General features: G+C 37.2%; 1 long non-coding RNA gene across 1 annotated transcript; it reads left to right on the top strand.

Moving 5' to 3' along the window:
• The first annotated feature begins 43,820 nt into the window (after positions 1–43,820).
• Positions 43,821–71,056, top strand: LOC107308886. Its single transcript, XR_001552974.2, has 3 exons — positions 43,821–43,931; positions 45,070–45,163; positions 69,737–71,056. It is a non-coding gene; the product is annotated as an uncharacterized LOC107308886 (long non-coding RNA).
• The last annotated feature ends 1,033 nt before the right edge of the window (positions 71,057–72,089 follow it).

Below are 72,089 nucleotides of genomic sequence, written 5' to 3'. Positions count from 1 at the left end.
AAGGAGATACTTTGGGAATGTATTCAAATGGTTTATTTTCGTTCTTTGCTTAGAGAGAACTCTGATGAGACATTTCACTCCCTGGACTCTGTGGTCTACATGGTGCACAAAGTGTAATGTATCTGGTTTAGACCTAGATGTCTGTCTCCAGATGCAGTGATGGAAATCCTAGCAATGCTGACTAGAGAGATATTTGTTTTCCCTTTGTAATAATATTCTACAGTTATATCTTTAATATTAGTGATTTAGTAAGTTTAGTTTGATATTTTTAAGGAGGAAGAATGGACTTGAGTGATAAAGGAAGAAATTGTGGTGAATTATTCAATGCTTTGCACCTTATTCACTTCTATAGTTCAATAGAGCTATAAATAAAGGCATTTATATATGTGTGTATATGTGTGTTTGGAAAAAAATCTGTGGGATAAGGTGACCAGAGTGATTTCTTTGTTGCTCTTTTACATTCCAAGTTTGCTGCATGATACCTTTTCTGAATGGATTGTCTCAGTCAAAAAGAATAGGTTGCAAAATACACTGAAGAGCAGAAATAAAGTGAAAAGATTACCTTCAGATCTGGACCCTTCATCCCTTTAAATCCTCTTGTATTTTTAGGGAAACTCAGATCTTACCTGCTTTCTGCAAAAAATAGCCACATTAAAATTAGCAGCAGTAGAAGAGAAAGTAGAGGATGACTGTACACATTTTAATGTACACTGCAGAGCACATCCTGTACTCCTGAGTCCATTTAAAATTGATCAGCAAGTCACAGTGTGGGGCAGTTTGATTCTTTGTTAAAAAGAATAAGAAATTGTACCTTTTCTGTACATGTAAGTGGACCCTAGAGTTAACGAGTCCTTCTTAAAGGCATATATATAGTTTCAGATGTATTAATTCCCTTGGTCTTGTGGTGCTCTGGTGTAGACAAATATATTACTTGAGAATTAGATGCTATCAAGAGAGAACTGGGAAGGGGCAGGGATTATTCCACCTTTCACATGGGAAGAGCTGTGAGGAGGGGTTCCTCATGAGCCAGGCGCTTGCTATGTGCTGCACCACTTCCTTCTCTGTGAGGGTGTGGTGCAGCAGATCCTCCTGCAGTTTGGTGAAGGACTGGAAACAGTGGGGAATTAGAGGAAAAAGTTGCAGAAAATATAAAGGTTTTACAATACCTTGATGTTTTAAGTTTTTCTTACTCTATGTCCCATACTTTTTACATTGCTTCTGTCAATATCTGGAAAAACATTACTGTCAAAGAAAGAATTAATTCAAAGTGCAGCAAATCAATACAGTACTAGAATATTCAGTGAAAAACTAGGCATCATCTTTATTTTAGGGTCAGTATTGTAAATGCAAAAAATGCCATTGCATTCAGTATTGCTAGAATTCAGCCTCCCTGTTCAATGTGAGTCTGGACAGACCATTCTGCTTTATGCATGCACGCTTGTCATAGAATCTGCAGTGTGAGAAGATGACCAATGATTCTGGACTGGGCACAAAGAGCAAAATAAACTTTCTCCTTGAGTGGTTCTTATTTTCATGGTGCTTTATTTCTTTTTCATTTGTCCCTCTCATCTCCCAGTTTTTACTTTGTAATATTACAGCTGCTGCTAAGGTGGACAAGTAATGAAGTTAAAAAAATGAAAATAAATCATTCTTGATTATACCCTCCAATCTAATTTTACAGCTCTTATATATGTCGTTGTTGTGATTGATGCGCTTGTGTACTACTGTAATAGGGAGATGTGAGCGGTGGTTGCGGGTAAGCATTGATACAGTAATTCTGACTACTACATGTAGTGTAAAATTCATATTGGACTTGATATATGCAGTGCATCTTCAGTATTTTCAGTTTCTATTTCATTATTTCTCTCATATGGGAACTAACTAAATTTAGCATTTTTTTTTTTTACAGTAAGTAACCCATGTAGGTCATCAGATGATAGATCTTCCTTCCCTTGTAGCGTCTTTTATTTCTTAGCAACATGGCAATAACATGAAACCATGACAGCCTTTCTAAAGCGTGTACTTTAGTGAACAAAAAAAGAGTATAAAATTTCTGATCAGTGCTCTGAGGGACTGTTACATTGATGGTGTATTACAAATGATAGACTGCATTGTAACCTAACAAAGGCATGTCTGCTCACTTCCAGCTGATGGTGCCAAACAAAACTCAGTGGTAGCATTTTGAATTGTTAATTGTGCTGCTCTGTGCTGAAATCCTTGACCTAAATATTTATGAGGGAGTCGGTTCTACAGTGCACTACGTTGGTGCCCAGCAATCTGGTCATGTAATAAAGTGTAAATGTGATTATTCACGTGCTCCCAGAGACAATGGCAGTGCCCGGGAGTGGGAAGTATCAGCCCCTGCATCCTGGGGCTTGTCTCACTCATTTTCTGTGTTTCATTCACTCTCGGCAGATCAAACATTCCCTGAAGTGTGGTAGAAGGCAGGAAGAATGACACTTGCTAATTTGAATTTCAGAACACACCTAAACCGCATTCTGATCTCCAGGTAAGTGTCTGTGAGCCACTTGGCTTTGACACTTGTTAAATCTTAATCACATATCTTTTTGGTGCCAAGCTCCTGTATGGAGACCAAAGAGCAGTGTGTGCACATGCAGGTGTTTGTGGGGGAGGGAATACTTTGTTTGTACAGAAGATGTGAAGTGAAAACAACATCACACTGGAAAATATGAGATCAGCTTATGAAAAAGGAGGAAAGATTGATTGACCACTGAAAATCTTAAACTACAGGTGTCCTAATGCAGTTGCTCTACATGGCGACTCAAGAAGAAAACATCTGGGAGCATGTAATTTTATAATTTAAATCATGCATTATTTTTATGTATTCATTTTCTTCCTCCTCCCCTGACTGCTTTTAAAAAATACCCTCAGGCATGTCATTGGCTCTATCAAAGTCCTTTCTTAAGCAGTAACTGTCAACTGTAAAGGAGAAGGAAAACAAATAGCATATTCCAAATGTCAGTAGTAACTAAACAAGGTGTTTCTGTGAAGATCTGGGTATCTCTGAACTGGTTTGGAATGTATTATCCATGTGGTGAAACATGGTATTGACCACATAATGGCTGTATATACTGTTCAACAGCTCTTATACTTTAGGTGCCTCACCACAATTTTGTGCATGAAGACTACAAAATATATCCTGTGCTATCACCTGCACTTAAAAACAAGTCCATTTAAATTAGGACTGGGACTAGAAAGTATTTGAGCCAGTGGTGTTTGTCAGACTGAGTGCTTCTGGGAGGTTCTTTGTATGTGTTCTTGCTCAAATACTGTATATGCCAAAAGGGATACATGGAGATAATAGCCTATGTGGGAACTGTTCCTAGATTATCTCACCGCCTGTTTTAAATAACAGAGTGAGACACTGTCTGGTACAACAAAATTTAGGAGCCTGAGTTCCTCATAGTCAGTGAAAATGTCAGAGCACCTCTGAAGGGTGACTTGTGTGAACTGTCCAAAACACCATTGCATTTGCCTGCAACCTAAATGCATCCAACAAACAGCTCTTCTATCATTGTAGTGTGTTCACTAGTAGCAGTGTCAGATGGCATGTTTTATGTTCATGCAGGTATGGTTTAATGCATGAAATGGAAAGAATTCCCAGGCTTGCTGGCACAGATACTGCACAGGAGCTGAGGCGGATTTACAGTTAGCACTATGCATGCAGGTGATGAAAGTGGAAGCTGAGCAGAGTAGAAATATACATTCCATTGAATAATTAAATGCACTATTCCTTCTGCATCCCAGTAACCCTCTGGAAAGGGATGATCTTGGATGATCCTAGGGACATGATGTAGTGGGCATGGTGGCAATAGGTTGGTAGTTGGACTTTAATATTTTAATGATCCTTTCCAACCTTAGTAATTGCATGATTGTCTTATTCTATGAGCACTTAATAGTCTTAAACTGTGTGAAATACTGTTAGTCGTATAGCAGCCTTGTCTAACTTCAAAAGTAAATCAAGATGTGCACAAAAGAGGGTAGTGTGTTCTTCATATGCTTGGTGAGCAGTACAGCAAAATATGAGATATCGGAGAAGCCTTACAGAGAGCGCTGGAGGTGTTTGCATGTGGAGGCTGTGCAGCTGTTGTACCCAATAATCTCTAGCATGGAGAACCACATCTGTGTGATCTGCCACATGGGGATGAATTGGAATGGTGGTTGCTGGTAAAGGGAGGTGGCGGCAGCAGCTTAGACAGGAGACTGAGTGTGCATCTGAACCACACTGAGGAGGTGGTTTGCTAAAGAGTGCAGATTGGGCTGTTTTTCTGTAAGGTCAGCACCAGGACTTCCTGGTTTCCCTGTTACTGGTCTCCGGCTTCCCTGACACAGCGTTGCTTTAGCAGCAGGGAGGAGTGGGGACAGCTCTGTCAGCAGGGCAATCCAGGAGTTGTGCTTGCTGCCAATTACTCTGACAGCCTTCAGGAAGGGCTTGTTTACCAGAAGAGTTTTCTTCAGCAATTTCCCACTTCAGAATAGAGCGTGATGCTTTTCACATGTGTGCACTATTTATAGCTGTGCAGCAAGAAACAGGCTCCTAGAAGCACTGGCACAGTTTTTTGATGCAATATAGGATTTCTCCCCAAACCTAGGCTTAATAAACACAATCTATGATAGACATTTTTAATGCAATTAATCATGATGGTTAATTGACAAGATCTCTTAGCATGTTAAGAAAATACAGAAATGTTGCTTGATAATGGACAGGGGAAGTAAATTCCTGAATCACTGTTTTACATACTGTGGACAGTTTGTTTTGCCTCTTTGTGTCCAGTGAAGGTTCTAGTTTACTCTGTCTTCCTAAGAGTGCTGGATAGAGATAGATTGAGGTCAGGAGGTTCTGGAAATGAGAATGTCGCCTGCAGAGTGCAATGGTATATTTTCATAATAGTATCTAATGTGCATTCTTAATGTTTTTGAAGAGGCAATTTGTCAGCTACTTTTCAATCTTTAAATGCGTACATAGCATTGTCTCAGTGCAAAAACTGGGTCATAGGGGATGTATGGTGAACAAGTTGCTTGTTGCTGGATAAATGTTGCACCTAGGAAAAAAGTTGGCAATGGATGGTGTAGAACTACTTGAATGGAATTTGGAAAAGATGTAATACCTCCCCTGAAGCCTTCTGGAAATGTGTTCTGTGTCCAAATAAGGGAGATGCAGAATGGTCCTCGGGTCCGTGGAGCTTCAATCACATAATATTGTAATCTACACATCAAAACAGAGGCCAGGATGGTAGGAAGCCAGGTTAGACCTTCCCATTCTTCCTTCCCAGCTACCTTTTTTTAATTTTTTTTTTTTTTCCTATGGCACTCACTGTCTGTATCTCCAGTGAGGCAGCAGTGGTCATTTTGAGAAGTACTATGCAAGGAAATGGGCAAATAGAGACTTAATGCCTTGCTTGAAGCATGCCATGCCATGCTTCAAGCTGCAGCTTTACCCTGAAGAATCTTAATCTTGGTGACAAGTACTTATTTATTCAGGATGTTGTTACACTGAGTTACAAATTGGATGACTGTGATAGTTGGCAAGATGGCTGAACATTGAACCCCAGTGCATTTACAGTGCTGTCAAAGATAAATGCCCTGATTGCCCATGCTCCCAGAACTTGCAGCATCCTCTGAGATTCTGTGGAAACCCTCTGCACAAGGAAATTATGTTCCTGAGCTCATTTCCTAGGCTTGCCCTTTGGCCACAGAAGCTGTTTGATTATGCTCTGGGGACTCTCATGGTGTGCCTGGGCCTGTACTTGCTGTCAGGTTTGCAGGTGTGTGATGGAGGGCCTGGCACTGGTGCCATTTGCACAGTTTATCTATCTAGCAAGGAGTCCCCATGCCAAAGGACATCTCCATATTAACTCATTCTTCCTCCACTGAAAGATATTTGCATGTTCAGACACTGTTAGCACCTGGGAACCAGTGATACTGATAACCACATGGCCTGCATCTGGCCATGACCCTGGTCTCTTCTCCACCTCCACAGCCTTTTACTACAAGACATGGTCTGTTATGAAGGCTTGCATGGTAGGCTCATGTTCATAATATGGATAAAGAAGAGAAGGCTCAGATTGCTGGTTGTGCATACTCCCAGGAGGTACAGCCTGGCTATTCTGGGAGAAACCTAAAAGCCTTCAGCATAGAGACACACAGGATATTCTGGAAACTCCCAGGAGCTTTCTGTCTGAGCAGTGGAGCTAATCCTTCTCTCACATCACAATTCTATTTTTATTTCAGTGGCAGAATACAGAATTCAAAATGAACCCAACTCTAGATGTTCTTTTTTCCATCTTTAAAATATATCAGACTAAACTTTCCAGGGCTGAACAAGACACTTGGAATATGAAACCAAAGCTGAGTTTTCCATGTGGAGTCAGGATCGAGTTAGAAAAAAGAACATATTATGTATAGTAGGAAATGGGTACTTGACAAAAGAGGTGTGGTGTGTATTTGCAGAGGCTTCAGACTGAAAGCTGAGCAAGTTGGTTTTGCGGTCAAGTCAGGGTGCATTTCAATACTAAGGCTCCAGGTGTACATTTCTAAGGCAGAGAGCACATATTTCTTATATCCGTTTTCCTACTTGAAATAAACCCTCACTTACAGATTGAGGGTCTACCATATACCCCTTAGATACAGCAAAATGTATGTGGGATTTGAATGGGGTATTATTGATGAATGCAAAAATTAGAGACAAATTATAAGAGATTATGTTGAAAGGAAAGGAGATGTCCCTCGGGAGGGCAAAGAAGACAAGACAGAGCACGAGCAGCCTAGCTAAGTCACAGAGCCAGAGGCAGCTCCAGAGCTCCAACACAATTGTTGTTGGACTCTGTCATCATAACTGTGTTGGCATGTGGTCCAGTAACTGGTAATGGGGAATAATGATCAGAGCAGCAGTAGGTTACGGTTTTGTAGTGCTCACCACAAGGTTTCTCTTTCCCGTCACAAAGTATGTGTATTTGTTTTTAAAAATAACTTTATAACCTCTTTCAAATACTATTTTTAGTGACACTGATTTTTCGAGAAATCCTTTCAAGGAAGTAAAGCAACTTTTAAAAATATTCTTTTCTCATTGTGCTAGATGTTATGAGGAGAAAATGAGTCCCTAATAGATCACTTAGAAGAGATGTATATGCAGATTTGTTCATAGGCGAGTATAGAAATCCATACTGGCAAGTGTAATATTGTGACATCTTTTTCTAGCTTAAATTTATGAACGTGAGAGACTGTGTTGAATGACTTGTGAAGATCTGAGTGCACAGTAACAGGAACGGGTAAAATATCATCTGCTTTTAACAACAGGTCTGCTTTGTTACTCCCCATTGTCTGCAAGAGTAGGAAACGCGTTTTAAGAAAGCAGAGAACTTTCAGTCAAAGTTCTGGGTAAACTCAGCACCTTGCCTTCCAACTGCTCATAGATTTCAGCCTCCTGCTTGCTGGGTGTGTGAAATTTCTATTGACCTTGATAATATTTCTCCACGAGATGGAAAAGTCTGACAGCACACTTGTGTCATTAAGGTATTATTATGACTTGACAGTGAAGAACACCACAGACTTAATCAAGCATCTCTGTGTTGCTCTTGTAACATTAGAGTAAGAAGTTATAATCTCTTGGATGCTGTAGTAAAAGCAGAGAACGTATGTTGCCGCTTAGGTTAGTGAGGCTAGGGACCACTTTGTGTCTGAATGACCCAAAATCTAATTTTCATTATTTCAGCTTTCTGAGAACCTTAGGGATATATTGTATTCAGATTTCTAAAAGGATTTACCTTCATGTGGTATGCTGATACATAAATTAAAACTATAGGTTTGTCCATAACCGGGATGGTGTGATGTAAATATCAACTGCATTATATAAATAATGACCTGAAAAATTCAGGGTGGGAAAGAAAGTGAAAATAATTGCTACTCATGAAATAATGGATGTGCCAGAGCTAAGAGTTGCAAGACAGAAATGTATTTCATTTTATTTTCTAGTGCAAAGATCTGAAAACTGTTGAGCATGCAGTAACCTGAGAAGCCAATGCAAGATGGACTACTCACAGGGGCTCTCACATTTTGTGGGTGTAATTAATAATTAAACTCTGATCTTTTATTTTGGAGCAATGAAATATCTGGACAGAAAGTAGTACTCTGAGAGATCTGTGAATAGAGTATATATCTCTAGTTTCCATTCCTCTGATGTATTCGGTAAAAAAAGCAAGCTGAATTCTTGCTTTTGGCAGTCATTTTACTTTCAATTTTCATGTTCCGTTTACACTATAATGACCTTAATGGAGGTACATATTTATCACCACAGTCTAGGCAATTGGCCACACATAAGAAGTTGTATTGTGGTTGATAATAATACTTTCTGTACAATATTTATGAGATCCACTAATTCAAAAGTGTGTCTTAAAGCAGGATCAGTACTGAAGACACATCCAGTTGTTTAGCTAACCCCTTAAACTTTTTGACCAGCAGGAAAATCTCTGTGGGTCTGTTACTCATTGTCTGGTTGGCCTTATACACCGAAATATTTCTCTCACCTCTCACCTAATTCTTCCTTATTGCAATCTTTTCCCCTATTCAGGGTTGTGCGAAGCAATTAATTATCTTCTTTCACAAAGAGCATTTCTAGGTTTTGAAAACTCGTAGTTTACTCCCTCTTGGATTAAGCAAGCTCATGTCTCATACTAGGCCATCTTTTTTGGAAGTTCACTCTCATTTCTGTTCTTGGAACTTTCTCTAGGTATTTGATATTTTTCTTGACATGCTGTAACCTGCAGCCATCACGTGGCTCCGGGTTGGGGATTACCAACTCTGAATAGAGTTGAAGGAGTGTTCTGTGTATTTAGCTTACAGCATGCTTGTTTTCTTTAATCCAGCATTACTGCTCCTTATGCAGTTGTACAAATGTATTGTTTGCTCGTTATCCAATTCTAGACTCTTTTCTGTATGGTGCTTGTGCAGATACTTTTTTCTTGTGCATGAGCATGTGAATTCATTTGCTTAGCTGAGTTTAGGTTTAACCCATTCACCAGGGTCATTTCTGATGTGTAGTCTATGCTACAAAGAGTTTACAGCTTTTTCTTTTTTCTTTTTTCTTTTTTTTCTTTCTTTTTTTCTTTCTTTCTTTTTTTTTTTTCCAGCTAAATGTCATTTTCAAAATCAAAAAGCATCTTTATTTATTTTAAACAGTTCATTAATGAATGTCACGCAGACAAATTCTCACAGAACCTTACCTGATTTATCTTGCTCATTTGACAATGAGCAAGATATTAAAACTATTTTTTGAATGAGGTTTCCAGTTCCAAGTAACCATCAAAATACCCAAAATCTGCTTATCTATTGGAATGTTCTTTGAGATGTCAAAAGCCCAAATCCACATGCATGACAGTATTTATTCTCCTCTGTTCTTATATCTTGTTATCTGCCATGGAGAGAAATAAGTTTTTTCCTAACATAATTTATGTAAAATTTATTTTGGCTCTTACCACATCCTGGTTGTAGTTCAGATTTGTTCAGATAAATATTTTCATTATTTATTCTTGTATTTGTCTCAGTGCTGAATTACATCATGCCTAGCCAATATGAATACTACTATAGAATCTATGCAGAGTCTACCATTATTCCTTCTATTTTCGGTCTGATCGTCACCCTTCTTTTGATGATTTTATTGTGATTGTCTATGACATTAAACCTGACCTTTTAAACAAAATTTGAAGGAAATAAAAATCATTGAACATTTTCAAGATTTTCAAAGTGGTAATACTGTACCCATGAAGTCCTAAGAGCATGATCAAAGACAGGCTGCAGGACAAAGCAATCTCTTTTATTTGTCCAATGGAAATTAAGGCAGGAGCTGGGGTTCTGATCCTGAAGGTTTATCTATTTTTTTCATTATTAAATAATCAGTCTTAAAAAAGACTTATAAAAAACATCTCCACAAATCTCACCTCAAAGTGAACTTTAATTTGCTTTCAATTAACTGTATTTTTATGTAAGTTATTACCTTCTTCATTTTTTCTCTTGTTAATGATGCACTTGAAAGTGATTTCTCATGATGCTTTATTTACTTTTAAGACTCTATAATGGTTATGTGCCTGAGCTGTAAGAATTATTTTTTATTTTATTTTCCTCCTGTCCTGTCTTTTATTTATTTGTTTGTTTTTTATTTCTTCTTTAGTAATTTGGGTTTATTTACATAGATCATTTACTTTTTCTATATGACTTTCTTGAATATTAAGTCATTGAGGAATGCATGATCAGGCCAGACTCAGCTTCCCAAACATTTATTATCTTTCCTTCAGTTGGAGGTAGCTGGTTTTGTGCAGATGGTCATGGCAGGATGAGCTCCTTCTCTGTAGCTGGGGGTGAAATTTTCAAGAAATGCATGTGGTTTAAAAAAAAAAAGACTTGAAGTAAAGCAAATGAGACATGAGGACAGATATTCTGGAAGGAGAAGGAATGATTCTGATTAATTTTATTTTAATATATATATATATTTAATATATCTTTGGTTCTCTGCAAAATAATACTAAAATAATGAAGTACTGCTAATTACTTGAAGTTGTCCTTAAGAAAATTATTGATTTATTGTTTTGCTTTTTCCTATGTAAAAAGTGAAGAATGACATTATAAAAATGGCCTTGATATGCTAATTTGGTGGACTTTGAGGCAGATATCCAGATGAACCTGATTGCTCCTTTGCCTGTTTGTCTATAAAATTATGAATTTAATGATCTTGTTTTTAAAAAAGTGTTTTGTAGCAATGGATCGTTTGATTACTGTGTGACGTGAAATCCTCTGTGTACAAATTAAAATGAGCTTGCTAAAAGCTCTCCATAAGTAAAGAATTACTGAGGACATCATAACTGAATGAAGAGAAATACATGAAGAGTCACAGTATGTCTTGAGCTGCTGTCATGCTTCATTGCTGAAGTGGCTGTGTCTAAGAGCTGTATTTTAAAGATGTCACTTTATTACACACTTGTTTTCCCAAGGGTAGTTGGACACGTAGGTACAACGAGGTAACTTCAAACACCCCTTTCAATTTTATCAGTGCTAATTGCTGTGATATTCTGAATAGTTAAGCATATTACTGGAGCCCCAGTAACCCCCAAAGTAGTTTGAAAAACTGTATATGTACATATGAATATGGAATTTTAAGTATATAAACAAACATGTAACCTCTAAAATTTCTCTTAGAAGTAGCAAAATAAAATAAAATAGCAATAATAAAAGAAATAGCAATCAAAATGCAAAATATGTATCAAGAGTTATGAGTTCTTGGAAACCTGCTGATAGCAATTGTTGCGTTAGATCTCTCTCGCTACCCTTCCACCCCTCCTTTCTTTTAGACCTGAAAGAGAAAGGGTTGTACATTCATTGGTTTGCATATCTAGCTCTACTGTTCTTTTCCCATTTCTCTTTGCAAATTTTACCTCAAATAAATATTCTTATGGTCATTTGGTGATGATTTTTTTGTGAACACTGGGGTCCAAGATCATACACGATGCATATAGGGGGTTATAAGAAGTGTAACATATTACAGTTTATTGTAACTTGCTAGAGTAATGTATTCCTTGAGCTGGGGTTCTGAATAGAATCATCTGTAACAGCTTGGAAAATGCTCACTGGGCTTTACAAAGTAAAGCCTGAAGAGACTGGCTCTGAAGAAGTACCATGCTTCGCCCATAACTTAAAGTTGTTGATCCTTGACTTCACACTTGATAAACAAAGTATAAAATATGTATTAGAAACAAGAGCGTGTCTCAATTCACTGCAAATACAGATCACTAGAGAGAATAAATCATAACCCAGCCAACTATGTTTTTCTCCTTTTGCTTCCTCTCCAAGTTCAATTAAGACTCAACATGTTTTTTCTTCTCCCCAATTCCCTTTTATCTCGTCTCGTTCTCATGTTTCCATGCCCTTCCCCCATTCTCTTCGTGCTTCCATGTCCTTCTCCCCCATCCTTCTTTTATCTGATGAGGATAGTGCTGTAGGATAATGAGATAATTCCCAGTAGTGCTGGAATTCCCAGACACCTGGATGACATATTTTTTAATCCCAGATATATCAGATTTGACCAGATGACCCCCCAGATGGGGGTCAAATAAGACCTGATTACATCTTGGTATTTCAGAGGCATTCATTCAGGTTCAGTTGGTCGTTCTGGGACTCAATATGCTTCCTGTGTACTGCAAAATATGTAAATGCCCATCTTTGGGTACAGAAGTTTTGGTCTGGAAATTCAGATCTAGATGAATAGCTAGGAAACAGCTTAGATGTGTAATGAACAGAAGTGTTTTAAGTTTGTCTTCCATCCCATCCAACACTTTACAGATGTCTAACCGCCGGCTCTCTTTCTTGGCATGGATCCAGTTTTGATTTGGCACTGACTCACTCTCCATATGCAGTGAGCGCTCCCAATCTAGTGAATTTTTAAATACAACTACTTTGCATACACTGTGTAAATAAAATATTACCCCCTCAAATCAGCCCCTCCCCCAACAAAATTCTGCACAAAATGCCATTCCCAGAGCTGTTTCAGCGCATCTAATCTAAATTAGGTCTCTAACAAAATGGTTTCTGTTTTTTTTTTTATTTTTTTATTTTTTTAATTTTATGTAGCCATTAGAATTGCATTATTATTTCTTAAAACACTGGATTAATTTAGGTTCAATAAAGCAATTATATCCAGCAAAGGGATTAACAATTTAACAGACCTCCAAAAAGGCTAATTACAGGGCCTGTAATTTAGCTGACTGTGATGATTCAACTCAGATTCCTATTTCTTAAGCTTTTGTGGACTCACTCTTTTCCCTGGTGCTTTAATAGCAAGCTTGCATGCAAATACTTGCTTCCATGTGACTGAGGACTGTGCTGCTTTGGGCCAAAATTGATTGCTGAAGTTACATGACTGAAATGCCTCAGGTTAAAAAAAAAAATAAAAAATCACTAAAAAGAAAAATATCCAGAAGACAGCTATGTAAAGTGTGCTGCCTGACTGTCACTAGTGCTCCAGGATGGAAGAGGTTCTGCAAATAAGGTCAATGGGATTAACACTCAATTACCCCTTAAATAGCAAAGAGGGTGCCAAGCATAGTTCTGACAACATTTGGGGATCATCATAATTGCAAGCCACCTGCTACATGAGCTTATGTGGTTAGATGCATTTTCTTCCTGCTCATCAGCTCATCTAAACTCACTCAGTCATATTTTGTACTATTTAAGAACATAGATGGCCATGTACTGTATAAAATCCCTTGTTCTTTTTGGTTCAGGTCTCCCTGCTGATATAAACTGTCATTGCTCTACTGGAGCTGATGCAGTCCTGAGGATTTACAGCTTCTGAGGTCATGCTTGTTTATGCAGTCAATCAATAAATGTAGAGAGAATGTAAATTCATTTGTATGCTGATTAAATGAGTAGTTTAAACATGCTTAATACATACTGAGATAGATAATGCCATTCTCATTTCTGTAAAACACAGTGTTTTAGGTTCTGATACAAATCCTGTTGAAATCAATGTTCCCAATTAACCTCAGGGAGTTTTAGCTCAGAATGACACTCCAACCTTTGTGAAATGCACAGTTTATTTCTAGACCTTCTTAAAATCTCTTGTAATGATATTTTCCCTTATTTAGACCCTAAATCTGTTTCATATCCCACGTTTTCTCTTTGGAGAAAAAAAAATCAAATAAGAGTAAGCAGGACTGCAAAGTGTCTCTGAAGGAGATGTCACACAGTCAGTCAGTCATCCATTTTCAAGCTCAGCAGTACAAAAACTGTTTCCTTTTTTCAGTTTTCATTGTCCTCTCTACACCCACAGCCCTTGCTATCAGCCCCAGTAAGTAACTCATATTAAAGACCTCCTTTTGCCTTTCAACAGAGGAAGAAAAATTATGGTGGATTTTTTTTCTTTTCTTTTTATTTTTTTTTTTTGGTGTATGATTGTCCCAGTTAAGTCCCTAAGTCTCAATAGGGTTGTGCAATCTGAAATCTGACCTTTTCAAATTGGGTTTGAAGAATGAAATCACAGCAGAAAACCCTTTCTTCACATTTTTGTTCATACGCTTTGTGGCTTGCAATTCTACAGTATATGAGAGTTCAATTAGGCGGCATGTAATTGACAGGTTCCTGAGTTAAATAGCTGGGATGGGATCATATACTTAAAATAGCTTTAAAAGAAAATCTGTAGACAGACAATCAGTCAGACAATCTTTTCAGGCACTTGGAAAGCCCCTATTTTCCTAAGCACTTGCCCTGTAAATGATCTGGGAAGTCTTGCGCGTAAAGTAGTTTAATATAAGAGATTGCTTGGAGGCAGTTAACATGCAAACATACCCCTTGATTTAATATCTAGGGGGCATTTTTTGAAGTTCTTTTTTTTTGTTTTTCTGAAGTATCATTGTTGCTCATTATGAGTGTGACATCACTTCCCCTGACCTACCGATATGTGTACTCCCTGCATTCTGATTGTTACCTTCTTTAAGATCAAAGCCTCATTTCTTCTGAATTCAAGCCCACTGTTCCTTTTCCTTGGTTAATTTCCAACATCTAGAGGAAAAAATGTACCAACAAAGCAAAGGAAAAAGAAAGGCTAAAAAATTTCCTGTCTTTCACTGTGGGTAGACTCTGCAATTTGTCAGGTTGCATACAACTCCTCTCTTTTATTGCTCCAAGCAATGCTGTGGTAGAAGCCCATGCATGCCATAAGAATCAGAAAAGTATGTCTTGCAACTCTCTTCTTGAAAGTGCCATTGAGTTAAATGCACATTTGTCCATTTTTATGCTGTACTTACAAAAATTATTATTTTGATTTGGGCTATAGAAATGGAGCAAATGTTTTTGCTTTGGGCTTCCTCTATCTTTTAACAAAAATGGTCAATTTGAGCACCCCTTTTCCTTTGTACGGCAGCCCACCAGTTGTAGCCTTTGACCAGATTGCCAAAAACCAGTCTAGTTCTTCAGTTCTATACATTTACATCTGCCTTTTTAACCTTTGAATGCAATGCCCTATTACTGCTCTTGTTTCAAAGAAGTTGCTCTACTCCCTTTTTTGGTGTTCCTCTGCTTACAAGAAACCCTTCAAAGCTTGCTGAACCAGAGGAGAGTTGGATGCCCACGGATTGTCCTATGGTTTTCTGTTGGAATTCCTTATAAGAAAGTTTTGATCTGGAGATTTTAAAACCCCAGAGTGGGATGGGATTTAGTGGTGACATCTTGTTCTGAGTATTTCCCATCACCTAGTCCTGAGCAGATCTTACTCAGCAGGCTGCCTTTGTGATGATTTCCCACTGTCAGGAAGGAAGACCAGAATGTAGTCATGTCTTTCTGTAAATCAGTGGTGAACTCGCATCTTTAAAACTGCCAGTAGACTGGGTATTCCCTCTGTGGCATATGAAACTCAAAGTGTTAAGGAGACCAGAAACATAAGCAGGTATTATATAGATATGGATGTGTTTATATACACTCATATTGGTAGCTATTATTTATGATTTTACTGATTTAATTTTCAGCAGAAGAAAATCCTAAACCTCTAGTTGCCAAAAGCTGAGATGATGTATCAAAGGATTACTCCTGTACTTGATCTGTTTCTTATATTTTTTCTCTAAGCTGTTCATTTGCTCTTAGAAATTCTCCATTCTCCCCTATGTGCCGGGGAATTAAACCAAGTTAGAGAGTAGCATGTTCCAGATTAAGTAGACTGGGACAGCAGGAGAGGCAGTCAGTACGGACTGCAACTACCAGTATTGTGAACAACTGTCTTAGAAAAAACACAGCAAGTCCACAAATTCAGTGGGAACTAAGGAAAACTGAGTTTATAGGGGACTAAGGCTGAGCTGAAGAGCACTTCTGTTAAGGCACAACAGCTGGAATGAAGCTCTTTTAGCAAAGAAACCACAGGAGGCTTTTTTTAGGGGAAAAGACTAGGTTTCCAGGCATCTATGGTAACTGATACAATATAAAAGCCATGGAGTATTCCTCTGGAGCGTTACTCTGGAGTATTCTGAAAGGACTTTGGAAACAGATCCTTTCAGAGTTATGGAGCTGCATTTCTGTTTAGAAGCTATTGTAAAGCATCAAAGCAACTGATAGACCAATGAAACGTTTCTAAAAAGGGTTTGGATAAAGAGCTGGTTAGGTGTAAGTCTAACTTATTTAATCTACAGAGCAAAGCACATTGTGCTTCGGTCTTTTTATGAAATTAACATTTTTGGAAAAACAAACAAGAGGAACAGAAACATGGAGTGAGTATGACTTCTTATTTCTCTCTGTAACCTAAGGCCTAGCTTAATCTTATTGGGAAATTATTCCATTTTCTGCAGAGGATTACTTACACAGTGTCACAGAGTTCTCACTTAGTGTGAAGTACCCAGCTGTCCAACAGCCGGACTATAAGGTTTCAGGAAGGATTAAGAAAAAGAGCTGAGTAGACTATTATTAATTGACTTTAATTGGATTTTTCACTTGTTCTGATTAGATGAGGATATGCTACTATTACAAAAAATATGAAGCCTATGAAGATCGATAGTTTTCCATATTTGGCAAGCATTAAGCTACGTTCTAAAATATTTTCCATTTTCTCTCCGTGTGTTCCTCAATGCACTCTTCACTTACTGATGGTGTTTTTCAGAGATCTGTGCCGAAACCTCTTAGGCAATTAAAATAACCTTGCCATGATCAAGAGGCATCAGAGGAATTGCACTCAAGATTTTTAAGTCCTTAAGAGGTAAGTATCTGCTCTATGTTTTCTATTTTTGATCCAGTAATGTATAATTTCATTGGAGTAGTGACTCCAAAGCCAAATGAGAACAAAACCCATACTCCCAAAATGCAACCTGTTAAAAGTAAGATTTTACTTATGTCAGCCTAGAATAAGCAATTACAATTTCTTGAATGAATTATATCCTAAAATGCCTACGTCATTACAGCTTATTACTAAGAATACATTTTGGCATCCATCCTCGCTTATACTTTGCAGGCATCTAACTGCAAACATTGTATCTGGAGTTTACAGACAATGTGAAGTAGTAAGTGGGAATCCTGATGAAAGGAAGAGATTATCTTGTTCCATACCAGGGATGCTCATATAGCCACTTGATTTGTTTCTTCCAGCTTGCTGTGCACATCCTATGTACTGAGACATGTAAAAGAAAGCTTATTTCTGTTATCCTGCCTGCAGCTGGAACATTCAGGAAGAAAACAAAAATTATCCTTTCCCTTAATGGGAAGGGAAGGGGTGAAACATAAATATAGGTTGGGAGGATTCTCAAAGGAGCAATGGTCTGACCTGAAGCAATGAGAAAGCATCAGAACCAATGAATGGCGTGACAGAAATTTTTCTGTCAAGGGACCAAATGATATAGAGACAGTGTAATGCACAACTTCACTGAAAATTGCTGGACTGCAAATTGGGGCTGCTCCCAAAAAAACTGCAGGAGAACACTTCCCTTTCAAACTCTTCCTGGCTAGGAGGGAACTTATTTACAAAGTTTTGTTTTACCTATCACCTGGAGCACAGATGAATAGTCATCGTTTAAAGAATATTTTGTTTTTGTGGAACTGAATCTTGCTCAGGTATACAGGCTGGAGGAGTTGTTATTACAAGCATGTTCTTTTTCAGGGATTAGGGGGAACAGTCCCATAAATGATCGATCACCTACAGTAATATCGAGGTTTCTCTGTCAGCAGTACTATAAAGACTGCACATGACAATTTTCTTATGTTAAATTTTGTTCCATCACCATTTACCAGATTTTCACATTTCCCTACGTGGAACAATAGTTTTGTCATTTATTGCTCTTCTATGTGCTCAAGATTTAATGCATTTAATCTGTATATTCTGCAGATAGGGCATGATGCTTTTTGGCGTCACATGTTATGAACTGGTACCATGTACAATAGGTAGTGAAATTTCTTGCTGTGTTTGAAAGCTTAAATGAATTTTGTAAAACACAAAGTCATTTCTGAACTCCTGAGAAATCGGAGTAGTGCTAGAGCAAAAGACAGCTATAGACCAGGTGCTCTGAAAGGGCAGAGACCTCTGAATGAGAAGTATGGTTGCAGCAGTTAGGGAGGAAGGAGTGAAGCGCTTTCAGGGCAGCTAGAAGAGAAATAGTCATGAAGAGCTGTGAGATAACTGCATGACTTGGTGCAAAACCCTTTTGTTCAGATTCATGCTTAGACTCACCTTTATTTCAGTTGTCTTCCTGCAGGAAGTGAGTGGCATTTTAAACTCAGGAGCATGTCTATCCCCTGAGAAATATTATTGCAGAAATTCAGCTCAGAATCAGTGTAACTGCCTTTTACTCATGCTTTTCTCATTAGAGCTATTAAGTCCCCACTAACCTGTATGAAATAGGAATAGGAGGATAGGAGATTTAATGGTGAAAACTATTGCTCAGTAGATGATACAGCTTGACTTTCATAATTTCACACAAGTCTATTCCTGATTTTACAAAGGTTTCCCCAGGTTCCTCTCATAAATGCTGTGAAGTAAAGTTCCAAGAGAAGAAAAGACCATTTAACTGAAGACTTTCCTTTTGGTGAAGGTTAGCCAGTGTTTTAGCAGAAGCAATTTAATCTCTCCTCTCCTAGGACTGACTGATTAAAGCCCCATTTTGAGCTCTCCTGTGGCTGCTGACCTCATCAGTGAGGGACTGCTGCTGTCTAGTGCGGAACTCCCATCTGCATTTAGTGGCATTCAGCGCAAATAAAGATCTGATGTGTATATCAGCCATGGAAAGAAGTGACTTCATTGGGAGAGGGAGAGAGATACCACTGCCAAACTCCTTCCATTGTACATGCTAGAGCACAGAGCAACTGTCAGCCCGTTGAAATCTGAGCCATTACAAGGGATACATACAATAGGAGAACACAAGCCCAGCAATCCTTGTTTCTAGATGGGAGGCTCTTCTAGTTGCACAGGCTTTTTGAATTAATTTAACTTTCAGACATCAAAAGGTAGACAAAATATATAAACAGATGTAATATACAAAGAAAGTAATTGAATTATAAGAGTGCTTCATATTACAGTATTTCAGGCACATTCCTGCCATTCAGGGAGTCAGTCAGAAAATTCCCCATGTTTTATAACCCATTATAAGCATTACACATCACACAGCTCAAACTATTCTATGGAACAATCAATATCCTGAAAAACATTCTGAAAATGAGCTGAGGAAGTGATTGCTTTGCCTCAGGTCCAAGTTTTGGAAGAGTTGGAAAGAACTTCTGGAGCTGGTCTGGTGTGATTTGTCTGTGCCTTGCATGTGATTTCTTTTGATCTATCCCTACAGCATCACTCCCTCTTTCTTCTTTCCTACAGTATCACTACACACATCCCAGCTACCTGCCCATTTTACCTTCTGCTGTTTTTCATCTCCACTGGATGGGGTTGGGTTCTTACACTGTGGTTTCATCCCTTAGATCTTTTCTACTGTGACATGCAAACTCCTGGCTTGCTACCATTACACATGTAGTATAAATGAGCTCCTATCACACCTTTTTCCAAACATCAAGTTGTGTTTCAGTAACAGCTCTATTTTTAAACTTCTCTACATTGTTTTGCCAGTCCTAATATGTCACTACCGTACTGTAATTCCTTCCTGTCAATTAAATAAAGACTTTATTTGTATTTTTATTTTTAAATTTAGTATGAGTACCTGTTGCCTTCTAGCTCCCATTATCTAAAAAGAAAAACATTTCCAGCTCACTGTGACACCTCGAACCTTGTTTTCTATCTATAATATTGTCTTTGCTATCACTCAATTAAATAACTGCACTGTTAAAGCTGGTACATCATTTGGAGTTATGTTGCGCATAAAAATCACAAATCAGAATTCATTTCTAAAGTCCAATATGGTATTCTCTTCTTGAGGTTGGGTGCTTTCAGAAACAGTAGCATACACCAAAGTGGCTTATGTTATCTTGTTTCCATGGAAACAGTGATGCAGTACAGTTATGGGTGGAGAACTGTGACATTTAAAACCACAATATAAAACTGATACACTCCATAGCTCACATTTTTATTTGTCCTTAGTGCTATATAATAGCATAGCACCATGGTTGTGATAGTTATCTTGATCATGTTTGAAGGTAAGTAATATGTGGAAGAAGAATGAAAAAAAAGGAAAGTTGAATGGACTGAATAAGAAATAAGATCTGCCACTTATTTATAGTATGTCAGGAAATCAGCCTGTTGTCTCAGTTCTCCATCTATAACATATCCTATGTTTCATAGAATCATAGAATCACAGGGTTGGAAAGGACCTACAAGATTGTTTAGTCCAACCATCCTCCCATAACCATTGCTACTACAATTGATTCTCTTTTTTATTTAGGTGACAAACCTTTAAATGCAAGACTGAGAGGGCATGGCACAATTTTGGATAAGGTTTCATTAGGCAGCAGCAGTGCAGAAATGACATAGTAAGCCTACTGTTATAGAGCTGATAGAGACTTTTGTGCTCTTAGAAGCAAAGTATATTCCATTAATGACATTTTTTATGTAGAAGGTGGCATTTATTTCAGGGAGTTGAAATAGTCAGTGGGATTAATATTTATGCTCTGGAAGTAATCAAGAGCTGAAGATGATAACGTAGTATGATTTGTAACTGCAAAGAATAGAAGTGTATTCTGAAGAAGTTGAAGAAATTGAAGAAGTTTGCTTTCTATCCAATTAGAAAAGTTAGTCTAATGGGAGAATGTCATCCCACCCTACAGCTCACAATGTTTATATCTGTAAGCATCCTAGGTTTATTATCGCAATTCCCACTACTGCTTCCATTTGTTAACAGGGAATGAAATTTCTAATTTAATGTGTTGCAAGTACAGATTTACCAGGTGAAACTTCCTGTTGGAGTTGGCTGTTCTTTGCTCTTTTTATTTAGGTGATCACAGAATTTGGTGATTTAGTCTTCTCTCATAGAATTTTTTTTTAATTTTTATTGAAGTTTATATGATTAGGTGTAGAAAATTTTCATGAGAGAAAGATCTATTCATTAAGAAGAGATTTGTGGAAAGATTACCCCTTTAAAGAATGATAGATTTACTATTTGTTCCTTTTATTGTGATGGCTGGGGGATGTAATCACAGGCCAAGCTCTCATTTTGCCATGTGCCAGGCAAATATTATTCCAAGGCAAGACGGAATTCTGTGCTCCAAGTGTTTAAGCATAGGAACTGTAATATCAAAGCAGGGTAGAATGACATGAAGAAAGTCATTTGAACTTCAGCCTTTCACTTTTCTACTGTTAGTTTACATGAGGTCTTTGCCAGATCTCTGTTTTCTGTGTTGATAATGCAATGCCTGCATCTTCAATTTCTGGCAGCAATTCTGAAATGGCCCTCTTTGAAATACTTCACTTGCTTTTTACTGTGGTAACTAATAATGAACGACGATTGATTGTTAAAAGGTTTGCCAGGACCCCAAATAAGGGTGTTTTGTTACCTTGGATTCAGGGGAGACCTTACTATGTAGGCTAATTTTTTACTGTAGGCTAATTATTAGTTTTCATAGTTTTCCAATGAGTAGTAGATCCTTGATCATACCCAAACTCTTGATCTCTAGAGCACAATTTGTACCTAGCTTTTCAAAATTCATCTTGTATAAAAATTTTCTGAAGACCGGCGTAAAAAATGTTCAGCTCTGTTGTTTCATTTTAAGTCATTGTCCCACCTGTTTTTTTTTAGTATTGAAAGATTATCGATTTCTGATTTAACATCCAGAAATAAATCCTAACCAAAATAAGAGACACTGAGAATGACAGTGTGGTTTTGCAAAGATACAATATGCAAAAGTGATCTTGAGAAAGAATTCTCATCCTTTGAGGTTGGGATCAATCTATTTCTGAAACCTTTTGCTGTCATGCATGTCTACAAATTACCCTTTGTGCTGTGCTTAGACATAATAGACTCCAACTTCTAAATTTCATGTGCTAGCTTATCTGTTCCAAGAAGAGGAGTCAGTTAAATACATGAACTCAAACTAATTACTTCATGAAATGTACAACATAATTTATTCCCCTGTTCCAATTATTAATTGTCACCTGTGATCAGAGAACATCATCCTCCACAAAGTACTGACAGAATTATATCTTCTCTGAACTCTGTAGTAGAATTGACTTCATACAAATTAAGTTAGTACTCCTGCATGGGCCCAAATTCTTTGCTGTCTTGTTCTGCTCCACAGTCTTATCTTATTATTCATCTTACCTAATTTACATCATCTTAATATAAACTAATAATAGACCAAACATATAGACTAAGGCATTTCATATTCACTACCCTCATCGCAAACACCGACTATACCATCACAAAACTGTAGAATAGTTTAAGTTGGAAGGAACCTTTAAGTTCCAGTGATTAGAATATGCAGGGAGAAAATCAGAAAGGCTAAAGCCCATCATGAGCTCAACCTGGCCACTGTGGTAAAGGACAATGAAAATGTTTTTACAGATATATTCCAATGAAAGGTCAGGAATACATTTTGCTGTTGAGTTCTTAAAATCTGTGTATGTGTGGACATAATTACAACAACACAAAGAAAATTAGTGAACTCAGAGCTGAATTTTTGCATGGTGATGGCTACTCTGCAAGAAGCCAAACTTTGTCTCAGAGTATCCATCCTGCAAGAACTGAGCTGGTGTATTTAGTGCTAAATGGTTTCTGGTGCTTAATCCATCTCCATGACTAGGAGCTTGGACCAACAGCAGTATGTTGTGGAGCAGTTGCTGTCCCTCCCTCTCTGAAGAGCTGTGGAACATTAGTGGAGATCTCAGCTTAGCAGTGAGAGACTGATTGCTGTAACAGGCTCAGAGACTCAGTGTCAGAGGAGGCATATACTGAATGCTTCTGCAGCATGTTTCAGTGGTGCTCAGGAAATGTTGTTTTTATGCATTTATAATGCTTTCTGCATCCTCTTGAATAGCTTAGAGCCAAAGACACCTGTCCATCCAATCACTTGGAGATGCTCATTGTTACAGAATTATCATCAGTGGCCAATGCAAAAATGTTTTGAGATATGGTAGAATGTAATTAATTTGCTCAACTGTGCGATAGCATAGGCATGGCAATCATTCCTTCCATATGTGATAAAAGTTACAAAAGGTTTGGAAAGAGGAAGGATGAAAACAGGCACATGACTAATTTATCCTTAAATCTAAGCATCTGTGAGCACTAAAGGGATCAGACTGATGCCAGCCTGTGTGCTGATTTTTTCACCAAGCCTATGCATTTCACCAGACAAGATCCATGCAGTTCAGATGTGAAATTGATCTCCTCCTTAGATTTCAAACACAACTGTATAGACAACTATTTGGACTAGGCTAAATGTAAACCAATATTGTTTTGGGATTTTCTAAAATTGCTAGAAACGGCATTAGAGGAAGACTGGCCTCTGACAGCACCACTGTACTAATTTTCCCGTGCTGAGCACTCACCTCATTTTTCTTACAGGTAATAGATGTAGTGCCTTTTGAGCTCTTGCAAATCCATAGCACTTCATTACCAGAGCAGGGCTTTGGAGATTAATTTGTTGCAGCAATGAGGTGCTGCCTGAAAAAGGGCTTCTGAGGAACAAAAAAGCACAAGTGAACAACACTTGACTGTGGAAATTTTCTTTTGTCTTTGCAGTATTCTGTGCATATAGCTGATCTGGCAGGAAATTAAGAAAAATCCAGTGATAGACATGGAAGTTACCAAAAGACTTTTCAAGAGTAACAGACTTATGAATAAATAATAGCTGCTCTTTATAACACCTAGAATACTTTTGGATTTGTGTTTATATGCACAAAAACAGATTTTTAGTACCTGAAATTTTAGCACACTGAGCAGGAGAATGATGGATTTATATAAATGTGCTTTTATTGTCTCCTCAAAGATCATTAATTTATATGATATTATTATATTCAAGAAGCAGTTCCTGGGCATCAACTGAATCGTGCAAAATGGTTTTGTTACATTTCTCTGTTGAAGTAGGAAACAATGTGGAACGATGTTAAACAAATTGCACTGACCTTACACAGGAACAGTCTTTGAAGGGCAGACTTTGTTCTCTACCCTGCCTGTTCAAACCTCTTGAAGAAGTCATTAAATATTCATTCCAACAGTTATTCTGTCTCCAGTTTGGACTGTTTTTCTTTTTTGCTAGTGAGAATTTCTAGTGCAAGGAGTAAACATTTTGTTGTTTTTGTGTATGAGGCTTTCATTGAATAGTAATGAATGCAGAGCACAGTGAGTAGTAAGCAAAAGTTTTTTTCCTTGGACCATAGGTTCATGAGCCTTCATTTATTCTTTGCAGTGATTATGTCCTGTAGTCTTTTTTTCTGGCTTAATTTTTGTGACATGTGCCATCAGCGTGGCATTGTGCAGTGACTCAAGTTACTACTACCAAGAAAAATAACAAGCAGAAGTAAATAGATAGAAAAAAAGTTTTTCAGATTTAAAATATAGATTTTGCAAGTGTGACTGCATACTTGGGCTTCCACTGTATCTGGAAAAAGAATTACTGAGACAGAGAGAAAAAAATCTGGCATAAACTAGAAGCAAATGGAAATAAGATGAAAGCGTCTTATGAGGTTCTCAGTCAGTCTTTTAAACTTGAGATATAGTGTACATAACTTCATACTTAAATGCTTTCTTGGACCAAACTTTGATGACTATTTCTTAATTACTGTTGATGAATCACCTGGCAAACTGGACCAAAGCTCTCATCTGTACATCACCTTGTGTATATACTGATTATGACCTGTGTCAGATAGTCAGCACAAATTTTATCCTTGTGATGATGGTAAATGGACTTTGGAAACTATTTTACATTATAAAAGAAATGCATTCAGTATTCATTATATCACTGCTCAGGAAATTTATCCTGAGAAATAAGGTCTGTGCTGAGACACAATCACAGACTGTTCTCCAGAAGGAGACTGAGCAATGGTGGCTTTATGTTTCTATTTTAAGCTTATAGAAGAAAAGAACGGTGGAGAAGAGTCACATCTCCAGATTTTGTGTTATTTAAGCCAGTCCCTATCTTCTGCAAATAGCAAAATCAGGCCAGACATGCTCTGTCTTTGTGAGAGAGACCTGCAGGAGATGACCCCAGTCCTGAAGGAGTAAGTTGGTTTTATGCTTCTGAAGAAAAATGTGCCGTAACCATTTTTGGACACTGGTGGAGGAGAAAGAAGTCTTGTGTGTAAGAGTGACTGTGAAAGCAAAACTGTCACTGTCCTGATGTTTTTGTCAAAGAAACATGGTGGGGGAATGCCATTAATGCTTTAAAGTGACATTTCCAAATCATATACTGAAGATGTGAACATCATTAATATGCCTTATAAAAAAGGCAGTCTTGTGCCTTATACTTCATACTGAATGTTTCTGAACACACTCTTTCACAATGTGGGCTGCATCTCAATACAGGCCAGGTCCCCCTCCCATCTGTGGTCATACAGCCTGATTCCTATACTCCTAGAGATCAAATAGCAGCTGTAAGGCAAGCTCAGCACTTCCTAGCATGGAAAAGCACTATGTGATAAATAATTAATAAATTAATATTTAATTAAAGCTTCTTTTAATGAAAGCTAGCACCTGGAAAGAGGTGGGGAGGCAGACCTGTGTGACCATTTGACTTTCTGCAGAACTGAAATGACCACTTTGCAGAGACTTGCGTCAAAAGGATAAGTTTATATTATAAAAAAGACAGGCTTCCTGCCAGCTTTTAACTGATCTATGTGGTCAGTGCAGGACTGACACCGCTTGGAATGTAATTATGTGGCCTGAAAGCCTCTTGTGACAGTACATACTGCAGTCCTGTAGTCCATTGGCCAAAGGTGCTACTCTGAAATGACTGTTTGACTTCAGTCTTTTTCAGTACTACTGTGTAGCTTTTGTTAAATATGGGTCAGGAGGTCATTATGTGAATGACTGCCTGTTGGGACTTGCATTTTCTGTAGGCGGTTGGTTTCTGTCTATTTATGTTTCCATAACATGAAGGCAATTATGGTAAGGTAAGGGCAGCTGCAAACTGTTCAGCTTTTTGTGACTACTCACTGGTTCATGAAAAGTTGCTGGAACAAAAGTCAGCTATGTAAAGGCTGTATGCTCCTTGTTATTATCATCTGGTTTTGCTCAGGTTCTTCAGTGGATGGAAACAGTATGTAGATTTTTGGTAGGGGTTCAGGTGTCACAAGTGGTTCAATTTAATTTAGGGTCTTCCTCTGTGCGGGAAGAGGGGTTTAGCTCACGAGTAATGGCTACGCTTTTGAATAGGTATATATCTAAGTGACTGAAAGAACTATCACCTTTTCACATTCAGCTCGACTCAGCCCATGTATTAATATTCCTTGCATTTTCTTGTGCATTTCCTCAGAGAGAAGATTAAAATTAAAATTCTGCCAAGGTTAGGTAGCAGAAAGGATTAGTGAGCTGGGTCTTCACCTCTGGAGAGAAAGGTGACATGCAAATGATTGGACTGGACACATCCTTATTCTGCCAACTATTTGTATGGATAAAAAAATCTCCATGTGACTGACAGTTTGTGCTGAAGAGATATCCAGGACCAAAACAGCAAAGAGGCTGAAGGTCAGGATTGAAGTACAGTATACTGAGAGTGTTCTACAGACTTTGGCTGTTTATCTCAAGCTATTAGCATTTCATTTTCAAGATTGGCTCTTTAGTGAAAAAAAAACAACTTTAAAATTATGGTGCCCAGTCCTCCCCCACAGACTTTCATTCAAAAGCTCTGAACCAGATGAAAAAAAAAATAAAATAAAAAAACCAAAATTGACCAATGAAATAAAACCCCCTGTCTCATAACTGCTTTGTAATTTAAAGGCCAAGTATAATATCTCATTTTTGAGGAAAAACTTCAATGAGATTTTCTCTTGGATGAGCAGAGAACTATTTGAGCAACAAAAAATGAGCACTGCACTGCTCAATTTCATGCCTGTGTCAGGTTTAGGAATTGAGCATTTGGCCTAAATCGTAAGGATAAAGATAACTATTGTAAGCACAGAAAGGGGACCAGTAAATGTAATTGAAGCAATGTCCTTGCCTGCATAATTCACCTTGCAGTTCTTTTTAAAAAATAGCAAGAAAATGAGCTTTCAGAACTTGCCCTTGGTTTTTGTTACCACATTGTTAATATGTGGTAAAACTGGGATATATACACATACTATATTTATAATCCATAGAATGTGTGGATATATAAATATACAGAAATTATACACAAACATACCGACAGACCAACATCATCCTTAAACATAACATCTCTGTTTGATTGTTATTAACAGGAAAACCCCACCAACAGTGCAGTCATCTGTGCTTCTGAAAAATGTAAATGTCAATTTTTGGTCTTTAAAAATTATTAAGCCTAGTAAAAGATAGCAATTTCCAGTGTTTGCTTGGTTGGTAAGATGCAGGAGAGTGAGCATTACTCCTGAGAGCTGCCATTGGTTAGCTGGAGGGAAAATGGATATCAATTATACATAATCTAAGAAGCCTCTGCATAATAATCAGGCCCAGTAGGGGCTTTGGGGCAGCTTCGTTATTCTCTTGTAAACACAAGAGCCTAGATAGACATGTCAGTCAGGAGTAGCGGCTGCAATTCTTCCTTTTTAACACCTTCACATTCTATTGCTTCAATATGCAAACAAGGCTGTTTAGCTGAGGGTTGAGGCTGTGCTAATGAGCTCCCTGCACTAACCCTGAAGTAAAAAGGTTCTGTTTCACAGCTGCTCAGAGACTAGCTCCTCTGGGCATGCTCAGGTATTGGAAAATAATTCCTTTTTAACAGAGAAACGCCAATCAGGATTTCTTGCATACTCTTGTCTATTCTCAGCGTGCTAATGTAATTACTTCATAACTTGTGAACTATTTACGGTGGTGAAAAAAATGTTTTGTCTTTGAATTATGTATTTTTTGTCACCAAAAAGAAAAGAGTACTTGGAAAATTCAACAGATGTAAAAAAATCATACTCTCCCTTAATTCCTGGAGGACCTTAACTCAAGGCTAATTTCCACATTTCCTTCTTAAAGGTGGACGGCTTTTTCATCCTTTCTCTCCACTCATTTCTCCTGATAGCATCATTTCCATTTTCTTTTAGCCGATCAGTGTCATAAGTGCCAGAGGAGGCTCCTAGAACACTGCTGCCAGCTCTACTCCTGCTTGATTCTGAAGAGGCTAACTTCTGTTGGTCAAGGACCTTGACTCTGTCCTAGAGCTAGGTTTCAGGGCATTGCTGAACTCAACTGGCTGCATAATTGCCTTGGCAAAAACACACGGACCCCATGATAATCCTTTACGGATGAGCTGACATTTACAACTCACAATATGAAACATGACGATCTCTCCAATATCCAATTATTCGTATGAATAAAGTGGTTTTCTGCCTGAAACAGTCAGAAATCCCCGCTGGGTTAATTTATTGTCTGATAGAAATCATTTGGGTTTTCTGTTTAAAATAGGGCAGTGTATGATTTGTTACACCATGGGATGCTCCCTGTCTTCATTCATTCATTCATTCATTCTTCCCTGGGACCATGCCTTCTAGCAACATGGCACAGGAGAGCAGACCCATAGACAGAGCCACATAAATGTCTGTCAAGTGCAAGTTACAACTATCTCAAACCGTAACACATTCCTATGAAGAGAGACAGCATATTTTTAACTATTTAGCAGTCAAATATTGTGATCTACTCTTTTTCGTTTTGTTATCTGTTGGATTTCTAAATGCTGTCTCCATGCGTGACAACCCATATTACTGAGTCAGTGGGAAAGTCTGAGTATTGTAATATTTCAACACTTAAATTATTTATTATGTTAGCTTTATGGCATATTAAAACCATGCCTAGGCAGGTAGAACTAACTCTCTTCTGCCTTGCTGAAGCTCATTAAATGGCCATCATAACTGGACAGACTTAATTGTGTTAGATTCAAATAATTCTGTCATTTGGTTTCAAGTCCTAGCCAATTGGCCTACACAGAATTTCCATTTATTTGACTCCTGACTAGTAAGTGATTGAATGACTAAAATATCCTGCAAGCAGTTTACTTATGGCATGTTGGTGTGAATTTACAAGTAAAATTAAGATGTTGAAATAAGATGTGACTTCATTTGTTTCAAATTGTTTTTAAATTATACCACCCCATTTTAGTAGTAGTATCCCCAGCTGGCAGAAAGCTCATTTATTCATGTTTTTTAAGATATCTTAAAAATAATAGTTGCCAGTGGTTACATTTAACCGTAGCTTGGAATTCAATTTCTTTTTTCCAGCTCAGAAAATAAGTGACTGAAAAAATATTTGCTTTCCATTCAGGTCAGCTTTCTATATGCTGGTTTACAACTCTTCAGTTCACTTTGCATTGTCCAAGTATTGTGGAATTTCTCTGTTGCCTAATAGCTGTCAGAAAGTAGGAATGCTGAGGTAATTAAAACACCTTTCTGAAACTCAGAGGACACCATCTTGTGGAAAGTTTCTCTGTCATTTTAGTGTCTGTAATTTTTGAAGAGTCAATCTGACATTAATGTTTTACTTAGCACCTTTACAAAACACCTTTATGAATTTAGATACTTTTGGAAAAAAGAAAACCTCAATATCTGCTTTCTCCTTATGTAGTCATTATACCTCACGTGGGTCTGCAAATTAGATAAGTGCTTGGCCTAAGGCAGGGGCCAACTCCAGTGTGTGTGGAAAGTTTTGACAATGATGAATATCTAAGTAAGGATTTCTGAAGTCAGTCAGCAGAGTGGAAGCCTTCTTGTCAAGCCAGGAGTATTGCCCTGAAGTGTTAAGTTAAAAGGAGTGATGAGCAGGTAAAGAGCCGACTGATGCAAATGGAGGATGTTCTGGAAAAAAGTCATCTGATTCACTTGGGACTGTCACCTGGAAACAAGCATCCTAACAGGCTCAGCTGTGTGTTTATTCACTGTAGCTTGATCTGGCTTTGTCCCGTAGTCACATTTGTATTTCTCTTCACATCCTGCATTTCCATGCCCATCTCTATCTTTTTGATGTGTTTTCTGAATCCTTCCTGCTATTTTCCTAAATGGTATTCTTCTAGTGATAGCAGATTGGAAAACGTGGGTGGATATCCAGATTCCACCCATAAGACAGTGGCGGTAAAGAATATTTCCTTTTCCTTCCAGTAGTGAACCTCTGGTACAGGGCTCCTGTACTAGAACTGACTAGTTTCTTCAGTGTGTAACAACATGAGAGGAAAGAACTTTGTACGTAGAGGTACGCAGAGGTAGGAGTTTGTGGTGAGAATGGCTTTGAAAGTGTCAATGAACCCTTACAGAGGGGTCATAAATGCCCAAAGATGCATCTAAGTACTTGGTCCTAAGTCCTGTGTTACTGGAAAAAAGAAACGATTTTACTTCCTTCATTATTTTATTTTATTTTATTTTATTTTATTTTATTTTATTTTATTTTATTTTATTTTATTTTATTATTTTATTTTATTTTATTTCATTTTCCCCTTTTACTTCCTGTACTTTGAATATCTTTTGGGAGTAAAAATTCCATTCAGACTATTCATTCTCTACCAGCCATCCAGTGGGCAAGGACTTGTAACTCAGTAATACCTAGTAGAGGTGAGCATAATCTCTTGTAAATATGAAAAAAAAGGTGTGAAATCCTTTCACTGCATTCATATGCAATTTTCTACTGACATTTCAGTTGCCACAAGAGGTAAGAACATGGCTGTGACACTAAACTTCAGAAAATTACCTTAGAAATTGTGAGTGAACTGTATTGTATTATTGTAGAAACTGTGTAGTGATCTTATATTTGCCTTCGATACTGAGAAGAAAAAAAGATTGAACTATGCAAAGGAAAGATAAATCTGTACTATTGCTTTTTTGAACAAGTATCATAAAAATCCCAACATTTATCACTTCATTCCATTTAAAAATACCTTGCACAATAATTCAAGAGAGTGATGATCAATCATCCAAATTATAGAGTTCCCTCAGTCAATTTTTATTGTCTCACAGATTAATTTTCTAATTCTATAGGATTTTGCTGAAGTCTTGAAAGATCTCATCAGCTGCTTGATTGAAAGAATAAACATAAAAAATGAAGGACAATAGAATACATTTAATCACACTTGGGATGCTTTTTCCTTCTTTCTAATCACATACAAAAACATCTTCTGAGTGTCCATTTGATTTTATTCAAGTAACCGTTAACACATCATGGACAACTAAGACTAGCTGGATATGGATTTTTGATGCTTAATACATCACTGTATGACTAAAACAATAAAAATTGATCTTACACAAATAAAAAATTCAGTTCTACGTTTTTGCTTCATACGTATTTCCATGTCAGATAACAATTGTGTCAGACTGACCTTTTGCTGCCATTTGTCATGTGGCAGCAATATGTAATGGAGTATTGGTGGGAAGGTTCAGCCCCTACTGCTGTACCACCACCAACACCCACCTTTGACACTGTGGGCCAACATAATAAATTAGGAGGGATTACTATCAGAGCAGCCCTTACACTGGTAAGAGAGAAGACTCATTTAATTCAGAGTGTATTCAGAAGAATGTACGTCAGATCACTTGGCAGATAGAGGAGCATGAGGGACCTGTAGCTTTTTGTCTCTGAAAGGTTGCCATGCTCACCAAAATGATGCTTTCCACCTACATTGCCTTCCAACCTACTCCTTCTTGCCATAGGCTCCACGTACTGAGCTCCTGGGAAGAAGAATGAAATTGGGTGATTTAGAAATGAAGAGCAGTCAAGTAGAGTGAAGTCATGCAGGGTTTAAAATAATCCATGTGTCTCCATGTTCGATGGTTTGATTAACCTTCCTGGTGTGTCACAATCTAGATCTCAGTGTTGGGATATGATTCCCAGTAGGGTGATGTTAGTACACTGCTCATTCTTTGTCTCTCATTAAGTAGAACTCAGCCAGTGCCTGGACAAGTTTAGGGCTTGGCGCCGGCCAGGGCAATGCCCACAACTATCTAGAACCGTGAGCTGAACAGACATAAAGTGTACCATGCACACTGAGCCTCCCATGGGCTGTTTCCTTCACTAGCATTCTTGTCATGTTTTTCATTTGGCTCACCTGGGTGTTGTCCTCTTATCTCTTGATGGTGATGTGAGGTTTCTTGATCAGGTGTGGATTTGCTATACTGGTGTGTGGTTGTGTTTTGTTCTCCTTGGAGATACTAAAAAGACATTTGAACATGGTCCTGGCCTATCTGCTATTGGAGTCCCTCCTGGAGCGGGAAGGTTGGATCAAATTATCTCTAGTGGTCCTTTCCAGCCCCAACCATCCTGTAAATCTGCGTTGTAGTCACACACTTGGGAACCACTGAGATTGATGCATAAGTATGGGAACACTTTGGGAAGATTTTTCATCAGTACTTCAGCATTACATTTTTAAAAGGAAATGCTTATAGGCTGAGGGCTTTATCTGCTTTAAGTCTTTTGTGTGTGAAGTCTACAAGTCTGTCACTTAAATGTAAATGATAAGGATTCCCAAAGACCTCCAAATGCAGCAGGTTGAAGCTTCATTAATTGCTGCAATCCTGGACCTAAATGCCAGGTTTTCTAAACTCAGGTGATATTGAATAAGTCAGTCATGCACTTTATACCAACCAAATTGTTTTCGTAAAGCAGCAGTGTGCTTGGCAAGCATGACCTCTATTTGACACTACAGAAAAAAAGCAGAAATATGAGATCAGCTTTCTTGTGACTGATTTGATTTCATAATTAAAATCTATTAATGAGTTATTTATACTGTTTCTCCTATTGCTAAGGTAGACATAATCAGACATTTTGGAAGCACTGTTTGTCTTTTTTTTTTTTTTTCAGTGCTGCAGGAAGGGTTTAGATTTTTATTTGTGTGTAAGGAATTATCATTTAAATAAATCTTTTTTGTAAGTTCATGTAACTCACACCTGCTGCTTTTTTCTGCATCCTTCAAGCAAAACTCCATGTCCTGAAAATGAGGGTACAATGCTGGGAGGGTGAAGGTAGCTTTGTTTTTACTAATATTTAGTTTTTAGAGCCAGATTCGGTCAAGAAGGACTCTTTCCTTCCCATTCTCTCTTTGTATCTCTTATACAAAGGTCAAATGCAATCACAGACCAAAGTGACAAGGCTTAGGAGACTGAAAAGGTTGAGAAATTATCAGTGATGACTGGGCTACTGAATCCAGATGGAAGAGACGTGTGTTAGGCAAATAGTGGGTCTGCACCAAATATTTTTTCCTTCAAATAGATGACTTTGCTCTTGTAGGTCAGAGCTGCAACAACTACAGATGCAGTTTGCAGTGTGCTCGGATGATCCCTGAAACAGAACAAGTAGGTAATACGCTCCAGTGCGGTGATGAGAACATTGACCTGGCTTTCAGTACTCTGAGAAGTAGCCCAGAGTAGTCTACAGTGCTCTGGTGAGGCTATGCTCCAGTGGTTGCAGTAGTTGCTGGGCCAGCTCTGGCTGAGATGTGACAGATTTGTGAACCTGACAAGTGCTTTTAGTGGATTCATTTTCACTCCTTGAGGACATTTTGTACAAACAGGAGATTTATGTTTTTATTTTTTAATTTGTTTTGGTATGGAAAAGCAATAAAAGTAGTTTCAATTCAGCTATTTTTTTTCCCCCCATGTTGTTTCTGTGTGGATTAGAGTGGAAAGGGGAAAGAACGGATTCAGAAGTCAAATGAAGGATTTAACTGTGTACAGAGCCTTAGTCTCAATTCACATGTGCCCTTTTGAAATACCATGCTTTGTCCTCACTAAAAGGAAAAGCTGTTCCTTCATGTGTTCGTTAACAAAGGTTAAGTAAAGCATATTACAATCTGAATTATATAGGGCTGTTGCAGCTTGCTTAAGTGTTAGCAGGTCAAAGAGAACACTGCATCCTTGATAATGTTTTAGTTTGACCTACTAACAAATGTTAATATATCTGTCTTGTTAAATGTGTTTTTGTATGTGAATATGCATATATTTAAAGACTAGAAAGGAAATGCTATATGTCAGATGAAGGTCCTTCAGAATACAGAAAATGTCATTTAAATAAACAGCAATAAATCACAAAGCACCAGAGTATACCTCTCAAGCCCTGCACAAGACACAATGTTATGGAAATAAAGACTTCAGCTATGATATTTCTCTAAATACTGTTTCATTTTTTAAAAGCATTTTCATACGTAAATGCTTTCAAAGAAACAATGCTGTAAGTTGACAACTGTCTAAATTCATGAAAATGTTCATAATAAACAATAATTTATTTTAGGGGAACATTAACAAACAAACAACAGAACTATCACTTCTTAAATTTCTATCATCATATATTGAAAAGGAGTCTTATTATCTCAAATAACTTTTAATTTTACAGGAAAGGATTAGCAATTAGTACTGCATTTATTAGTTTCTTGTGAGATAATACTAATTTGTTATTTCTTGGCTGTATGCTACTACTGCACTTTTGTTGGTCCCTCACCCACCTGTAATCTATAATCTGTCAACATTCAGAAGAAAATTCTTCACTGACCAGCAAGACATACACAACAGGCAGGTCCACTGAAAGCAAAGGAAGCACAAAGAAATGAGTCAGTGCAGAGCCTTCATGTGTGGTAACGATCCCAGGACACTGGCTGCTTAACCACTGTCAGGGACTGTTGTCATGGTTTTGTGAAAATCCTTGTGCGTGAATTTAAGACATGGGCAACATTTTGCTAGTGCATTAGAGCCAGTAGGAGCATACTCTTGAAGGCAAAGGTGAGGAGTTCGTGGCTGATGAGATAAAAAGTGGGAGTGCTGGAGGTACACAAAGAAAGGAGCAAGGTGTTAAAAGCAAATAGTCCAGGAAATGGTGGTAAAGCTGGGTGCATATGAAATATCTCAAGTAGTTATAATGAGATGAGATTAATGAGCATTGTAGCCAATATTGCAACTTTGCTTTATGATATCTTTTCTATGCCAAATTCATCACCTTTCAATGCCCTTTCCTCCAGAAGGATCTTCTTTACAGTGCTGAAGATAACAAAGGTCCTCTGAAAGAGGGAAATGCATTGCTCTAGCCATGATAGAATCACTGCATACCCCCAGAACATAAAATAAAATGTAGGAGGAAAAAGAAAATAAAAGGTTCAGAGCTATAAACTGGAGCAACTCTTTTTTTTCAGATTCTTTTCCCTCATATTTTGTCCTGCTTATTTTACAGTTTACAAAGCTTTTCATCTTGTTATTAGCAGGCAGGATATCTTACAGTTGTCTGTTACTTGCATAGATTTGTAGGTTAAAAGAAGTCTGTGTTTGCTAATGCATGTGGTATTCTGCAGTTAACTAAGTAGATGAGAAGTCACAACTGTGCTATGATGTTTTATTAAAATAAAAAATAGCAAGCTATCAGCACAAGCCAATTAAACAATACTTCTCATCTCCACATGGATTTACCCTACATACAAACTTATATTTGCGTTTTTGTTTTGTTTAGGAAAAAGCTCATCTTTTACACAATACAATCAGACTTGATATTCCAGAAAGATTAGCCACCCAATTTTGCTTGAAGTTTGAAAATAATTCTAAAGAAATAAGAGTCACATACATCAGATATTTTAGAAACCTACAGCACATTGATACGTGTTGATCAATATGTACTGGATTCTTGCTCATGGTATGGTAAGACTTTATGTTTTGGGTCCTATGCCATTAGCTCTGTATTTTCAGAGAATGATCTTAAAGCCTGGGGAATAAGACACATGTCCTAATCTCTAATAAATTTTGTTTTAGGGCTTAGATATTCATGCACTGGAATTTTTTTATGAAGCACTCTGTTTAAGGAAGAAAAAAGTGACAAAAGTGTATCTTATACCATTGAATAAGAGTATAATTTGTTGATAGCTTGCATCATCTCATGGATTAATACCTCTCTTGCATTTATCGAGCATGCTGAGTTGTGTTATATTGGTAGCTATCAACTCAAGTCACTAGTAGTGAAATACTTTGAGATGTATACAAACAAGCTATGTTGAGAAACGTATGTCTTAAGGAATAGCCTATGATTCAGTACATTTATGCATGCAGAAATACATTTAAAAGAAAACCCAACTCTCAAATTGAGGTTCTTTATTTTTATTTTCTATTTCTATGTTGTAATGCATTTTATAAGGTACTAAACATAAAGAGAATAAAAAAAGTTAATATTCCTACAGAGCTGATGCAATTCAATGTTACTGAAATACATTTGCTTGGATAACTTGCTGAACAAAATTATACCAGAATTAATATTCCTGAAGGAAGTTAGGATCTAAATAGCAGCATTTTCTGCAAGTGTAAATCTTTTAAGTAAGTTAACTTGCAAATTGTGTGCTTATTAAAAAGACCTTGAGACTGCTTTCAATTTTAAAGAGGCCTAAATATTTTGGTAGAAATGATACGTTCAGTAGAAAGGAGGTAAGTGTTTCTGATCAATATGTCTTCACAAAAAGAGAATACATTTGCATTTTTCCTACGTAATTTTATCTTGATTCTCAAACTGGAGAAACTCTTTTGGGAGATTTATGCCTCGATTTCTAGCAGCAGTAAATCAATATGGCCCAACTAACTTACTTCACTGTAAGCCATCTATGAATCTGGTTCATCTCTTCCATTATAATTAATGCAAGAAAGATGTGTCCAAATGACCTAGAATACTTTGAATTCATATTTTCTTGAATTGTGTCAAAACAATGCTTTTAATGACATACATCTTTATGTATGTTGTCTGTGTGTGAGTATTAAATGTGCTGAATAGCCTAAATGTAAACTATGATTAATTATTCCCATATGTTCTCAGTCTACTCCTATTCCATTGGTTAATATACGCTGAAAGGTTATTTTTGTCAAGGATTTGGCATTATCTTGAAAACTGGATTTGGATAATTCAGTAAGAGTGAACACAGTAGAAATGAGAAAGTTAATCAATTAATCCAAAAAGCCACAGCTCAAATGAGCCTTTTAATATTTTAATAAAAAAATAGCTCTACAAATCTTTTCTTTTTCTATTTAGCATTTTCACACTTCAGAAAGTGCAAATAAATGATCCAACTTTATAAAGGTTGAACCTATGATCTGTTCATATGTTGACTAGTCCTTTGCTACATGTACAACCTTTAAGTAAGGCTATTAGACCTGATCTAGGCATTTTGGGGTAATTTTCTACTTAATCCTTTTCAGAGGAGTTATCATGATATACTTTGACTCACATGAACTTTCAAAAAGATGATCTAAAAACTAAATTATTCTTCCAGATTCTATTCAAGGGCTAGTCCAAATGAAGAGTATGGCTTACCTAGGTATTAGAATAACATCTGGATTGAAGTTGCTCTCTATTATGGGACAATATAGCAGATGTTGAAGGAGGTGAAACCATTTTTAGCCATTTTGTTGCAGATAATGTTGGCTCTTATGACAAAGAAATAAGGGATCTGGGATATACTAAAAGATCTAGTGGCTTTTGCTTTTCAGAGCTTTTCTTTATAAATGTGGCCCAAATCCTTACTTGAATTTTTCTTCCTGTCCTTAGCTGTACACCCTCTGGCACAATATGTTGTGGATTATGTCCATATAGATATTCCTGTTTACTCTCAAAAATGCATATTGTGTATTGTTTTGGATGGCTTTTAGAGTAAGTTCATTCACTTTGCTTTTGTTACATTCATAAGATTTATTGCTCCTCTCTGGATGTGAAACTCCTTTCTGGTAGAGATGGATGGCAACTGTAAAAAGGTTGGGCTCTCTGGAGAGTTATCTTCTAACCTAAATATTGATCTTTTTTTTTTTCAGACAGTATAACCCCCACATTTTCAGATGCCCATAGTTATAAAACTCTATTAATTTCACTGGAGGCCAGACAGAAGGTCAGAGTTTATCCCATGCAGAGCAATTTCTGAACTGATGCCTTTTGTGGAATCCATAGCCCTTTCTGTGCAAAGTTCATGAACTGAAAAGTGTGAGTTTGTACTAGATGATGACTCTGATTAGTCTGCAAAAAAACTTTAAATAGAAAAAATACTGATGAATATGTATGTATTTTCCATCAAAAGCTGTTTCTTTTTTTTCTTTTTCTTTTTTTTTTTTTTTCCCAGATTTATTCTTCAGAGAGCATCTCTCTTGACTGTGGAGTACTCACATATGTATACAAAATTTAACTGAAGAAAACATTTCACTGTTACAAGAAGTTATCTTTAGTCTGTCCACCTTGTACAACCTGGAAATGATCTATTACAGCATTCATTGCCTCTGTACATTATACATAGTGCATTGCAGTTTCATGATTAGCTTTAGTTTTGTAGCAATTGCTAATCCTGTAGACTGCAGGAAGTCTGGGTGTTGCTGAGGTTTGGAAACAGGTAGAATGTAGCAATACAGTTGGGTTTTGTATCCACTTGCATAGAGGTTGGTCAGAGGAACTTTATCTGCAAATGGGTTTGGAGGCAACATCAAGACAACAGTCTGTGAGTACATGATGAATTTACAACATACCTGCACTTTAATCTCTTAATGAAAAAAGTTCTGCATGTTTAAAAGTGGGATGTTCACAACAATTACTTTAGCCTTGGGGTTTTTGCTTCCTAAACTCTCCCTGTGTTCAGTAGCAAGAGCAGCTCCAGCAGGTATTTCAAAGCAGTAGCCAGGAGACACTGGAGGAGGTTAGCCCCTGAGGCCAAAGATGGTCTTTGTAGAAATACCATCCAGTGCAGCTTTCATATTTTTCACTCAAACCTATGGTACATGAAACAGCATTCATTTGCTCTGGGAGCTGCCTAGACACGTTGCACAAGCCAGAAGTGTGTACCCAATTAACATGTTTGTTTCTGACAGATGGTGTATTACAGCGAAAGACTAAGACACTGCAATGTGTGTCATAATTAAAGAACCAAAATAAATAAATAAATAAATAAAAATATAAGCAAATGAAAAGCCAGTCTACAATAGTGTCATAATATTTGAATGCTGTTGTTTTTAAAAATTAAAATGCAGAAAAATGTTAGGTCTTTTTCTTTCTCAGAAAGCATTTCTAATTCAAAGAAAGACTATTTAAAGGACTAAATAAGTCAACTGTCATCTCAGTAACTGTGCATATTCTTCTTGCTTTGACTGTTGTTTTAGCTGAGAAAGTCTGAGAAGCTGATGTATTTTCTCTGGCACAGATATCTGAATCTGTCAGGAATGGCCTGACACTTATCACTTCTCCATATCTCCAGGCAACTTGGAGTTTTCTCATTTGCAATGTACATGTAATATAAGCACTTATATCCCAGTGTTTTAAGGGAATTTCCAGAACCCTACGTCCATGCTTTGCAAAGAGGCCTGCATGCAATGGCTATTTACTGATCTCAGCCACTGAGAAAGTCACCTCCTTGGGAAAGAGGCCTTCTGCTCCCCATTTTTAACATTGTATTACTTTGTCTTCTGCTTCGTGGCTAGGAAACAAGTTTTTCACAGACCACTGCAAGTTACTTAAGAGGGACAGTTGCTCTGGGGCAATTGGATAGTTGTGGGTTTATGAACCAGGAGGACTTCATCTGAGCTTTCATTCTTGGCAGAAGCAGCAGTAGAGGACTTCTGTTAACAGAGGGGACTTCCTGAGTGTGTCAGTTGGAGGGCATCTTTAATGAACATATAATGTAGCACATGGTATTACCAAGAAAGACAAAATAAAAGCTAAAGTTGTTTTTATATTTCAGGTGATTCTAAAGGTTATATCAGGTAGTTTGACATATATCAGATGATTTTAAAATTCTGCGAGTAAGAATGTTATTTTTATTTATTTATTTATTTATTTATTTATTTATTTTTAATGGATGAGCAGGGGCTTAAATCTTACCAAGTTCCCTCGATAATCACTGAATCATAGAATCATTAAGTTGGAAAAAACCTTTAAGGTCATCAAGTCCAACCATCACCTAACACTACTAAGTCCACCACTAAACCATGCCCCTAAGTGCCACATTCACAAGTTACTTAATTACCTCCAGGGACAGAGATTTCACCACCTCCCTGGGTAGCACATTCCAGTACCTAACTGTTCTCACTGAAGGAAACAGAAGAGCTGGAACTTAAATGAAGTTGTTCTATATCAAATATACCAATGTGTGCATATCACATGGAGATTTAGGTAACTTGCGAAAGGTCACATAGAAAGAGAAAATTTGTTTAACTTCTGAGCTCTTAAATACTTTGCTAATCTCATGGATCCCTTGTTCTTGATTTCAGATTTCTCATGCAAAAATTCTATACCCAGGATGAAATTAGCTCAATTTAATCATGATGTTAACTTGTCCCTGTAAGATATTTTACTAGTCTCAAGCATGAATTAAGTAACACAAACATTAATAAATCAAACTGAATAGAAATGCTTCATGTGTTTTATGTCAGTGAGTTGTGGGAATGCAAAATAGCTTAAATGGAGTTATGGATGAGAAGACCATGGCCCATTAACTTTTGGAATTTCCTGGTTTAGGGGGTTGATTGAGGAACATAAGTGCTGCATTTGAGTTCAGATTCAAGTGGTTAGTGCTTACAGCTTACAGATTTTCACATATCTTTTATGAAAAATATTAAATGCTTTACTCACACATTATATACTTCATGGCACATCTTCATATTTGACGTTGTTTGAAGATGTGATTGAGAAGTGTATGAAAGTTCAGAGTATATGTAGAGTTTGTATTCAATTTGCCAAAATATATTCAACACTAAAATTCTCAGCAAGGATTTAATTCTAGGATTCAATACACATGTAAGGCATGTCTGGTTTTCCATTCTATAAAATGAAACAAAATACCTTGGTCAGAGATGACTTGAAAACTTTAGCTTTGATGCTATTGGATATGTGTGGGTGACTTCCTGTGTAAATATGGATGTAGACAAAATGGGGCATTTATAACCCATGATAAGTATTTGTTAGATATTTGCCACTGAACACACAGACTGTATGAATTGACTGACCCATAACTGCATAGATAGATGCATGCCTACATTCTCATGGTCTCAGATGAAATTTGAGGTAGAGAGACATCGTATTGTGAGTGCATGGGCCCATTCATTGTGTTGGGCTGGGATTAGGACTTTGAAATTGTGTGTTGGCATACAATTATGTACAGATAATCCTAAGAAAGTTCACAGCTTACAGAATACACTGAAATATTACACACACACCCTGTTCTGAGCTCTGTGAGGCTTCAGTGCCGAAGCAGAAATCACAGATCAACTTTCACCCATACTCTGGTGGTTCCATCCACCTGTGCCAGTGCTGATGGGTTTTGTTACAAGCAGGAATTATTGTTAGCTTTGGAGGCTCAAGTCTTAACTCTTCTTTCAGCTACACTTCCCTTATGTTTCTTCATCTGACAAAATATATTAGTGTACTATTTTTCAGTAAACTGGGAAAACAATTATTATTATTTTTTAAATGTAGCAGCTTTATGATCTTGGCTCTGCTGAGGAGAACTGTTTTAAAGCTTTATTTACCTCTCCTGTAGTAATTTATTTTTCTTCATTGTTGCATGCATGCTGAGAAGGACTGAATAGAAAAACATCTGGTCTACTGTGCCAGATTTAGTCACTGATTAACCAGGTCTTTCGTCCAGACTCCAAAACAACTTTTACAGAAGGAGATGCCACTTTTCCTTCCATGTTCTTTCTGCATCTGGAAAGTGCTTTATAAACAGCGAAATACTGGTGAGCAGCAGAGCAGCATAACTGACAAGAGAGAAAAGGAGATCTGATTGCTTTTCATCTATTTCATTTCTAAAAGAAAAGAAAAAACAAAACAAAACAAAACAAAAACAAAAAACAAACAAAAAACAAAACAAAAAAACAAACAAAAAAAAAGCCCCACAAAAACAAAAAACCAAACCAAAACAGAAAAAAAAAAAAAAAAAAGACCACACAAAATCCCCTCCAACACCGAGAAAGCAGACTTTTCAGGTTATCAGGTCAGGAAGAAAAAAACCTTATTGTCCTGGAATAGAAGGGCTATGGAAGAAGAATCTATCTAATGGGCATATGTGATTCTGCCATCTTTCTGAAAAAACTAAATCAACAGCCATGCTTTGTTGCATTGTTGATTCTGCCTCCAACTGGGGTGGAACAAAAAGGAAAAAGAGCTTTTGAAGAATGCTGAGGACATAGCTCATAAATTATCCTTATCAGCTTTAAGCATCTTAGCCCAAGACCCAGTAACACTTTGGTCAGTGCAGCTAACAGAGCTGTACTTAGATTACTTCTTGAATATTTGCTTTATATCTTAGGGCTTCATTTTCCTAGGCCTTAGTTGTCCATACTAAACTCTGTGCTTCTTGGCCAAATGAGCTAACTAGTTTTAAGCATGACTTGTGGTATGGACATCCCTCAGTAACATGAGGGAGAGGTTTTTCTCATGCCATACACATAGAGACTGGAAAAAAATATCTGCTCCTTATTTTGTATAGTGGCATATCACCAGCCTCCATCAGGAGATGCTGCAGTTGCAATGAATTAACAGTTGTGAGATGGTGGAGCTAGTTTCTGTGCTACTAAAGAAAAGCATAATAATTTGGGCAATACAGTGTTCATGAATTTACTTTGTTTGGGAAAGATGGTTTGAGGATTTTTGTGACTCACCAAAATGAAGATTTGTTCCCTGATTTACAGTTCAAAAAGAATAATCTGATATCATCAGGTGAATGTCTCTGAGCAACTTGTCAAGCACGTGCTTCAGCAAGCTGGGAAGAGTGGAGAAGGGAACCTTTAAGGAAGAATTTAGAACTGTTATTTTGCCACTACCTGTCTCTGATTTCTATGGATGTGGAAATAATTAGATGGCTAGGAGGGGGTAGTTCATTTAATGTACTCCTCAAAACTGCCATTAATGAGGAAAAAAAAAAGTTCAAGTATTTTTTTTTTTGCAAAGAAAATTCTTCAAGGAGAACTATACCCAGGGAAATTTACTTAGGGAAGGATGCAGCAAAAATATGTTCAGCTCACAGCAAAATTTGTAAACTAGGAATGGATGAGAACAACACATTTCCATGCTGTTTGAAATTGGCAAAAATCCAGTTTTTTCTGTCCCATTTTATTTTAAACTTTTTTTTTTTTTTTAAAAAAATTTTTTTAATGTTGTATAAAATACTGCTATATTTATCTTGGGAGAGATACAATATTAGTGTGAAGTTTCAAGTAGCTGTGCAAGACTGCAGAATGAAGTGCAAAATGGACCTGATTTTTCTTGTACTAATTTATTTATCTGAGCTAAGCTAAATTCCACGTACTTACTCCAGGCTCAGTGAGTGGAGTTTAAAGCAAGAGGCTTTAGCATGGCTGGAATGTGATGTCATGAGAGACTTTTTGAGTTTATTAATTACTTTGAAAGTGCTAAAAATTGTTCTGTAAGGATTCCAAACAAAGGCAAAATAAGTAGTTATATATAACCTTGCCTGAAGTTCTTTTTCAGGAAAGAAAGTTCTCAGATGAAATTAATTAGGAAACTGCCATATCTTAAAAATCAGAGTTAGATTCCTTAGTTGAAGAATTAAGGAATTAATGCAATTAATTTATCCGTGCCAACATTAAAGAAAGAATGAAAATTGAGATTGGGAGTGTTCCTTGGAAAATGTGGATGGAACGTATGTATGTTTATGTTTATGGGTTTTTTTTGTTGTTGTTGTTGTTTGTTTGTTTTTTTCCCTAGTGTTTTGAAAAAACGGTAGTGTAAATAGTTCTCTAGCGTGTATTTTGAAATAGTTAATCTTAAAGGAAGTCAGTGTATTGCATTAACACACATTGTAGCTGTTCTGAGTTTGCTGCATAATTGTATTTCAGCAACTTGGACTTCATAGAAGAAGTGGGGTTGAGTGGAATATTTTCTAACACCGTGTCTCCAAAGTGATCTTGAAGAACTCTGCAGTTGTTCAGTGCCTTCTGTTTGGGAAGTCAGGTAATTCAATGGCAGTTCATTTCATATCAAAGAAATACAAAATACAAAGATTGTTAATATTAGTCTTAAAATTTGATGTACTAAATTAGTATCTAGATTTCAGCTAGCTTCTACCTATGGGTCAGATTTGTAGGCTAAAGCAATGTGGTCAGTGTTCATGGGCTGGAAGGGAGCTGAACTATAGCTATATCACAATCTGAAGGAGCTTGGGGAAGGATGCCAATGCAGTATTGCATGGTGAGACTTGTTACATGGACTGTGGTTATGATGTGTGTTTGGTATACACCATACACATAACATGGCTGAAGTATGTGGGCATCCCACTGCTCATATACAGCTCACTGATTTTTGTTACTGAATCCTTCTGTCAAATAGTACAAAATCTAACTCTGACAGCTGTGATCCAAGACTGAGGATCTAGGTCAGAGGCACTAACTGAGAAAAACCCAGGTCTTACTTCAAAACTATGTGCACTCATAGCTTTATGTTGCAAAGACTGATGGAACTTCCTGCATGCCTACTGGCTGAAAGTTCTGAGGTGCTGGATCATTTGTACTGCTGACAATATAGCAGATATGGGCTTTATTCCTATTTGGAACACAGACTTTATAAATTCAATAGTTACTTATTTTAATACAAATATCAGGCTAATGTATTTTGTCACAGATGTCAGATGTGGCACAAGTGTGAAATGGGAGCCAGTCATGGCGGCCCCTATTTCTGCCAGAAATATCCATTTGTTTTCAGTTGCCAAGATCACATGCTCCTTAAATCAAGTTTCAGCTGCTTCATATCTCTGCTGACTTTCAGCATCCAGCTTTGCCTAGATATTTTTTACATAGATACGTGATTTTCAATACTAGACTAAATAGCACTTTTTAATGATGGTTCCAAATAAGTTATTTTCTTCTGCTGGCTGAATAGTCATTCATGTGTATGAATTCAGTTTTGAAATGCTATCGAACAAAGGTGAGGATTAAGCATCAGTTGTAATGCTACCTGAGTTTTTGGTCTAGAAATGAAAGAATCAGTAAAGACTGAAGGTTGTGCCTCTTGTCTGCATTCTAAAAAAAAATCTCCTTTTCTTATTGCACTGAAGTCTTGTGTCCCTGATGAAAAAAGTTTTTTTATTTTGCAGATGCCACATATGAGTGTCCAGAGGCTGCATCAGTGAAAAAGAAAGAATTTATCATACTTAAAGGCTGATCATGCAGCAGAATTACTTCGGACAGGTATGCTCAACCCAAAGAGTCTTTCACCCTCCAGCTGCTTTTAAACACGAAACATTTGTCCAGGTATTTCATGAATCAAGTGTCTGGACTCGTTTTGTAAAGTGAAAATGTTATAAGTAACAGCTACAATTTTATGAATGCTATTTGTAGTTTAGGGAATTAATACCTCTGGTTTTGATCCCCCTAATTAGGTAGAATTAGAAAAAAGCTGTATGTAATTTGTAGTTGAGTTAAAATTCACAGAGTGTGTATTTCAGAACAACATTAAAAAGGTTTAAATTCCCCTCAGAGCTTTTTGCTCCTAAATTAATCCCCAGTTGACAGCTTTGGAAGTAAGATAGATCATAGAAGTTCACAGGACGGAACCTAGTGACTGCTCTGCTCTGCTTAGGTGAATCTTCAGGAGGGAGAAGTTTGTATACTTGACTTCTGCTCACTGTGGGCCAGATGAGAGCAGGAGACTGATGATATGCCAGAGAGAAAGGCACCGCTTCACTATTCTTCACAGGAGCAGACTGAGGCTGCATGTATGATTATAGCCATACAGTACTTAAAAACAAAATGGAAGAAAATAATATTTTCTCCACATCTATGGTAGCTAAGCAAGGAGGAAAATTCATCAGGAAAGTTTCAAGTTAGATATGGAGTATTTTTTACTTTGGATAAAAGAGGAATATTTACTATGTGGACTTTCTGGGAGAAATCTTGGTTCTCCATAGCTGGAGAACTTTCAAATTAGGTTAGAAAAATAGAAATATCCTAGGGCAGAAAGAACACTTGACTAGGAATCAGACTAGAAATTCACCTTGCTCTATTTTTAGTTAAGGTATGAATTAATAGAGAGGAACTTTAGGGCTTGAACCAGGAAGAGATCTGATGGAATGGATTGAGAATGTAGTTAATCAAGTTAAAAATGACTAAAACTGTATTCTAAAGGAAAAGTATTTAACTGAAACTGGAAAAATTAGACTTGGAAGCAACAAATAACAGGATGGTCCTATTCAAAAGTAGTTTATTATTGCTGCTTGCCAGAACATTTTGAATCAATCAAACTTAATAATACACCATCAAGGGATGCAGAGTTGTTGTGCACTAGAGTTTTAACCTGAATTAAGAACCATACGCTTACGGTACTCTTATATTAATTGTCAGTGAATATGGGGAGTGACAGTGTCTTATTAAGTGTTGCAGAGACTTGGGAATTCCCTTCAAAAAATTACTATAAATGCATACTGTCATGCTATTGTATTGTACTAAAACTCAGGAAGTTAATAATAATGAAAAAGCAGGAAAAACCCCCCAAAGCACTGTCATGTAGTTTCAGTAGGATTACTGCATAAAATTAAGTCAGTTCATTAAAAGGGACAGCCACAAGGATAAAAGTTTGGAGTGTTGTTATGTATTTAGGATAGGTCTAGTCAATCCACTTAAAAATAAATATTGAAAAGAAACAAAAGCACTATAAACCTGGCTCAGTTTTATAGCAGAAGAAAAAACAGTAGAAATCAAAGTGGGGAAATTTTTTGTGTTAGTACTGATTTCTGGAAAGGTTAGGAAAATCTTTTACATAAATGACTCTTCTGTGTTTGTTTACTTGGAGGAGTTCTCTGAAAATTATGAATTAACAGAAGATGTCTCACTATGGAACAATACAGATTATAGCAACAAATTGCTGTAGTTGTTTATCCACAATCTCTAAAGGAACTCGGAAAGGAAATGCAAAGACTATAGTGAAATCTGTACTGGATTCCAGTGAGTTATGAATCAGTGTTTTCCTCTCTAAGAAGATTTGTGTAAATAGTAATATATTACAGAATGGATGCACAGTTTCAGTGGGGAAAGCTATTACAGAGTTTGAAAAGTAAAATGTCTCTTCACAAGTGCATTAGTGGTCCTTGAAGGAGTAGAATATCAAGTAGATAGGATTGCTTTGGTCAACATGTTCTACATAGATTGAAAAAAATATATGTTTTATTGGAATTTAAGTGTGGGAGCCAAAGAGAAATGGCTTCAGTGGTTTGTGGGGACAGGACAAGGGGAAATGGCCATAAACTGGAGCATAGGAAGTTCCACACCAACATGTGAAGGAACTTCTTCACAGTGAGGGTGACAGAGCACTGGAGGCTGCCCAGGGAGGTTGTGGATTCTTCTACTATGGAGATACTTACCTGTGCAGTCTGCTGTAGGGAGCCTGCTTTGTGGGGGCTGATGATCTCTGGAGGTCCCTTCCAACCCTACAATTCTGTGATTCCTTACTCAAGGTTCTTAAATAAATAAAGCTGTCATAGGATGAAATGTATTACAAAAGTTGAAAGTTAAGCATAAGCATAAATGATATTTTTTTATGATGGTATGTGATTATTGCCTGAGTTCACAGGGACTTGTTCCAGGACATGTGCCATCTAAGATATTCCTAAGTAATGCAGAAAAAAGGATGAAATGGGATTTGACAAAGATTGGCGATGATATGAATTGTTCAGTGGGATTTAAAAAAAAAGAAAGGAATTCAAAAAGAAATGGGCAGCTATGCTGTGTTACTCAATGACTGGGCAGACCAAATCTGTATTGCTAAATGCAAAGTAATGCACATGGGAAATATACCATCTAATTATACACAGAACAGTGGCTCTGGAAGTCTCTAAATTGCTAACTGCCAGAACCTGGGAGGGTTACAGGGGCACGGCATGCATGCCCTATATTTTATATGTCCTCCCCAAACATCTGCTCCTACCCTGTCAGAAATACAGGAAGCTGAGCTAGGTGGCCCTTTAGTCTGACTTGCTGCAGCTGTTCTAATATTCAGGGGAATGCAAGAGAGAGCAAAAATGTAATTTTTAAAAATTATAGTAGCAGTTGGGATTAGCTAAAAGTGTATGGAATTTCCTAAGACAAAGTGGGAAGCACGCCTTTAGCCCAAGAGTTTGCTCTGCTGAATTTCAAAGGTCTGCTGCAAAGACTTCCAATTGTGAAAGTATCTCAGGAAAAGGTTGTACCCTTTCATTATCAAAAAGCAACTTGAATATTAAGATTGCTTCTATTATTTAATGCTGTTGATCATACCTCAGACAGTACTTCTCATAATAGCTAAGATTGATTTTTTTCCTAAGAAAGGCAAGTCTGTATTGACTGACCAGATGTAACAATCTGCTGTAAGGGATGGATTGTTCTGTGCTGTTATTTTGGTGCACAGTAACAGGGAATTGCAGCTCTGCTCTGAGGTGAGGAATAATTATTAGTGCTGTTAAGGGACACAGAGTTAAGAAAGATAAAAGAAACAACTGAAATTCACAACTTGATTTTATAGGTTCTGTGAAGGAACAGAAATGCTTCAAAGGTCAAAGCCTGCAACACTAACTATGACATGGAGAACCCAAAGTATTTGGGATACTAATGGTGTCAGTACTGCCCAGAAATGTTCTGGGCTCCTTCTCTGTGTACTGTAAACTTAGAACATTTCATCTTGATCTTAAGGGCAGTTCCTGTTGGCTTCTCTGAATTTCTAGGTGCTTAGTAGTAGGCTGCTCTGTGTGGCATGGAGGCTGGTTAATGCATAGCCTGCCAGTAAATTCCAGTAAAAATGTGCAACTGGTGTGGTATTGTTCTTTATATTTGCAGTGTGATCCAAAAGGATGAGACATTCATTCTGCCAGTTATACAAACACTATTTTCCCCCTCTCCTAGAATTTTAGTGTTTTGCAAGAAAACTCAATTAGCAAAGTATAATGGTGGGTAAGGCACCTATTTCTTCCTTGATGGGTCTCACTGATGGCACCATCAGATAAGAGGATTAACAGGAACTGTGCCATAGCAATGCAGATCTCATTTACCTGGAGAAAGCCTTCTGCTGTCATGACAGCTGTGTAAGACTGTCAGCCGTTGGTGGGGGCCGGGGGGAGGGAGGGGGCAGAAAATCCTGGCTTGCACTTAATTTGTTTGAAACTTGAACTCATGGGAGAGTACAGCTATTACCTCTAGCCAAAAAGAAATGAGTCAACATGTTGATTGTTTGAATGAATAAGCAACTTTTAAAGAAAGAGAGGTAACATAAGACTCAAATTACCATTCCCACTGCTGCCTGTTACAAACCCATACTCCCCTTCACACAGAAGCGTTGTCTTCTCTGGGTCTGTGTGGATTGCTCAAGAGCCGCATGTGCTTGCAAAGGAGCTATAAAGGATCTGCATAACTTACTTCCATACCTTCTTATATTCTGAAATCCTTTAATAATCTATGCAACGTGAACAGCAAATATAAAGGCAGGCTCACATGCTGTCTCATCACCAGGCTGGGAATGAGACGTTGGATGTCTGTCTGTGCACATACTCAGCCCTACACTTCTCTGCTTGATTGCCATTTTAAATGCCCACAGCATTGGTTTCTGTGACAGTTGTCTCCTACTTACTGGGAAAGAACCAATGACTCCGTTCATACAGTGTTAGTAACTTGGGCTGTATCTGTATCAGCTGTCATAAGAAAATGGAGTTAAGCTGCACAAGTGCACATTTGTGTGTGTAGGGGGAAGGGATTCTTTATCTGCTGTAAGAAAATCATAAAAATTTAAAAGAATCTTTGGAGGCATCTTGACTGCACTGGTGGCACATGCTCAGCATAACAAATGCCGGACACTTACGCCCATGCATGTTCCTAATTACAATCTCCTTATCATAAACAATTACCATTAAATGCAGTGCATGGTGGAAGGGGGAGGAGGAAGAAACCCAGGTAGGATTGTTTGGAGCTGCATGAGGCAGTGTTTGCCTCAGGCTTAGTTAGCTGTCAAAAAAAACCCTGGAGCACCCAGAATTCACAGGCTTTACAGCTGATTGTAATCAATAAAGGCAACAATCTTAAGCCAGGGAAAGTGGGCAAATGTGTTTTGTCCTCTTGACCATTGCAGGCTAAAACTGTGTGCTGCTGAGTAATTGTGAAGAGATATCGGGGTCAGAAACGTGTGATGGCTTTAGACATCTGTAAGAGGTGAATGTAGCTCTGATCAAAGTGAGGTGCTTGCTGTGTGAGGTTGATGTCTGCTCTTCCACAAGCAACAAGGATGTTTTGTTATTTGTGTTCTTTGGGTTCCAGTAATTCTTTATGAGTAGGGGGGTGGGTATGAGATGCTTCCTGAAGGAGGGAGAAGGCACAAAAGGTCATGCTGCTGTATGATGAATATCAGCTCACAGTGTGGATTAGCAGTGCTCTCAGAAGCTCCTGGTTAGAGATAGCCCTGCAGAAAGATCCATGGCTAATGGTCACGAGTGCAAAACCTGTAGCACATCTAGGTCTGTTTTTAAGATAGCTTTGGAACTTACCTAAAGTGATTCTTTATTTGGTCAATTTGTGAGCTACATTCTGCTATGCTTTGCTGTATATTGTATCATGTTCCATGCATTGCCCTAATGAAATCTGGGGAATATTCACTGAAAAAAAAAACAACAAAAGAAACCCCAATTACCATTGTTAAATATGTCAGAACAAGGTATGATATTAAATAATATAAAGGTTTACAGCCTTCATGATGCGATCTTAACCTAAGATTCTTGATGAAGTTCATGTGATTTCACAAAGTCTAATGCATCAGTGGGGATACTGGAGCCTAAAAATTCTGTGTATAGTCACAACCTCCAGCGTATATAATGTGATTTGGCTTAGCATAACATGGTATGTTACCTATAGCAAACTTCATTATTTCTTTTGTTTCAAGAATACTCATTGGGCCAGTCACCATAAGGCAGGTGTTATAACTTGGCCACGTATCCAGGATCTGCACATTAGAACCACTGTATATGTTTCTCAGTACTACTGTCCTCTGTGGTCTTGAATACCTCATGTCTGAACAGATGTGCTACTGATAGAGAGTTATAAAGAGCCAGCAGTGTTGTAGGATAGGTTCCAAGAGCAAAAGTGAGAACAACCCCTTCTCACCTCTCCCAGCCACGTGCTGGTAACTGATGCTTTGCTGTGCCAGAGGAAGCATGGATCAGTACTTGGTGCTGTAGATCTCTGACAGTCATTGGAAGCAGTGTTTAAGATAGCTCTTTCTGTACATATGAAAGCTGTTGGACACCTGAAGAGAGTAAATCTTTGGATGTCTTGGCAGATAATCACCATAGCTCTGGTTTTAATAAATGACTTGTCCCTGTGGCTATGGGATTAAATACATTATGAAACTTTACACTTTTGTATTCTTGTGCAGGCTGAACGTGCTCTGGTGCTCTGTATCAGTCTGTTTTTAGGGGATTGATATTTAAATACTTTTAAACAAAGCACAAGATTCTGACACCAACTGAACAAATCCTGCAAACTCAAGTGTCTGCATACTTTCCTGGCTGAGCTTATCTTTATGTCACGTATTCCTGTTCATCGCACTGCAAGGTGTGTGTTTGCTTATCATTTCTGTCTCTCAGCACTTGGGGAGGTGAGCTTACAGCCAGCTCATTATCTGCCCTCCTGTCACAGTGTCCATCCTCAGAAAGACTGGTGGTATTAAAATCTTTTTACTGTTTAAAGTTTGCTTAAACCAGTTCTTTAGAAGAGATAAGCATGCGAAAATATGAGCTTAGGTGAGGTTTCATACTTACACAAGAATGAAAGGGATAGCACTGGAAATTGTGAGGAAGGGGAAGGAAAGACTAGTAAAATATAGAGAGGATGCTTGCCAAATTTAATTAGCATTTAACACATGATCTTTCCTGGTTTAACTGAATAGCAATTTACTGTCAGTTTTTTTTTTTGGTTTTTTTTGTTTTTTTTTTGGTTCCCTGAGGAGAAAACTTGCAAAAAATCAGTGCTGCAGAATTTGATCCCATGTAGATGATGTTCATAGACATTAATGTGGCTTTCAACATTCAGTACTCATCAAAAGGATAACAGACAACTTTTGTTCAGTTTGTAAGATCTTTACTTCTGCTTAAGCAAATAGTTAGCCATTTTTCTGGGAGAGATTTGGGTAGGAAAAATACTCTCCTGAAAATGTTATGACATACTGCATTACACTGAAATGGTGGACACCAGATTTGCAGTTCTGGCAGGATTCCCTGTGCTTTGAGACCCACAGAGACACCAATTACTTCCTTAACCTGTGACAAATACCTTAAGTCTTGTTATCAAAGATGGAGTTCAGATCTGTTGCCTGAGATATTATATTTACTTTATTTACTTTTTTCTCATGATAAATATGTATTTTTAATATAGGAAGGCAATGAGAATAGTTGAAAGTAAAGCCTTTGAGAAAACTTGGGTGGATAGGATAGGTGGGAGCAAAATGGCTGCTTTTTGGTGAATGTACTGGAAAAGCAAGGGAGAATAAAAAATTCAACCTGAGTATGTGGACAAAAAAACTCTATTTTATGAAATTTTTCAAAGTCTAAGGTTTTGGTTTTCTTCATTGCAAGGATAAAACAAGCACTTGCAAATTTGTCTCATACAGCTGTGAATTAACATCAGTTCTGTCACCCAGCAATGCAGTGACCTTTGTCAGGGTCACCCCAGGCTGAAGTCTCTGGTGCCATATTATGCACTATTATTGGAATCTAATTTGAGCTCCTCTGAACTGACTTCTACTTTATACTGCTGTCCCAATGAAAGACACTGTAGTCCTTTTACTGAAAAAACTTCATTTAAAAGGCAACAAAATACAGATTTTATCCTAAATCTTTTGTCTTCTTTTATTCAGAACTTTTTCCACAGCATGATCCATCTTACATCCCTTTGTTTTGCCTCAAGTTTTGCCATCTTGCTCATATCCCCAGGAGGAGTTAAGAGTAACTCAAGCTGTAGGAAATAATTTGCTGTTCTATTTAAGCTATTAGTAGTTATCAGCGGACCACACAGCATTAGCCTTAGTTCACAAGTAATCACACAGAGTCAGGAAGTCTGAGATGGTGCTATATTCAAAAGTAGAATAAACCACTGCATGGTGTTACAGCCAATGCCAGTCAGCTGTGTTTAAAGGCTGATAGAGGAATGGTTCCATGAGAAGGACACACTTTAGATTTGATATGTGACTTTGCCACTTTTAAGGGTTTTTTTCTGTTTTGTTTTGTTATTTGGCAGGGGTAGTATTTGTTTTTTTGCTTGTAACCTGCTGAGGTACAACAATATAATAAAGAATAAATATTTCAATAAAATTCTTTGCATAAACTTTCAAAATACTCCCGCAGAATTAACAACAACTCTGGCTTCAGTCTTATAATTAAAAATTAATCCATACATTTTATCTACATTTTAACTGTCTTGAAAAGGCAGAAGTAAGTTAATTAAAATATAATTAATTTCCTTGGATATCTTTTAATTTTTTATTTTTTATTTTTTTTTTACAAATGTCCTGTCAGAAATGTGCTACAAAGATTACTGACTAACTATAAATGAATATAAAATTTGGCCATTCCATGATTATTTTCTCTTCTAGATATAAAAATGCTGAGGATTTCTTCATTTAGAGACCAGGATCACAACCAGAAAATTTAAACTTCCTGACATGCAAAAGCCAATGTCTAGGTGGATTTTTTCCTTAGCTGAAGACTTTTCAAAATGCTCTGAAGCAGTGAAACCAGCTGGGATTGTTTGGAATAAATAACTGCTTCAGAAGGTAGCCAAATTCAAGTTTATTCTTATCTTGTTTGGTGTTACAGCCATGATTTAACATAATTCTGTTTCTTCACAAAGTTGACATCTTTAAACACTTTTCTGACCACTGTAAGGCAGCTTTTCAAGTTCATAAGTGAAACCCCCTCAAGTGCAATACATACTTAAGAATAGGTGGGTTGCTCCAAAAGTACTGCTTCTTATTTATTTCTGTAGAAATACAGCAGGTACAAAAAGCACAGTAATGGTATTTGATAGAGCAAATTCTCAGCTACAAAACATTATTTTTTAACATAGTCACCACAGTGAGCTATGCATTTTCACCAGCAATGAACCAGCTGCATGTTGCACTCAGAAAAATCTGCACCAGCGGAGGTGACCCAACTGTCAGTGTCACCACTGCACCACCTGCCACTTCACTGTGCTCACACCCATGGTTTGGTCTCCATCAACATTCAGCAAACATCAGTTAATGTCAATGGATTCCACACCTTTACTTCATGTGCACTTCCATGTCAGAAGCCATTATGTCAGTCTGCCCCTCTGCTGCCATCTGTCACAGCAGCAAAATATAATGAAATACTGGTGGGAAGATTCAGCCTCTGCTGCCATGCCACCAGTGTCCAACTCTGACATCTCAGGCCAACATCACAAAATAGGAGGCATTACTTTTGGGGCTGAATTTGTAGTTTTCAGCTGATTTAATTTTTGTGTGGATGGATTGTAGACTTTCCACCACAGCAGAATTTACTTTGTTAGCAATTTTTTTCTTCTGGGATCCATACAGGCCTCTTTTCTCAGGTAAATCTCCTACCAGGAGTAGAACTAAGGATTTTTTTAAGTGAGGAACACTAAATTAGGCAAATATGGGATGAAAGAATTACCATAACTTGCCCAGTAGAGTCATGAATTAGCAACTATAAAACATGATGGCTCATCCTGCAAGATGTCTGTCTTTTGCTAAGAAAATTTGGAGACATAAATCTGGCAAGGATGTTAGTATTTCTACAGGCTGCTTTACAAATTGTAGGATACTGAGGTAGCTGATGGAAGGAAACTTTACAGTGAGCCCCAAAATGTTGCACAGCACAGATGGTTTTCCTTCTCCGTGAATGAATCTTGGTTTCTTGAATTTAGCGGAATCGGTGTTAGAAAAATGTCCAAGCTCAGTAGCTACATTTATGTGTACAGATGTGGCTTGTTTCTGTCAAAGCTTGTATCAGAGCCATGGAGGCAGCTCAAAAGTTACATCAACAGCACAGAACGTAAATACTTGGCTGCTAACACCGCGGACTTCATAGCTTTTGGCCCACATTTATGTTGAAGGCATACAGGGCACTGAGCAGCACATGAATCTGTCAACACACTCCTTGCATTATTATTTGTCATTTTATTTCTGTGTGTGTCAGTCAGGGAAGTCCCTTTCCTCCTACAGTAACCTCTTCATTACTTGTTGCATTGAAACACATGAAGAGAACAGTGGTCTGTGATGGCAGTACCGGGGAATTTCAAACTCATTTTAATGAAGGAAGCTCTCTCATTCCAAGCAGCTAGGCTGTTGTCTTTCTCCTTTCTTTGGATACTCAGCCCATGATTTGAGAAATCCAGACACTTGTACGCAGCTTTAATGGATTGTAACCTACAAGTCTGTTCTCTGTGTTATAACTTCCTGAAGTTAAGTAATAAATTACTTTGTTAGGCAGTCAAAAATAGTGCAAGGAGGCTATTAATGTTATCGCATTAATGCTAGCCAAAATGTCTCCACCTGAAGCTGTATATAGAAATGAAAATCAAAGGCTCAGTGAAATATAGCAGACATCACTGAATGATAGATTTACAATGACTGTCTTGGATAGCTTTCTCTGAGATTTAAAGCCAATGAATATATTTTATCTGATTGTAACTTTTCCAGGAAAATAAAAGCTATGCATACAGTGTATACTCCTTCAGACTTTACAGTATCAACTGTTTTTGGCATAGTTACTAACACAAATGAGTTCTTTTTCTCCTACCTGATGAATACCATAGTAATTTCTGTGACCAGAACACTAGGCATTTTGATTATCTGCTATCAGCTAACAGTTATTTCCTGCTACTGAAAGATGCTTGCCAAATAAGTTTTCACAAAGTACATACAGAACTCCTTGTTTTGGAGTTCTCATGATTGTGCTGAAAACCTCCAGAAGCTGAAAAGGAAGAGACTTTCTAAGTCAGTGGTGAGGGATCAACATAACTGCAGTAAAAGGATATTTGAAACCATGGGGGAAGATTTGAATCTCGTGACAACTGTGACCACTTGTTCTTATCCTTAGTTCTTGTTCTTGTCAGAAATTTATAAACCACTGAATTTAAAATGTTTTATCTGAATTTCTGGTCAACAAGTCTTACGTTTCAGTAAGAATAATTGTTGCAGATGTTGTACAGTACTCTGTGGTTTTTGTACCAGGGGAAGAGAAAAAGCATCCATAGTTTTATAACAGACTGACCTCTTCACTTTTGAAAGCAGAACAAAATCTGCACTGTGAAGAATTTTCTCTTCTTGCAGACAGTTCAACAAATGATGTTCTGGATTGTTGTCACCAACATAGGGTTTTCAACATATTCTGGCCCTAGGCATTCCAAAATCATAGGCAAGGTTCTGAAAAGATCATAGCACAGCTGAAGAATAATTATTTCAAAATAACAAGCTAATTCTTTAGATACAGCAAATGATTACAACATTTTGAAGAATACTTTCAATGTAAGTAAGTCATTTTCCTATTTGTGTTTTTCAGCTGCTTAAAAACATATTTGCAGGTATTTCTTGCTAACTGCTGATTGCATGTAGATGAGAAACAGACAAGAAGAATAAACAAGTAAGCTAAAAGCCTCTTCTAACTGCATGAATCTAAGAATGAGAGTTTTAATTGAAAGGATGATCAAATTGAAGCTTCCTATTGAAATTAGTATATTTGGCTAACATTTATAGATCAGATGAAGTGCTTGTGGAGGGCCTTTCTGACAGCAACAGTCAACTTGTATTTAGAGAAAACCTCAGGTGACACTAAATATACACCGTATTCTTTGCACTGTGAAGTTTGGAATGGAACATTCTGTAGGTTGCTTTGAAACTAACGCCTCTTATTTATTTCCATGGAAACTACAGCAGATACAAGCAGCACAGAAACATTGTTTGATAAATCAAAATCTCAGCAACAAAAAGCTGTTTTTTAACAAATTCACCATCACTAGCGAATTTGTACAGATAAGCTTATCAAAATACTATTCAATTCTTGGTGTGCCTGCTGGGCGTGGCCATTTGTAATGTGATGTAAATGCTTCACTCACACCTCACTGAACTCAAATCCACTGCTTGGTCTCCATAAGTGGTTAGTGAGCATGCAAAAATGTCAGTGGGTGCAATTTTTTTTCTACATGGGTAAATTTAATGACACACTTTTGCTTTGTATGCACATTTGTGTCAGGCTACTTTATTTTGCTGCCACTTGTCACACAGCAATGAAATGTAGCAGAATATTGGGTGGAAGGTTTAGCTTCTACTGCCATATCACCAACATCCTCTTTTGACATTGCGGCCTAATATTATAAAATAGGAGGCATTACTATTGGAGCAACTTTCATATGTTGAAGTGCGTATGTACATTGGTACATGAGAACTGTGTATTCACCTATGCAAAACCCAAAAGACAATGCAGATCATTTGAAAAACTGGCTATTGAATTTACACCAGTATCAGCCTATGTGTCTTTTTTGGAGAAGGAAGATGCTAGGGAGTAGTATTCTTTCAACAGAACTCATGCATTGAGTATTGGATGAATTTGTTTTGTTTCTGTATACTTTTCCCAGTGATGCTGTAATAAGATTTTATTTTGTATTTTTGAAAATCAAAGTCTGGGACGGGTTCTCTTTTAGTATCTGAATCAGACAGAGCCGTCTTGAACTGCTAACCCCTTCAAATGACACAGACATGAAAGGGATGCGTGTATCCTTTTACTGTGCTGAGATATCGGGATAATTATCCAACATACAGTTCCCTCTCAGTGCCTTTCAGTGCATTTTGAATGAAGAGACTGTGAGGACAGCTGATTTTAATCTGAGAATCCACTTTAAAGGGGCTCAGGAGATTCAGTGCTAATAGAGGAGCTAAGTGATACAGAAGTATTACTTACTCCTCAAATGGAGAGATGAAAATGAGAATCTTTAGATAAAACAGGGTGGAAATAGATACCTGCTGATCTTCCCCTAGGCTCAAAAAAAAAAAAAGCAAGCCTCAGTGATGAGTATGGAAAGAAGCTGATGCCATCCAGGGCTTCCTTGTATCAACTTTTCTTATTCATTTCAGTGGATCAGAACTCCGTATGCTAACTCAGGGAATATTTATGGACCAGAAAATATGATACAGTGGAGAGGGGGGCTTTCTGTTAAAACAGTTAATGTAATGGACTAGATGGTAGACTGGAGAGCTAGTAGTGATACATGCGTAGACATGATTCATGTGTCTTTGACTTTTGTGACTTCCTACACATGTGTTTTATCACCCAATCCCTGCCCTTTCTTTTAGGACTTGTGGTTTCACATGTTTCCATATTGCATCCAAGAGGTGGGCCAGATTCATCCTGAGACTGAGTTTGGCATAATATAAATGGGAATAATGACTACTTATATATAAAAAGAAAAAAAAAAACAAACAAAACAGAAAACCAATCAGAATAGCTTAGCTTTACGCCTCATTGCTGTTATGTTTGTACAGCAGTAGGTCTACAACATTGTTTCTCGGTGTTTGGCTCACCTTTTGGGCATGTACTGTGCCAAGGGTAGTAAGAAATACCCAGAGCAGTTTAGAAGTGCTCAGAAACTTCTATATAGTATGAGACTTACACAGTTGATTTTGATGTTGCATTAGTAGCTGAATAAACGTCTCCAGAAGGAAAAATATATATTTATTATCTGGCAGATTTGAAACTTCTCTCATAATAATGTGGAGCATTAGATTCAGTCCTCTTTGTTATTTACAGCATCATCTCCCCAAGAAGAAAACCATTACTTCACATTAACTTTCATCAGGTTACCTTTTGAGAAGCAGGGTCATTGGCAACAATATTTACACATCCAGAGGAACTACACATCTGGATCACAGCATAAAATACGTTTTTGCTATAAATCAAACCAGTTGTATTTTAAATGGTGATGAGGTATCTTCTCTGCCATTTCCTTTCTTCTTTCCTTTGAAGAAAAAAAATATTTGCCTGCCACAAAGTATGTAGCGATCATTTTCTTCTTCATATTTGGTGTTCTTTTTTCTCCTTTTTCTTTTACCTTTTAGTTCTTAGTCACTGGTTTCAATAATGATTGTGAGGTGGAAGCAGGTTAGACTGATGGAAAAACTGATAAATCTTGTAGAATAGTCAGAAATAAACATGAAAAAGATGAATAGCTACCTTCCTCAGATGTCTTTCCCTCCTTCATTGAAGACAGAAAGTAGAGATCCAGACTTTCCTAAAGTGAGTAGCTTTATGTGCCGGAGTTAAACTGGAATGATGATTTCAAACAGAAAGTTGATGTAATCAGGTAGACAGTATTAGAGAAGACTTTGTCACAGTGATTTGCATAAGCTGTAAATCTAATATAGATTGGATGGGAAAATTTGCAGGATGGCAACCATTAGTGTGAATTTTTGCTGATTCATTCTCACACAGCCTTTTGCTCTCAATTACCTTTTTTTGCTCTCTTCTTTTTTCTTTTCTCTCTCTCTCTCTCTCTTTTTATTTTTATTTATTTATTTATTTTTTTTCCCTAAGAGACATTTCAAATCAGAAACTATCTTGTCAAAGATTTGTCGATTTCTTAGACTGGACTGAGTGGACACTATGACTCCTTCCATATCACATTTGAAAAGCTGTGGTATTTATTGGAATTTTCATTTGGTACTGAGAGATGGATTTGCAAGCATTCCCATGACAATGCATGTACAAGTATGACTGCCTTCTTCATCAGTCCAGTAGTGCTTTCACAGGCTTAAAGGGGTTGTGGCTCTCCAAAAAGATCCGTATACTGCTGAACACTTGTGAAACATAGGAAATAGTGGAATAAAACAGCCGTGAGACTTCTTCTATCTCTGCTGTTTCTGGAGATAAAGGAAAAAACAGAGTGGTATGGTTTTGTTTCATTGGAACAGAAAACTAAAGGCAGCTCTGAAAATCCAGAAGTAGCTCAGCTGGAAGAAAGGAACATATTTTTTTTTTGTTTCTTTCATGAATTCTAATGTTTTCCATATTTTTCCATCTACTTTCTTCTTCTTTCTCAAGTCATGCAGACACCTGCATGCTAATATTCTGCTGTACTGCGTATAGTATGATTATTGTGTTTATTTAACATTAATTCTCTGCTTTGAGAAACACACAGTGCAAAAATACATATAACCCTTTACTTCAGACAGGAATAGAACTGTTCAAACTAATATGAAAAGATAATAAAATGCAAGTAAAGACCTTCAGCTACCTAATAATGAAGAATGAGAGATGTTTTATATGAAAAGAGGGAAGCAAAAACCTTTTTTAAAGAAAACATTTAAAACCTTAATGACTGAGTCCAAAACAATTTTTTTTATTTTTTTTTTTAATTTTTTTCAGGAAGAGCAAGATCAAAGAAAGTACTGGAATCAAATGTTCTTTTACATTTCATAGTCTATTTTAGTACAAGAATTACTCTAATTTGCTGCCTCAGCTCCCATGTAGTATCAGTGGATCAGATTTTTTAGACTCAGCAGGTCAGGAATCTGACAGTAGCAGTGATCATTAACAGCTTTGTTTTCCCTAAATTGCATTTCTGGAACTGTTTTCCCCTATGGAGCAGGAGTTCTGAGCTAGTGTATTTATTTCCTGTCCTCCTGTGATGTAGGGAATAAAATGTTTCTTTGAATGTTTGTTCTTTGTTGAGTGCAGCATGGAGGCGTTTGAGAATCAACAGTCCCTTGTGTTTACAGAAGCAGTCACTTCCCCACTGCATGCTGTCCAGGAATTACCACGCTAGTCAATTTAGGGTAAATTTGCAAAGTGGTGCACAGGGAGTCACACAGTTAAATCCCATTGATGTTAATGGGAGTCGTGCAGCTAAATCCCTGCACGTTTCTTTGTAATTTACCCCTTTGTATTTCTCAAACCTTCTGGCTCATGACTAATTTGTGTCTCTAATAGAAAAGCTCTAACATGTTTTCAACATATATGGAATGGTGCAGTCTAAATATTATTCATGCTATATCTGCCATCTAAAACTGAATTCTAAAGTAAAGACATTCTGTCTAGGGATTGTTGTCTCCATATAGTTATATGTTTTTCTTGTAAGTTACAAAATAGTGATAGTTAAAGCTAGCATTAGTCACCACAGTCCTCAGAACATCAACATTTTATTCAGTACAGTTTTTGAAAGCTAATTTAATCTCATTTACAAGAAGAGAAAAAGAAGATATATATATATATATTTAAATATATATATAATATACAAATATTAAATATATATATTAAATATATATATATATATTTTCAGTGAAAGCACAATGTCTTGAAAATTTGCTTGATTGACTCTGAAAATGTTTTTAAGTTATTTATTGGTCTCCAGAATGTCTGGGAAAGATGTTCTAATTTCATTCTAGTTTTTTGAAGGGCTTTTCGGTCTATGTGTTGTAATGAGAGAATGCAGCCAGTGTTTCTAAAAAACAGGTGAAAAGAATGGGGAGGTAGTGAGATAGCTTTCAAGCCTTTGTGTATCTCAGTTAGTGTTGTGTTGATGACTGTCATTGGGCATATTTACACCAGAAAATGGTGCGAAGCTCATTCAGCTAACCATGAGATGGCAAAAATATCCACCATGCACAACCAGGAATGTATAAAATATACAAAAAGTGGTGTTGATACAATACTGCACCCATACTAATTAGCTCTGGCTCCAACAAAGTTTATTACCTCAGTTGCAGCATCCTGCTGATGTGGCAACAAAGCTTCTGGTTCAAGAGCTGGCTCAGGTAGCTTTCTCCAAAGAGTCCTTACACCACCCTTCATTGTGTGGTGGAGGCATGCCCATAGAAAAGCTGGTAAGATAGAGTAACTTTATCTTCAGTGAAAGATTTGGATAGTTCTCCATAAACGATGCTTAGAGCTGCACTGTGACTGTAGAGAAGGGAAAGAAAACATTGCCTCACTTTTATTTCTGATTCATTTGCTGAATGGAAAATAAGTTATGAAATCATATCATTCAGGACTATGTCATCAGACATATATGCAGATCAGATAATTGAGGCAACATAGACAACCTGAAATAGAAATTCCGTAACTGCTCTGCTGGTCACCGGAAAGTCTGAGACATACATGTTGGCAGTGCAGATCAAGCTGATAAACCTGCTATCATCAACAGGTATTCTCAGAGTCTGTTATCATTTGGACCTGTACTCAGATGAGTTTTCATGACCAAACCTAACATTCTGATTTAGTCTTGGGTTTAATTAAAATCATCACAGGCAGCAACATTTAGCAGTCATCTTTTTTGAGTAAATCTTCAGTCATTACTCATCACTCTTATGTCTTCTATCACTTCATTGCTACCCAATTAACAACAATCCTTTTCTTCATTGCCTTGTTTGCTAGGCTTCTTTATGGGTACAGAGGACAAAGAGCAGGAGCCTAGGGAACAAAGACTATTTCCCTGCAGAGACTCACATCAGCATCATTTGCAGGAGGATCCCTGCTTTTACCTGAAGTCCTAAACTGCCACAGAACTATCTGCTGTAGACACCACAGAAAATAGATTAGATACTTACAACTTTTTTCTTTAATGATTAAAAAAAAAAAACAAAACATTACTAAATTAGTGACTATTGACATTTTAGAGTCTTGGTGTGTTTTTTCAGGGATGGCAGGTTTGTATACTTGACATTTTGGTCCTTCCTCATCTTGCAGACTTTCAGGCACTAATTCAAAACACAAAAGCACAAAAAATTTGTCAAAGAATTAATAGAATGATAAGTGTGACCTGAGAAAAAGGACTTGCTTTTCTCTTACACTTGTTCAAGGAAACAGATAAGTATCTTTGTCTGACTTCTTTCCTTTTCCCTCCCTCCTCCTTTCTTACTCTCTCTCCATTCCACATGCGTCAGAATGAATAGTCCTAGTGCGGAAAATACAGACTGGTATGATAAAGTTCAGTAAAGTCATAGGCAGCAAAAGAGGAAGGAAACTGAGTCAATTTTAAGCAATACTAGTATTAACACTCCTTCAGACATTATTCTAATCAAATAAAACAGCAGAATTACTAGAAATAAACTTTGTTAACAAAATAGTCATAGCAGTTGAGAAAGCACTCCTGAGAGTTTGTACGTAAAACCTCGATGAGTCCTGATCTAATATTTCAGAAGGACTTTTGTTGTTGTTGTTAAGGAGTGGCTCACCTTTTTGAGGACAGAATGAGGCAGAATATACACTTTTCTAACTGGACTGAGCATTACTTCTCTAGCTCTTTTCTATTTAGAATGGTGCAGTACTAGTCACTTTCAGGCGCAAAACCAAATTGCTTGTATAGTGGTGCACAGTTCACAAGAATATAAGGCTAAGTATAGATGTTTGTCTCCACAGACTGAAGAAAGTGTGAACTGTTCATTTCACAGATATAGAACAGTCTCACACATTTTTCAATTCTTAGTAAATATCAAATTTAAAAAATGCAGGATGATGCTTAGGAAATAATACACGTTCATTTTCTATCAGCTCTGGAATCTGCAAGTTAGACTCTCTTGTAGTCCTGCACAGTAGAAAGAATGGCAAGCTCATTTCTATTTGGATTAGAAAGTGGGCTATAAATCTTGGCATTCTTAGCATTTTCTGGCTTTAGAAAGGCTCCAGGCATATGGAACTAGCTTTTCTCATACTGTTTTGATTTTTATGTTTGACAATGTGATATTCTGAGACGTGGAAGATTCTGACATATCCAGATCCCTCCAAACATTTTGACAGGGTAGGTAGAGTTCACTAAAACCTGGCTTCAAGGTGTTATATCATTCCACTTGGTTCTCAGGATGGCATCATGGGGGTCTGGATTTGTTAATCTCTGCAGGATTCAAATCTATTCATAACAAGTGGTTTTGATTGACATCTGAGCAGCTGTGATAAACTGAAAGGGAAAAAACTGTAATGCAGACTATTGACCGGCTGTGATTCTCAGCATTGCAGTGGCTTGTTATGACAGCAAAATCTGCTATAAAAAAAGCAGTAGGAGATTTACAAACTTCTGGCTCAGTGTTCAGAGGGCCAATCCACAAAAGATTTAAGTCAAAACGGTAACAGAGACTCCAGGCAGTTTGAGTCTCACACAGAATTGCAGAGGAGAGGTGTTATGAGGCATTTCTGCCATTTCTGTATTTTGCTTGTTCTGCATTATTCTGCTGTCTGACCTGTATTTGCCAGGGAGTCCTCAGGTTATAGCTTCTGTAACCATGGACTAATATGTTCAGATGTAACAGCTCAAAATATTTTACTTTTAAACATATGTTAAACAAAAAAAGTTTAAGCTGATATTAAATGTTGATAAATATCACCTGGAAGACAGAGAGCAAATCAGGGAAGCTGAAGTTATCAATGAAAACCTCTGACCAGAAGGGTTAAATTTGGTAAAGAATTTCTTAAATGTGTCAGGAACAAACAGTAGTTCAACAATTGTACCATTTTGACATGAGATAAGGGTTGGAACCATGACACAAAAAAGGAAACGTTCAACATTTTTTTTTTTTAAATCTATTCCTGTAGAAAAGCAGGATGATGTATTCTTATGATAAAGCATTAAGGAAATACTTTCTACTGAGCCAGCAGAAAGGGAAGACTGTAAATATAAACAGTGGAAATTAAATATTTTTCTGAAATCAGCAGGATTGGCACCCTTTGGTGCCAGAGTGTGGAGACACAACAATTTATTTCACTGATTTGCAGGTCTTGCAACTCTTGGGAGCTTCAAGATTCTTGCAAAAATCTTTAACACGTGGTGGTATATAGGCAGAAGACAATACAGCCTTTGTTGAAGCAGTAATCTGGTAAATAATAACTGCAAATTTAAAAAATGGTAATAAAATAGAGCAATTAGCAAAACTTTATGAAAAAGGGAACATATTAAACTTGAAATCTGTCTCATCAGATTGCACTGATAGTTGATTAAAATAAATGTCTAATGAAGATGTCTCATTTGCACATATGTTTTAGTGAAGTGCTTGTTGAAGACTATGAGTACCTACATATACTCTGTGTAATAGCAGATGGGATGGCATTCTTTATCAGACTCTAGTAAGAAATGGCATCCATCAAAGTTTAAGCAACTACAGCTGCATGCATCTCTCAACTTTTATTAAAAATGATATTAAATTATTTAAAACAAGGTAGTCATCTAAGTTTCTACAGAGAGGCATTGTTGACTTCAAAAGGCAACTAGTCCTGACTAAAATCCTAATTAGGGCATTTAAAATGATCTGAAGGTGTTCATCAGTCCTTACCTAGGGGGCCTGGGTGACTCTTTTAGTCTATATATCTGGTTTAAAGACAGAAATCCAGCTCCTTATTTGCAGAGGGTCTCCTTTTCTTCATAGGTACTATCACTACAAAGAATAGGAAGACTTTTTAGAAGCAGTACTTACTTACTAGATGCAAACAGATCTTATATTAAGTAGATTGAATATGTCTTAAGTTGATAGATATTTCACAAGTCTGTCAGGGCTTTCTGATCTATTTTAAATCAGTAAGTTTTGAGAAATTGTTCAAATGTATGTTTGATACTCCAGTTCCCTACCTATTTAAGAAAATAACAAGGTGCATTGTGTCTTAAAATATTTAGCTACACCACACTCAATTTTCAGACTCATGGCTTTCAAACAGAAGTTATTTATAGGTTTATTCAGCCATGAAAGAAGGTGAAAGTGATGTAGACAGTATGCAGAACTATGGGAACTGTCAGGAAGAAAAGAATGAATAATATAATATAGTACTTTATAAATGAAAGAAAAAAAATGTCTTGCTGAAAGATCTCCAAGTGTTATATATGGGAATCCTAGGCCAAATATTATTTAATGCTTTTGTCAGTGATATGAAAGAAAGAATAAATTAAATTGTGGTAAGAAAAATATGTCACAGAGACTAGTAGAGAAGATATTAAAATTATAAATAAATAATGCTAATTGGTGTGAGTTATTTGGCTAAGAAACACTGAAAATCTTGCTTTTGATACTGCCAGATTAAAAGTCACACATCTGGGAATTAAATGCACAGTCTAGATTTACAGTATGGCAGACAATACTCTGAAAGTCAGGAAGGTCTTCCAGACTTGGTAAAGACCTGTCTGAACGTGAGGTTTTGCTGTGATGCAACAGAGAAAGAATTATCTCTGGATAAGTCTAAAGAAAGTTAGGCAGGGACAAAGACTGGTGTTCTGCAAATGTAGTATGTATTATTAATGTTGTACCACTAAGTCACACTACTATGTCTGTACTTCCAAAAGGAGGTTAGCAGGTTGGATAAAATTGCAAGAACCATAATGATGATTCTCTGCCTGATGAGGCATGTCTCTTTTGCATGAGCAAAGATATGATTTGTTTGCATCAATCAGTATCTTCATGAGAAAGGTGAAATTAAATTATTAAAAATGGCCTAACCTCATCCCAGTTGTGGGGAGAAAGCTAACAGAAGATTCTGTCAAATTTAGCCTGATGAAAGAACTAGGAGTGGACTGCAAATATTAGCAGTGAGACTGAGTAAACATTAGCTAATATTGCGTGAGTTGCAACAGATCATCTATCACAAGGGATGTTTGAAAACTAAGAGTGTATGTCTTTTTAGTAAATGCTTTAATATAGACAGATACTGTGGAGTTGCTGCAGGACTTCCTGGGTGAAAATCTCATATGCAACTGTCAGATTGGGTAATCACAACTGTTCTAGGCTTCCAATCTAAGAATATTAACAAATATTTTATGAAGGATAATTGACATTAAGTTATTTTCTCATTAACCACACTCTGAGTTACTTGATTCTTGACTGATACAGTTCTTTGATGAGGTCATCACCTTTGTTTTTAGATGAAAATATATGTTTTCTCTATATTCATTATTGCAAGACTTTTACTGTTCATGTCCACGTCTGTGCACTTTTTTCTTCCTAGTGCAATAAAGAACACTGAATTTCTGGAGATCTATTAATGTAGTAATAAAAACTTCTCCAATATAAGTCCCATCATTAATTTCATAACGTTATTTGGGACTAAATTCAAGCATCTCATGTTTCCTTTTGCCATTAATTAAACATCACTTTAGCAAAAAATCAGTCTTACAAAGGAAAAGGAAGTATCCAGTGGACTCTACTATACATTTTTGTATAATAAATTTAAAGTAAGGGATTTTAAAGAAGGATTTATGTAGTTGCAGGAGAAAGTGTGAGTGACATAGTAAATATACAGGAGCACAAATACTGCTAATCAGAGAAGAAAAAATAAAGAAATGTCAAAAAGTTGTTTCTGCTCTGAGATAATAAATTAATGAAATTGCACAGGTTATTATCCCGATACTAAGTTGAAATAGTTTCTTTGATGTCTGTCCCTAAAATGAAAACAATGTGAAAATATGATTAAATAAATTATTAGTAAGTAGACTATAAAAGTAATAGTAAATGCACCCACAAAAGAAGCTTCAAGGGTGATAACTCAGATCATTGGATCAGAGGTGGTAGATAAAGTTGCTATAATTTAAACAAAATTGGGTAGGACTTCGTTTTCAAGCATGAAGTGTCTTGTTAAATTCAACAGAGCAAATCTGCCTCATCTTGATGCTACTGTCAGCCAGCGTTGGGATAAGAGAAAAATATTAGTCCTTACATTAGGCCAAGAAAAGAGTTTCACTCAAGATTAGTATCAGAAGCACAAAAGGATGCTCAGATCGTCAATTCTGTCTCCTGCTCTGCTTTCTTTACATCCTCTGCATCTCCAAGTTTAAGTGCTGATAAACACTGCAGTTGTCCACCTTTTGCACAGACAGATTATGGGATGGCAAAGATGAAGAAAATTCCTATAAAAAATGATGGTTCATGTACGTAATTCTTTTGTGTGTTAAAGTAGAAAAATGGTAGTTGAGTTCAACTAGTCTGCCTATCTCTGAAACTCCATCCATTAATTCCACATGGTATTGTGCCTAATTTGTCCCATCAGACAGGAATGGCTCTGCTGATGTGTATTCTGCAGCACAGACTAGAAAGGGATTATCTCTTTAGGTCTCACTGGCAGCTTTAAATGATTAAAACTTGGCAAATAAAATTGAAGAACCTTACTTTGATAGTTCATGCAGAGGCTAAAATAGCCACTGAAACAGTTGGCTGCATGAATCATTGCTAGTCCTTAGATTATAAACTCTCTGAGTAAGGAGCATGGAAAATGTTTCCACATTATCTAGCACAAATGGATGCTCTTCCAGGATTGTGACCTGGATTGTGACCACTGCCTCTGACGTATGGCATGTCCCAGGAGAAACAAGCTAACTTCCAATAAAGAACTGAATAACATTTTGAAAGATAGTAAAATGGGAGAATAATGTTTTTTACTTACTTTTGTTGCAGCCAAGACTGAAAGTGGAAAATACAAGAATATTTACAAGAAAGTCATACTTGTGGCGATCTCCTACTTAAGCATGCAACCACAACAACAGGAGTCAATTCAGCTTGTGCCAACAGCTTGGAGAGGCCTCTACATGTTATGAGTAAAGCAAACTACCAGAGAGACATAGCAACAGGAGGAAAAAATATGCAGGGTACAAGTTGTAAAGGCAGCTCAAAGCAAATGAAAAAGAAGATAGCAATGACTATATTTTCTCTCTCCTTCTCTTTCTTTTTCTAAGAAATAACACGCTTAACTAGGCTTGAGGGACTGAAATTGGACTCAAATGAAAGAATCTCCTCAATAACTTGTTTTACTGGTGAGTTGTTTGAATGGCAGCATAAGCACCAGGGGATGGGGAACTCCACCTTGCCATGGATAGAGCTGTGAGAGATGTACAGTTGTACCTGTGCCTAGAGATGTACCAAGTTTTGCCTTTATGCAGCTGTTTGTGTGAAGTGTGAAGATACACTCAGCTTCAGTTCACCTTCAGGGAGAAAACATATTTCTTCAGGCAGTGTTTGAATAACTAGAGTTCTATTAGGTAGGGTAGGGGTGGGGGCAAGATGAGGAAGAGAGATAAAGGAGGTGAACAGAATTCAGGGAAAGGCACAAAGGAAAATCTAACTGTGGGGACCCTTTATTTTTAATGCTAAAAGGTATTGTGATCCAAATGAGTCTGATGAGGTAAAGAATCACAGAATAATATCTCAGGAGAAAAAGAGCAGGCAAATTGGATATTGAGTCAAACCTAATTGGAAATATATTTTTGTGAGCCATATCATTTGCATACTTCAATCTTCCTTAGTGACTTCCCTCTCACTACAGTACCACTCCATTACCTATGGAAATACATGATACCTGATTTTTTTCTTGCAGGTACTGAGAGAATTGAAAGGCATGTGCCGAGAGAAATGAAACCGCTTTCTAACATTTCTTGATCTATGCCCTTATGAAAAGGAAAATGAAGACAAAAGAGAACTGATTCTGATTTATTTATTTATTAAGGAATTTAAGAATGCTGAACACTGAACATTTAAAATTAGACCTTTGTTTCAGGAAAGGGATAGAAAATTAGAAAATTGGCTCCATTCTGAATGGAAAAGACATCTATTTTTAACCTAGAATTTACCATAAATTTTTTCTACTCGAAAAAGATCACTTTAATGCCATTATACGGTCTAAACGAGGTCAGATAACTGCTGTTGAGTAAAACCTATTTTTCTCAATTTACTATGTAGTTTGGGATGTCAGTGACTTTGCTGATTTGTATATCTAAATTTAGGTGCTTTTGTGTTGACATGTAAATTGACTTTATAAACTTCTTTCACAGGAAATGGAGTTATAATCTGAAGTTCTTGGAGATCTGGGACTTGTTCGCTTCACCCATGCCAAGGTATATGACTCTACCTGGGCAGCCCTCACGTCTGCTAGGGCTCAAGCTGAGATTCTGGCTTCATGGACTAGCATCTCATGGCAAGAAAAGCAGAAAATTTTCTGTTTTCTAGGTACTCTTACAGAATGCTATTTGCCCTCAAATCTGAGTAATCTATGCTTTTTCAAACAGTATTAGGTGCCAATCTTTCAATATCAAAGCCCACCTGAAAGCACCCACCACACCCCAGAACATCATGATGGGTTAGGTATGCAGCTCATATAATCTGATACTGACCTTAATAATAATCTTGCTAAAGCAAGATAGCTGTTGATAGCTGTTTCAGATGCCCTGGAGTGTCAGCAGTCCAAGTGATGCTGTTGAGATTGCAAGGCATTTCTGGAAGAACAATGATCTTCTGAGCTGATTGTGTCAGGCTGAGTGGGGGCACCCTGTATGCAGCACTTATGCACTGAAGATATTGTAAGTCAGGAGACGTTAGTCTCACCCACACAAAATCTTGTAATAGAACAATTAAGTTAATGCATCATGTTTTTAAAATTATTGTTGACAGAAATATTCTGAGGAAACCATCTGTATTTCAAGCTGAAATGATATTATTTCTTGATACTGAGTAAGGCGCTTAATAGAATAGGTTTATTTTCCTTGTACTTTTAATTCTTGTGAACATTTGTTTGCATATTCTGCAAGAGTGGAACCTGGGACTCTGGCTAAGGGCCAGAAGCTCTCAAGTAGAATGTTAAAAATTAGTTCCACTGATTCATCTGGAGGAAAATATCTGTCTACATAAGTGAAAGGACCAAAGGGCCTAAATTCTGTAGCTTTATACAGAATTTTTACCTGTCTTCAGCTTTCAGGCACCCCTGTCTACACAACTGCATTCTCTTCCCCTCTTGCCCTTTTGTCCAAACATGTGGTGGTGTAATTCTGTGTAATTCCATTGATGTAACTTTGCTGACTTACCTTGGCTGAGAGTTTCCCTCAGCCTGGGCAGTTTAATCACATTTCTATGATTATTATTGAATTAGAGCTTTCAACAAACTTTTCAATATCATAATTTGTAAATACTGAAAAGCAACAATTTAATTCCTGAATAAAAATATTCAGCAATTTTTCTTTCCAGTTTAAACACTGGCCCTTAAGTATCCCATTGACAAGAATCTGTTGCAAGTGTTTTCATTGTTTTCTATTTGCTCTGTGGTGAGCTAAGTGTTTCTGAATTTCCTGGGCGGATTCTTCAGACTGTGACATGCTGAATCTGGTTTAAGCTATTCTAAATGCAGCTTGAAGTATGTAGATATATCATTATTATTATTATAATTATTATTACAGCTATTAAGATTGCTGTCACTTTTTTTATTGCTGTTATTATCAGCATCAGCATTTGGAAACTACTGAATGTTCGTTCTGTACTGAGCATAGCCTAGCATAGCTCCAACCAGCGCAGTCAGGAGGAGTCTTGGTTTGGGTTTGGCTCTGGTTTGTAGGGCTGGTGGTGACATGAATAACGCAAGATTCCAGCTGTTGCAATGCTTGGAGTGTAAGTGCTTTTTGTCCAGCCATGGGACAGAAATTTTAGTAACAGAACACATTTCTTTGTAAGTTGAACAAAACACTGAGAGACTTTCACAACACCTACGTGTTCTCTCTTGTTCCAGAAACTCCTGTGAGCCAGAAATTTTTGTTGCAATGTGAAATGTTCTGTGAGATAATGATAGTTTTACAGAAATCTGGAAATACATAGTGGAGCAGGAGCTTTCCTTTCCATGAGCTTACATTTACAGATGTGTTCATATTTAGTGAATAGAGTTAGAATAGTGAATAGTGAATAGAATTACAGACTTTATGGTGGAGGATCTTATACACTTCCTTAACAGTCCCTTTGGTTAACAAAAGGGAGAGGAAAAGATTCAAGTGCAAAAAAGCACTAATTAAAAGAGCAAATCTTGGATTTGTCTTTCTGAGGATTTAAGGGATGGTTTGGTGTGCACTGTTCTTGTGATTAGTATCACCTCATGTGGTTGCCCAAAGCAGAGGTACCACTGCTCTACTGCTTCGGACAGCTCAGGGCAGAAGACAGTACCAAACTAGAGACTCCACAGTCATTTTTGCACAGAGCTATACCTGTTCTTGCTGTTGTGTTGGGAGCATGTACAGGTTGACCTGAACACATTCGTGTGGCAGAACTGTGTTCGGGTCAAAGAGGATTTGCACATTTTCATTGCGAGCTGCTGCAAGGGGTAACTTTAACATGGCTGTATGAAATAGGAGTGATTTGCTACTGTGTATT

The sequence above is a fragment of the Coturnix japonica genome, chromosome 2, assembly GCF_001577835.2.
Source record: "Coturnix japonica isolate 7356 chromosome 2, Coturnix japonica 2.1, whole genome shotgun sequence".
Taxonomy (NCBI): domain Eukaryota; kingdom Metazoa; phylum Chordata; class Aves; order Galliformes; family Phasianidae; genus Coturnix; species Coturnix japonica.
This window is presented reverse-complemented; position numbering and strand designations above follow the sequence as displayed.